The sequence below is a fragment of the Medicago truncatula genome, chromosome 7 (assembly GCF_003473485.1).
Source record: "Medicago truncatula cultivar Jemalong A17 chromosome 7, MtrunA17r5.0-ANR, whole genome shotgun sequence".
NCBI classification, from domain to species: domain Eukaryota; kingdom Viridiplantae; phylum Streptophyta; class Magnoliopsida; order Fabales; family Fabaceae; genus Medicago; species Medicago truncatula.
In genome coordinates, this window is record NC_053048.1 from 24645263 (window position 1) to 24717351 (window position 72089).

Here is a 72089-nt window from a genome sequence, read left to right on the forward strand (position 1 = left end):
AGTACCACTCAACTCCCAAACTAAGCTTGTTCTGGGTTCCCTCTGATCCTACATTCATTCCTAATCAATACTAGGTATGTTCAGGCACTCAAAGGTACACAAGGTCCAACTAAACAGGTAGAAACACAAAATCTAACATACACTCTGCCTTAGCTCGCTATGGCGAGCTGCGTCACTCAACTCGCGAGGCGAAGGGAATTGCTCGCCATGGCGAGTTGCACCAAACAACTCGCGAGGTGAAGGGAGAAGGCTTGCGTGGCGAGCGATGAAGTTCATCACTCGCGAGGCGAGGATCATCCCTCGCCAAGGCGAGCGATGAACAGAAGCTCGGGCAGACTAAGGGTTTTCTCGAAAATCCATCAAACAACATGGTTCAAAGCCTAATTTTGATTCCATAATCCATCCTAAACATGTTCTAAGGTTAAAGGACGGTTTCTACCTCAATCTAAACAAGTTTTACCGTTTGATCATCAATTTTTAGGGTTTTGACCTAATTCCAAAACTTTTCTAAACCAATCCTAACTTTGTCAATTAATCATCAGAATTACAGCAATCAACGTTATTGAATTATTAGTCTCACCCTTACCTTGTTTGAAGAAAATCGCAGCACTCTCCCTTGGTTTCTCTAGACTTGGCTTTTTCTCCCTTTTCTCCAAAAACAGTCGTACGTACGTTATGTTTTTCTAAACTAGGTCTAACCTTTTATATCTCCTCTTAATTACTTATCTTATCTCACTTTGTCCCCCAAAACTATCTAAAATACCAAAACAGCCCTCAACTAAATATTTTATATTATTTTCAAATCTTTATTCTATTTAACAATAAAATAAATCTCATATCCTTATCAAAGCCTTCAAAATTCATAACTTATCACGTCATCAATCAAATCACTAAAATCACCACAAATCATCAAAACATATCAAAATCATGCATATACTATATAATTATAATATAATCGCCTAAACTCGATTAAATAAACGATTAAACGAAGGTGGGCGTTACAGCTACCGCGATCTCAGTGAGGATTTTCTCCCTTGACATGGCTAAGGGAGTGTACTCGGTGAAGTGATCGTTGGGTCTTTTTCCTTCCTAATTAGCATTGCCTTCCTTCTTTTTCTCATGCAAGGTCTTTTTGGAGGATTCAGCAGCAGGCTCCTCCTTCTTGGATTTGTTGAGGATGTCCGCATACAGCTCTTCTTCATAGGCGATGTAGATCTTGGCGATTAGGAACTCGTCGAGAATCCTTGGTCGATCCAAGCGGATAGATTTCTTGACGTTTGTGCCTTCGTGCAGACCTTTGGCGATGAGGTACCGCTTCATTGTTTCATCAGCACCCCGTACCTGAACAACTTCTTTGTTGAACATCTCGATGTAGTCTCGGAGGGGTTCACTTCTTCCTTGAACAATGGCTTCAAGGGACCCTACCGTCTTTGGTTGCGTTCGTGAAGCAGTGAAGTGGGTTGTGAACTCGTAGCAGAGGTCGCTCCATGAATGGATGGAGTTTCTCCTTAAGTTCTTAAACCAGGTGACAGCTCCTCGCCTCAGTGTAGTGACGAAGAGCTTGCATTTGACGGCGCCTCGCACCGATCTATAACTGAGAACTACCTCAATGTTCTCAATGTGCTCGTCCGGGTCAGTTGCCCCGTCGTATGAGTCCATCTGTGGAGGCTTCTCCAACCCGGGGGGGATAGGAGCTTCTCGGATGCGCCGTGTGAAAGGACCGTAAGCTTTTCAGCCATTTCGGGCACCGCGATTGTCCTCGGAGCCAGAGGAAGACAAAGAGCGTCCGTTGCGTCTTGGTGGGGATCTCCTCGGGGGAGACCGTCTTGGAGGAGACTGCCTTGGAAGAGTCCGCCTGGGTGATCTCCTTCTAGTTGACCTCCTGGTGTAACTCGGAGATCTGACGCTGACCGAGTGACGAGGGGACCTGGAACGTGACTGGCGAGAGCTCCTTCCCCTTCTGCTACGTATTGGGGAAGGAGTCTGTTTGGCTTTAACAGAGTGGTGCGCTTGCTCCAGATCCAACATGTGTCGGTTCTGTTCCTCGATTAACGACGTCTGTCGTTGAACCGTGCGGATCAGGTTACCGACGAGGGCACCGGTTGGTGTGGTATCTTCGTGCGTCTCCGTAGGTCGTTGGGGACCCTGCAGAGGCTTTTGTTGGAGAGGAACTATTTGTACTTGTTCCTCCCTGGGTGAATCCACAAGTGAAGGTGAGGATGTCACGCCATCTCGTTGAGGGATGCGTATCTCACTTCGTATCTGGGAGTTGACACCGTTGGCAGCCATACTAGTTTGTTTTTTTTTTTTTTTGCAAAGCTTTGGTTTTTAGGAGTATGAAAACGGGGAGAGCTTATATTTTCCCACCGACGATCCCACTGATCGTACATGATCAGAAGGTGACTACCGGTGTCGTGAATGTGGTGGTGGTGACGGTGGTTGGATATGTCAGAATGCTTCTTGGAGTGGATCGGGGGTGTGTACCTGCAGGCACTCCGACGCTCAAGTCAGTAGAGATCAGAGAGTGAGGGTTTGAGAGGAAGAAAGATTCTACGCTGGGGACTGCATTGAGTCCCCTATTAATAAATGTGGAGGGCTGCAGAGCCGTTTTAACGGCACACCTTACTCTGACGGTTACGAAATCGCGGGAAGTGTAACCGCTTGCGAGTTTATTGCGGGAACATGGAAAGAGACGTTGGGGTTCGTTTGAACCAGTCTCTTTCGTTTTAAACATATTTAACTTTTTTTAATATATAATAATAAAAACTGATTTGTTTTAAACAAATCACATCTCCGATAAAAATTGTCAATTTCAGAAAACTTCAAAATATGTCATAGAAAATCAACAATATCAAAATAATAACTAATGAAAATGATAAAATTAATTTGAAAAAAAAATATTAACAACAAGAATAACTTTTAAATAAATCAAAAAATGAATTATTTTATTCTTAATTTTAAAAATAAATTTGATAATTATAAAAGTATAAAATATATAGCCCAACAAAATCAAATTAATTTTTGGTGTGAACCGAGTGTCCGCTCACACATATATATGTGACTAATTTCTTGAGTTTGTAAGACAACAATAAGTGACAAAACGCTTCCTTAAACGATTTATTGTTGTTGCATTTTTAAGGTTAGATTCAAACACAAGACCCTTGATAAAGCGGAAATGAAATTATATCAACCCCAACTAGTCATAGAAATGTTAAGTCCTTAATGTAAAGATCCATTTCCTCTTCGGCCACTCGTAATTTAGTGAATCTCATGTCAATGGTTTCCTCTCTAGTGCGTACCACAATCTGTTGGCAAACTTATGTATAAATATTAGGTTTAATAGTGGTTTTCGCCCCCTAACTTTTATGAAGTTGCGATTTTGGCCTTTTAAGAAAAAAAACTACAAAACCGCCTCCTAAGTTTTGCAACTATAGCAGTTTTGGCCTCTCAAGATCAATTTTTTGTATAAAAAAAAATAAAATAAATAACACGTGGCACCTCACTTAGGGTGCCACGTCAACGTAGACTGAGTCAAAATTGGCCTTGGGGACCAAAACTGCCACAGATGCAAAACTTAAGGGACGGTTTTATAGTTTTTTTTTCTTAGGGGGTCAAAATCGTAACTTTGGAAAAGTTAGGGGGCTAAAACTGCTATTAAACTTAAATATTACGAGAACAGGTATTTGAGGAAACATCATTTAGAATACATATCTTCTACATGCCACTTAAATCTATAACACTTACATTTGTGGTTGTCTCATTTACTCCAAACTATCTAATTATTCATAAATCCCTCCACCACTTCAGGATGCAGTTGCTACTTTTGATATGGAAATAAAAAGAAAACAGTAAGCCAATACAGAACAAAAACATGTCATAAAATAGAAACATAATATGAATTTTGGTCCCTATAGAATTCAAGTTAATAACTAAAATTACTCTTGTCAATGTTTCCCCTCTCTATTGAGGTCTCTGGTAAAGTTTGAAAGCCACGCAAGACATGCAATAATGCCTCAAAAACGCCAATAATTAAAATGGAAAAATAAATCATAAAAAATAGAATCAAACTTAAACAAGAAAAGAGAAATTAAACCTTTTGTAGTAGAGAAATTAAACCATTTGATTTGGTAGGAACTCTAATTCTGAAATCGTAAAATTGCAATGAATTAGAAAAGCGGGAAATATCATTGTGAAATAAGCTTTTTTTTTTTTTTTTTGTAGTGGTGTATTAGTGATGATTTCAAATCATTCGAAATGCATAAAGTATTCTTTAAGAATTTATAAGTCATTTAGTTAAAAAAAAAAATCATGATCGATCTTTTATTACAATTTTTTTTTTCTTCAGAAAATCTTTTATTACAACTTAAATACTTTGTATACAATATAATTTGCATGCCACTAGTAAATAATGGATGACTAAGAACTGTTCTAGTCAAAGTTCGAACTCAGGTGCTTTCAATCAATGACTGAGGGGCTCTGTCATAGTCTTCCTTTTATTCGGCTGCTGTTGAGTGTTCTTGTTAGGAGTTTTCAGTTTCAATCACGGTTTTAGTTTTTGCTCTTGTTTTCGAAGTAGGGATTCTTGAATTTTGTTATCACTTGACCTGAGTACTTCTTGTACTCAAATTTGTATATGTGTTTGGAATCTTGTAGGAGATTTTTGCTTTATATTTAATATATATGATATCTTTGCCATTTAAAAAAAAAAAAACTTATTTGTATTAGTTTACTTGATAATAACTTTTCATTCATGTTATATAAAAAATAGTTAACTGAACAAATTTTTTGACTAAATTTACTGAGCAAATTAAAAAGTTTACTTCACGAATATGAACCCCTTACCAAAAGAGGATTTAAAATTAATAGCAAAATTTTCTTGATTTAATTTTTTTTTACTCTATACCGTCGAAATTTATTTTTAACTAAAACAGTTCTTCTTATCAAAACCTCTTAAGTAAAAAAACTCTTCTTGTAAAAATAAAATAAAATAAAATAAAACAACTTACCATCAAAATGTGTATCACGAAGTTGAATGTAAGGGATTAATGCGCTCAATCTAAAGGGATTAATTTTATACTTTTTTTTAACCGTGTTGTTGAAAACACTATTATTACGCACATTCCATATCACCCGAATCGTAGCTAGCCAAATCAACCAAAAAACTTGCCGAATCATTTTCATTCATCGCCTCACCACTCCAAAATTTCGAATGGATAAATAAATTCGGAGGCATAATAAACGTGAAATCTAACCACCGCATAACCAAATTCTAACCCTTACTAGTGACATGACAAAACGAGAAAATGTGTCTGGCATTTTCCTCTTCCGAATCATAAAAAACACAACTTTCTGAAGCCTCTATAGGAAGTATATTACGGATGATAAAGTTAGATTATGTCGGAATACAATCAAGTAAAAGTTTTCGTGAGAAAACTACCACTCTTAAAGGGACTAATTAACATTGACTAGTATCAAAATTTCACGTATAAGGTAACAAATGTCCTAAAGATATATGTTAAAGAATATAAAAGTAAAATAAAATTTTCATGATAAAGTTTCTATGTTTGGTTATTTAGCATGAACCCTTAAGATATTGTTTTAGCATTCTTCGCACAATTTGTGGCAAGATTTTACTTAGCTCTTGGCCACACACGGATGAGCAAAGAATGTTGTTAATGAAAACAACATATTTGCATTTCATTTAGCCTTTTTTTTTTTTTTTTTGGTGGGGTGGGGTTGCAAAGACCAAATTTATTAAAATAATTTTGATTTATCTAAGAGGTTAAAGTCTCACCAAACTCTATATTAAGAAAGAATCATAGACCGATTCTTGGATCAGATACCGAATTTTTTAAAAAAAAAAAAAAAGATCATAGAGTCTTTTTTTTAGGTAAACAATCAGAGGTAAAGATTATATACAGTGTACTATACCAGTGGTCAAATATTCATATCGAGCACAATCGACTCATATAAGGAACAAATCTTCATTACACAGCATAAATCAACATTCGTTCAAAAAGAATATAAATCAATATCAATATATTCAAAAGTACTTGATTATCTAGTTTTTTCAAATATATATTAAATTTTTTAACTATTTATTTTTTGAACAGAGAAAGCCAAAAATACTTGATTATCTTGTTTTCTTCTTTTTTTAAATTGTAAAGCAAAAATGTACATTTTGTATTTTTTGACCAAACTTTAAAGCAAAAACATTTTTAAAAAGATTGGAATTAATTGTCTGGTAGAATGAATTTTCTTGATGAATGTCTTTTAAAAATTATTTTCTTTTTTAAACTCTCATCCTTTTGTAGAGGCATCAATATCAATATATTATCTTCAAATTATAATACAATCTTATTAAGTCACTTGTTTTGATTTGTTCTTTCATAGAAGAACCTATAGTGAGTAACAACAATCATAATCTCTCATTCATCCATGGTATGTTTCAAAAAACACAATGGACCTCATATTCCACTTTTCTTTGGCTTTAAAATAGGCTTATAGAGCAAAAGTGATAGGGAATTGTTTCTAATGTATCATTTGATGTTTTATGCGTTTCTTATTTTTAATTTTGTGAAATTTTTCCTATTTTCTTTGACTTGATTTCAAATATGTATAGGAACCAGAGCTTAGCAATATTGGAAGTGACAATTATACTGACTACAAAGGCAAGAAGGCAGATCAAAGAAAGCATGGTGGAGTAAGAGCTGCTTCCATTGCATGTGGTAAGCAAAATTTCATTGTTGACTCATTACATGGTTCTTATTTTATTATTTGGATTATATTAATTAATCGAAAATGGATTAATCAATCCCAAGTAAATATTGTTTAAAATGTTGAGAGCTCAATCTTACAATATTGAGCATGTAAATATTTTTATAAATGTTTCAATAGATCGAAAACATATTTAAAAAGTAATATGAAAAAGTTGAATATTTCTTCACAAATTCAACCACTGGTTTTATTATTTATTAATAAATGGTAATTTTTATAACTGCAGTTGTAGAGATTATGCTAAGCTTGATCACCTCATGCAATGGAGTAACCTTAGTTGACTATTTTTTCAAGTCAATGCATTATTCAGTTGCTGAATCTTCAAACATGGTTACCAACTTCTTGGGAACGGCCTATTTACTTAGCATTATTTGGGGGTTTATTAGTGACTCTTACATAACAAGATTCACTACATTCTTAGTTTCTGGTACCTTACAATTGATGGTATGAAAATCTCATTTTCTCTTTAATATATTGTTCAAACACAACTAGCGTGTATTTATTTAATTTTTTTTAAAGATGGAGTGTGTATTTTTTTTATTTTTTTTTTAATGTTCAAATAAGACAATTTTTCTTTATTATCTTCTGGACCACGTAAATTATATATTATTTGTAGTTAAAACTCACTTTAGTTTGTGATCTCGACGGTAGATTCAGATCCGACAATTGAGATTATAATTTTCAAATTTCTCATAGTTATGTTTTGTGTCGTTTGATCTCTATCCAACAACCTAAATGGACTAATTGCAAACACTATAGAAAATTCTCAATGTAAGAATTCAAATCTTTCTCTTGTGCCTAATATTAGACATCTAGAGGTAACTCAACAACAAATATAAAATACAACGGCTAACAACATATATATAATCTTAGATTTTAAATGATAAATCCAAACTCAATCCAAAATTTGGTTCAGATGATGATTATCCACCACTTATAACCATCAATTATGCCATATCATAGATTTACATAGAATCTTAGTAGGGTTCAGCATGTAAATCACAAGTAATAATTTCATCCATTGGTCGTCTTTTATTTTGTAGTTATGTGATACAAAATGCATCACATATTAAGAATACTCTAATACATGTACTACATGATTTCCAAAATATATATATCCAATTAAAAATTTAAGTTACGACATTATTACATTAATAATAATTTCATTAAAACCTTAGTTTACTTTTAAACTTTTTTTACAAATCACCTACTCTTCAATTTATTTTCCTTTAAATGCAGGGACTAATGATGCTAACATACCAAGCACAAAACCCTAATTTGCAACCATCAGAAAATAAAACACCATCCTATATGCAAGCTCTTTTTCTCTTTGCTGGACTTTATGCTATAGCCGCAGGACTTGGTGGTATGAGAGCTACCTTAGCTGCACATGGTGCTGATCAACTTGACCAAAGAAACAAGAGCCTCATTTCCTCCTACTTCAGCTGGTATTTCTTTAGTTTAATGACAGGAGGACTTTTGGCAACATGTGTTATGGTTCCAATTGAACAAAAATATGGGTGGAGTACAAGTTTTTTTATATTGCTTTTTGTTGCAAGTTTAGCATTGTGCACTTTTGTGTCTGGCTTTTCTTTGTATAGATATAAACGACCTTCTGGAAGTCCTTTAACTCGGATCATTCAGGTGATATACATGTTTGCAATATAAAAAAAAATATTAATTTATATACAACGTCAATGTAAATATTTTTTATATTGTCAACAATCATAACTACTACAAATATTTGACTTCAATTAAAACTATTTCTAAAGTCACATATGATTTGTTGACAATGTTATTCTTTTTTACAATAACAAACGATGTATCAACATTAAAATCTATACAAAAAAATTTGTAAAGTTTAGTTTATTTATTGATGTATATTTCTATTTTTATTTTTTTTTGTATTTTTGTTTTCAAGACACTTGTTGCTTCAGCTAGGAATATAAAGGTGTTAACTGGTGGAAGTTTGAATCATGATGTGACGGAACTATTACTTGCTGGAGACCAATCCCATGATAAATTCAAGTAAGCTCTTTATCTTTTATTCATCTTGTTAAATACACAATTGAATTAATCACCCGTTTAGATTAACTTATTCGAGTTTAATTAAAAATATGAATACATGTGAGACTATTTGTGAGAGTTTATAAAAATAGTTTATGATGTGTCCATAGTTGTTTTAAGCTTATTTTTGTATGTTGTACTAGTTTATGAAATTTTTAGTATGCATATTATTATTTTTTTTTTTTTATAGATGTGTGTAATTCTAACTTTTCATCTCACAAATGAAAAAAATCATCCACCATGAATCCTTTCAAATAATCCATTATATTATTGTGACCTTGAATTTGTATCGTTGGAATTCCATCATGTCAAATTTCAATTTAATGTGGAAATAAAAATATAAAAAGAATAAACATAAGAATCATATAATAATGAAAAATGGTATAATTTTTCAGGTTTCTGAACAAAGCATTGATGGATCAAAACATTGATGTTGCTCAAGTTAAGGAAACAAAATCCTTCATAGGCCTTCTCTCAATATTTGTCACCACAATCATGATGAACTGTTGCGTAAGTCAAATTTTAACATTCTCAGTGCAACAAGGAAACCTCATGAACAGAACAATATACAATTTCACAATCCCCACACAATCTATAGCATTTGTTCCAATTATTATATCACTCACTTTCATAATCCTATTTGAACAATTCAAAAAAATGAACAAACACAAAGACAATTCAAACAACAAATTCTACAAACCACTTTTTAGAATGGGGATTGGATTGGCATTAGTATCAACATCAATGTTTGTGGCATCAATCATTGAATCCAAGAGGCTTGAATCATTCAAGAATGGGAAAACACTATCTGTGTTTTGGTTATTGTTTCAATACATTTTATTAGGGTTATCTGATACACTTACATTGGGAGGAATGATTGAATTTTTCTACTCAGAAGCTCCTGAAAGTATGAAAAGTATTTGTACTTCATTATCTTGGTGTTCAAGTTCTATGGGATTCTTTATGAGTTCTGTGTTGGTGACTTTAAGCAATTCAATTAGTGGAAGATTTGGAAAGGAATGGTTTGGTGGAAAAGATTTGAATCATTCTAGGTTGGACCTTTTTTATGCTCTTCTTTGTATTATCAATATTTTAAATTTTCTGTTGTATGTTTACTTTGCTAAGAGGTATTAAATCTCTTATCAAATGTAATTTGGAGTAAAATGTAATTTTATATGTAAGTTTGGAATAAAATGTCATTAAAATAAACAATTAACTGAATTGTTTATTTGACAATTGATGGTTGTAAAATTACATTACATAGACGATAAAATTATATAACTTTTCATTTCCTGTTGAAAACAAATTATTGAATCGATTGTGAATGAATTTCACCTTAATTTGATATTTTCTCAAAGGATTTAGACTGTATGTGTGACAACCTCATAATTACTTTGAAATCCAACAAATTAATTTATCGATTACATATTGTTGATCTTATCTTTCAAACAGAAATTTGTAAACCCGTATTAATGTACTTTCACTTATGAAAAGCCTTTGAAATCAATATGTGGTTACTTTTCAAACGAAGACTTTGCCCATAAGTTTTTATCTTTTTTTCTTTTAACTTTTTTACTATCTAAATAATCTTTGATTTCTAAGGTGGGTTGGGTGTCATTTCGTTCAAAAATAAGTCAAGTCAAACTTTGTGCAACTTGACTTCAGGTGAACATTTTTTCACTTCAACTTAACTCAAACTTGAGAACATTTAAGTTTGGTCAAGTAACTTAAATGAAATGAACGATAAACTAAAATCTTAAAAAGGCCCTTCAACTTTAAGAATCTTGGTTGCTCCCAAAATTTTGAGTACTTTTTTTTAACAAGTCATTTAAGAAATATATTAAAGAACCAGCCAATTAATAACCACAATATATGCCTAAAGGAAAGTAAAATCAAAAGTCCAAAATACAACAAATAGCGCCCAACTATGAACCACAATTACATAGTGGTATACCTTATACAGAGAAACGACAAATAGTAACAACAATAAAAATTAAAAGAAAACCTAGCTTATGCACCTTCAACCATAGTTTTGAAACTCGTCTTAGATCGCCCAGTCCGACCGGTTCACTCGGGAATCAGACCCTTCACCAGTCCAGTCAGGTTTTTCGATCGGTTGTGTATTTGAACCGGCAAGACGTCATCAACTTGACAATAAACCGAGAACCCGTTTGACTCGGATGAATTGGGTGAATGTAATTTCAATATTATTGATTATTATTTATTGCGGATTCAATTCTTATCAATTACTACATCCGTTCCTTTTTAATTGTCAGTTTTTCAAATTTTACACAAACCAAGACAATCAATAAATGATACTACTTTTGATACAATTGTTTTTGCTTTTACTATAATAGCCTTATTAATTTAATATTTCATTTCATATGTTTCTCTCTCCGCAATAAATATATAAGGGTAATGTTGGTAAAACAACATTTAATTTTGCATTGAAATTTGAAAATGATAGTTAAATAGGAACAAATTTTTTCTCTAAAAGTGACAGTTAAAAAAGAACGGAGGGAGTATATTATGTTAATGTGAATTCAATTCATAATGAATGAGGCAAATAGCTTTCACATTGAAATGAAAAGTTTGAAAAATATTGAATTTTGAAAAAACAACACGGAGGGAATCGAATTATGTCTATGGGATTTAAAAATGACTTCTACCACGGTGTGAATTGTTTTTTTTTTTTTTCTTAAGGAAACCACGGTGTGAATTGTTATGTTGTGCTTAATCATGAATAATTATTTATATAAATTAATATAAACATATTTAAATATATTTGCATTGATGTCTAATTGTCTTGTGATTTTTAGTGCAATGATTTTTTGTATTTCGCAATGTGAAATTTATATGTTTTTTCGAACAATGAGTTTTTTTTTATATGATTTAGATACTAATTTATCCGGTTTATTACACATATAATTTTTTTTATAGAGATTGGTTATGTCACCGAGTCATCCGATTTAGTCATGAGGTTCAACCTGCAACTCGGTTGTTCGATCATTGAACCGATGGTCCAATGAACTCGTTGAGTTGATGACCGAGCCGAGTTTTAAAACTATGCCTTCAACAACCACAACAAATGAAGCTTAATACTATCTAGAAAGTGATCCTGAGATGAATCTTTGCTATCAAAAATTATCAAATTACGTTCTTTTCAAATGACCCAAAGACAAGCCATCCACACAATCTGAAAGAGCAAGAACAAACTTCCTTTTTGAAAGCACGTGCACCAAAATATTGTTGCGCGTGACAACCTATATATGTTGGAACAGCCGTAGATATACCCAACGATCAATGCAGAAGACGCCAAATGCTACCAAAAAATTCATGCTCCAAGAATAAATGATTAATCATTTCCTCTATCCCGCAACCGCTTGAGCACAATCCAGAATCAAAGAAAATCACACCTCTACGCATCAAATTGTCCTTTGTAGGAACTCTTTTGTTAATTGTTCTCCATGCAAAAAGGGACACCTTGAGAGGCACTGCTTTCCTCCAAATTAAATATGAATGCACGTCAATAGGAAGATGATCCATAGTCGTTATTATATGATAAACATTCTTTAATAAATAGCCTTTTGACAGGGCCATGTTTCAGAATCCATTTGTCTGGCACACTCTACCAATTCTCCCTCCTCCTAAGCAAATAACCTCATTCTCAACCTCCACCCCACTCCATCAACCTCCCAACCATCCCTCTTCATACCGCAACAACCCATCATCTAACCACGAGTCACTCCTAAAGGAAGTATCTTCGATATTTCCTATTTTGTGACCCACCCCATCTATAAACCGACCCGTTACACTCTTGCCATCTTCTTCATGAATATCACACAAATTAAATATTTCCACCTAACAGAAGACAATCGACCCCCTCTTCTAACCCTCCCTCTCCCAGTCATCACTACAAGAAAAAAAATGCATTTTGCAACTTTTAAAATGGCTGATTGTAACTGTTAGAAGGGCCGCGAATGTACATTGGCGACTGTTTCCGAACAGGCGTGAATGTTGGGGTTGCAACTGTCTTTTGCGACAGTTCAGATAACAATCGTACCAACTGTCACAGAGTAGGTGGTTTAATCTATATTAAATGGACTTGCGATCCCTCACAACAATCACAAATGTTTAGTTTTTTTTTTAAAAAAAATAAAATTGAATGGAGAAATTATCATACTTATTTCTAAAAAATAATAAAATTGCTAACAAAGTGTGCCAACCCTAATTCTACTCAGTTTTGGCGCCTTGCTGTTTCTATTTTTTTGGAAATGCCATGTCGTGATTTTTTTTCGGTGCCGTAGTTATTGCTATCACAATTCACAAGACAATGATACAAATTCTATTATCTATGCCTTTCTGATTAGTTTCAAAACATTGATTTAATGGTGGTTATTGTATTCCACCATCCCTCAACTATTGGTTTCCCAAAACGTTATTCAATACCTCCCATTTTTCCAATGTTTTGTGGTTTCATATCAAAGGATTTAGCCTTCTATATATTCAAGCTTTTTAAGTATGGAGTCCACGTTCCCTTTTCAGTGATGGCTCACCACCACAACGTTCAGGCAATGCTTTCCTATCATATGTTAATCGATGAATATTCATACTATTATTTTTTTATTTTCTGTTTATGTTATTTTTTGGCAAGAGGATTCGGTAGCCAACCTTGAACCACCAATGGATTTTAGGGTTCATCGTATTGTTGTGCCAGTCACCCCTGACTCGGTTGTCCTGCGCCCATTTGTGCATGATGTGTTTAATTTTCAGCTGACTTATGAAAAGATTCCGTGTCTTTATGATGTTACTGCTGGATATTTGGTAAATTTATAACTTTTTTGATATTATATTTCACTTACCATGATATTTGGTAAATTTATAATTACTCATATGATTTTTTGATATTGCAGGAACTTGCTGAATTCGATTTTGCTCATATGGCTTTGGATAGCGAAACTATGGTTATTAATTTGGTTGATGAAAATGGCAACGTATGGAACTGCAGTCTCCAGTTTTCGGAGACTCCTTATGCAAACTTCAGGATTGGTGGTGGATAGGAACGATTAAGGAATGTGCATGTGTGGTGGTTGGTGCTCCAGAAGTGGGAATGAATCTGACTCTCTTCTTTTGCGTGATTCCTCGTTGATATGATGGTGTTTGCAACTGTTCGAGGAATTAGACATGTTTATGGGATTCTTCATGATTTTGTGTCCTGTTTTAATATTTTGTTATTTTTCAATAATTTGTCAGTTTGTATTTGGAAAAGTTGTTGGCTTTTAATTTTGTTTTAGTAAGTTAAGTCTAATGGTCATGTACTTTTTGAATGAAACTTATTGGGAATCAATGAAATGTGTTTATATCCTATGCTGTTATACAAAACAGATCCAACTCTTGCCTTAAATCCCTGTCATATTCTAAGACAATGCTTAGAATATGTATATATAGAATGATTAAGTAAAGTGTTTGATACATGAAAATCATGAAACAAGCTAATGTTATGTTAAATTGGAGATGATAAAATCTTGAGGTATCCAACTCATGCTCTTGGTTATACATAATTTGCACCACGAATCTGAAAGTATCATCAACTCCACGACAGATTTTCATTTGCTAAGCTATATATTTGACATAACTCGATGTAGTGTGCGTATTTATAATAACAACAATTGCATCATATTGAATATGTTACAAACCACTATTTCAATCATTTATTTCCACATCATTTCGAAACATAGTGTCTGTTTACACATTTTCAGTGATATTGTAAACTGTGTATGTATATTGTATGAACTTAGTGTTTTTATATACACATTTTTATGTGTAGTATATTGGCTGTAAATTATGTTATAACTGTATATAAAAGATATTATGTTATCTTTTGAAGATTGATGTAAAATATTCATATTTGTTTAGTATGTGAAAATATAATTTTTTGGATCTATTTGCTGGCTTACTAATGTTCAATTATGTAATTGAGGTTCATTTGAGACTTTAGTGATATTAGCATTCAATTTTAACAATCAGATCTTCATAAAAATCAATCACATCATCATAAAATGAAACTGATTGAGGGGTAATGTATAGTTCAAAATATAAATTTGGTTTTTAAATATCTGTAACCATTGTGCCGCCCAAAGTTTATTCCACTAATGATGCAACTTTTGAAACGTTTGTATGATTTCTGTCTACTAATGTTTTAATGACTTCCCATCGAGTTACGATACGATCCTCTCCATTTATGTGTTTCTCCATTTCTTCAATTTGTAGAGATAAAATCACATAAAATCTTGAAAAAAATAAAATATAATTAATGATGGTGGGACTCACTTAGTGGCAGAACCCACCATCTATTTTTTGTGTCTATTTATCTCCAATTTGCAAAACTCCATTTATTTTGCCAAATGGAGAGGATCTTCACCCCTTCCCACCAACACCTCAATAAAAAAGAAGATGGAAGGCCACTATTTTTCAAATAAAATATCTTATTTGAAAATTCATTTATTAATATTATGCATTCTTATAAACCGTATTGGAACTAGGAGTTAAACACGTTCCTTCTGCATTGGTTATATGCACCTCACGTTTACTACATTGAAATCAATTAATATCCACTAAACATATGAAAGGACTCTTGGTGTATTTGTTCCTCTTATAAGTATTGTTTCTCACCTACTAATCTGTTGAGCCTTTCTCCTAGCAGCATTTTGGACATTTGTTTGAAAAAAAACCCAATATACACCCTTGTTTCAGCAATTGTTGCATGCAAAATCAAACTGAAGCTCAAAGTCTGCGTGGTGCACTTATGGACTATTCCAGATTTCAACCTGCCTAATGAAGAATCTTTCCTTCATATGTTGCTGATCGATGAAAAGGTAATGACTTTTTATAAACATTTTCTTTGTTTGTTGTGTAAACTTTGTAAAATCGGCATAAAGTTCAATTACATGGTTTCATTACCACTAAACAGAACGTGAAGATACAGGCAACAACCAAAAAGAGTTTGATTTCTTCTGTTAAGACAAAAGTCGCTGAGGGAGCTACGTACGAGTTTGAGAACGTTTTGGTCACCCATAATGATCCCAAATACCAGACCACCAGCCATAGATATAAGCTGAATTTACTTCCTAATACTTCCTGGAAAATGTTGGATGAGAATGTTATCCCTGTTAACCATTTTGACTTTGCTAACTTCAAAGATATTCTGGCTGCTGAAAAGGAAGGCAGTACGTTGGTAACATTTTGTGTTGTTGGTTCGTGTAATTTACCATGTATATATATATTCCATTTGTATGGTGATAATTCTTTTATCAATGTTTTATAGATGTTATTGGTCACATCGTTGAGTTGGACGAGATGAAAGACAAGGTTGTCAATGGCAGAACCAGCAAGCTGGTGAACCTTACTTTAGAAGATGCAGAGTAAGTGTTTTTTCTATTCGTCTGTTTTTTTTTTCTTTTCAATTTCTCTGTTTCTTTTATTCATACCATATATGCCCCGTACAGTAGCACGAGTAGGTGATCTAGTTGTTGACAATCTAAATAAATATATTAATAAATACTTATAATACTAAATGGGGTTTGCTAGAACACACCCACTAGTTTTTATGTGGGAGTGTTTTAGCAAAGCTACACCTTAAGGTGTATTTAACCACTTTTTAGTTATTCACTTGCTAAAATACTCCTTCTAAAAAATAAGTGGGTTATAGAACACACCCACTAGTCTATAGGATTTGCTAGAACACACCCACTTGTTTTTTATAGAAGTTGTGTTATAGCAACATACACCTTAAGGTGTATTTATTAACTTTGTAGTTATAACTTGCTAAAACACTCCCACATAAAAACTAGTGGGTGTGTTCTAACAAATCCCTACATAAATATGTTACTAAATTTGTAAATCCCATAAATATAATTCTTTCAATAGTAACAAATCAAATTCAAAAACCAAAATACTAGTGAAAATTTAAGTCAATGAAGGTGCATTACAATTCTATTCACAATAGTAGCTCTTGATCATAACGAGTGAGAAACTTTTTCACATGTTTATACCAGACAGCTACATTTTGCCCATCCACTGTCACCTAGTCGACAACCGTTGATGCCCATTGCTCCCACCACTTATCAAGCTGCCGAAGAAGTTGCAATGTGAGAATAGACATGGAAATTTCAATAGTTATCAAGGAACACATAAGAATGCACCAAGAGATTGCATATCAAATTGAACAATTGTGATGAAGTTTTTTATATAGCAATATATGTAAATAAAACATGCTTATCAGAAGTTGCATCAACTGGTTCCTGAAATTTTCAGCACTGTTTTAAGAGATATCAATCTTATAATAATAACGGCAATAACTCACCAATCCCCAAACATATTTGCAAGCTTTCAAGCTCTGCCAAGCATTCAAAACACCAATCTTAAGTTCAGGCAACCATTTTTCTGTGATAGCTCTTTCTTGTTCTGCTGCCAAATTTAAAGAAAAATTGGTCTGAAAGAGAACGCTTCCAACAAATTATTAAGGTATAACTTTGAAAGAGATGAAAAATATATATTAACTACATCTTTTCATTATGCCTACCAAATAGGAAGCCTAAATCATAGATAATATAATAATAAATAAATAAAAACACTTGCATGATTGGAGGAAAGAAGTGTAGAAATGGTAGCCAAGTTTTGAAAGTGAGAATAGCATGATAACAAGAATATCTTCAAGAAAGAAACATGTGATAATTCCAAGAAAGAAACAGACAGAAAAAAAACAAACAGTTTCAAAATTTGTATTTTTTGTGCCAAACTATTGTTGTGCTAGTTTACACTTTGCACCAATATTGAATTTGAACACCAGTCCTGAGGGACACATACTAAGGAGTTCATTTGGTACAAAAATAGTTTAAACTCATCACCATTGAACTAATTTTTTATAAAGTTAAGATTTTTCTAATTTTGAAACTATTGTCCAACCAAATTGTTCTTTGAAAAAAGAGGCAGCAACATAAAATAGTTTCACCACCCATCAACTAGAATGCCTGGTTAGTAGGGGCGCCGAACCTTGGGGTTTGCAAACCGCTCAATGGAACCGGGCCTCCCCAAGGTATGGGTATCAAAAAATGAAATTAGGTCTATTAGAATTGGGTCGTCTTGCTTTTTGTGTTAGGTGAGTGTTTTTTAGGAGGGTGGTTTGAGGTTCCTCATGTGTAAGGTAACGATTTTCACCCTTAGGTGTACCACATATATATGGCATCTTGTATTTATATTTTAAAAAATTTAAATAGATCATTGTTCGTTTAAAAAAATATATTTTTATTTTATTACGGACATCTTTCACTTGCAGAGCCGAGCCTCCGGATTCGTGGGAACGGCCCTGCTGGTTCGACTGAACAAGATGATGCTTTATTAAAGGCTTAATTGCACTTTTGGCCCACTATCTTTCTAAAAGTTGCGATTTTGGCCCCCTAACTAATTCAAATACAAAACAGCCCCCTATGTATTGGATCTTTGGCAGTTTTGGCCCCAATGCCACTTTTAACTTACTCTTCGCTGACATGGTACCCACAATGGTCGACACGTGACACCTCACTTAAGGGATATGGGTACCACGTCAGCGAAGACTAAGTCAAAAGTGGCCTTGGGGGCCAAAACTGCCAAAGATTCGATACATAAGGGGTTGTTTTGTATTTTAATTAGTCAGGGGGCCAAAATCGCAACTTTTGAAAAGACAGGGGGCCAAAAGTGCAATTAAGCCTTTATTAAAATATTACTAGAAGAAATTTTTCACACATTGTTATTTGGTTAGGTCCGTGTAGTGTTAAGATGTATATCTATATTAAAGTGGAATTCTGTTCCCAAGTTCCAAGACATCTTACATTGAAGAAAACACCTCATCAAGCGAAGAAAACAGCCAAAACAACACTGAAAACACACTGAAGCACCTAGGCACACCACAAGGGGTGCTAGGCACCCCAGTATTATTGCATTAAAGCGCCTGGCGCATGCAGGGGGCGCTAGGCGCCCCATCCTTGCATGTACATTCGCCATGCGCCCTTCTCCTTGCAGAAAAAGTCACTTTTCATGACTTTTTCGCCCCTGGAAGTCCATGTTTTTAGCCCAAGTTAGGTGGAAACTTTCCTTATAAATACCGCCTTCCTCATTCACAATTTCTCATTCAGAACTGGAGCAGTTCAAGAGGAAGACGATTTTAGGAGCCAAGGAGGAGTTTTATCTTCTCTTATCTTTTCTAGGGTATGTTTTTATCTTTTTGTATTTTGTCTTAGTTATCATGTGTAACTAGATATTTATAGCTTAGGTTCTAAGATGAACCTCTATTTGTTTGTTGGATAATTATTTAATTTAATATTTTTTATTTAGTATATTTTCTGTTCGCTATTAAGTTTTATTAGGATTAATTTATTCTGGAAAAGTGCAACCCTAGATTAGGTACTTAGGTTGTGACATAACTTAACATTTATATTACTATATGCATGCTTATATCTTGATATTTATATCCTTAGACCAATAACTATCTGTCTAGGAAGTAAGTCATTAATAACTAGACGAAAGATACCGAAAGAGAGTTGACCCTAGTAGTAAGTACTTAGGAGGTGACATTATTAATACTGAGTAAAATCTGCTAAACCTATGATGTAACTAGTTATTAATTACAGAAACAATCACCAAGGGGAGTGAACCTAGTAAGCCCTTTATCCTCGACCTCTTGGTAAGGTAGACGCTGATAGGGCTTCCCGTTTGTAGAACTACAAAGGGGAGAATTATAGTCTTCTATGAGTGTCCTAAGATTCATAGATGGGAAAACCTTCGAGAACATGGACATTCATTGTCTTTGGAAACTAAGCAACGCCAATTTAAGTTTATGTTTCAATTACCTTTAAATTAGCAACATCTGCACGTAAGGATCACTGTGCGATCAGCAGATGCAGTTAGCCATTGAAGGAATAGACCTAGATCAACCAATATAGTATAAACCCCGCACGTAATGATCACCGTACAATCAGCAGGTACAACTTGACAACCTACTAGGTTAGAATGTGTAACACCCCGTTTTCCCAACATAAAAATTTCATAAAAATAATCAGAGTATTCACCACAAACGGAATGTCACACTTCTTAAAAAAATCATAAACGGAAATAAATAACAATTTATCCTTCAAAATTCAATAACATAAAAATTCATACTTCGCAGTGGAATTTATTTCAACATCTAAAATAGTCGTTGGCACGAAGGCCTCATCAAAACATCTCATAAAAATCCAAACAACAACTTAATCATGTAAATTCATAAGCAATACGTAAGGAATAGAAAAGCATTCAATAAAGTCCCATGCCGTTACGTATCAGAGCACCTAAAGACACACGCGAGAAGGAAACCACTCACGACAACAACTACAGCAACTTATTCTCGATCACCTGCATGTTACTCATACGAAGAGCAACATTTCCAAGCAGAAGGGGTGAGATTTCACAAACAATAATATTAAGCATATAATTCATCAATTATATTTAACAACATAAATAACTCCAACATATCATAATTAATAATGCTTCATTAAACACTTCATTAAAATAAACAACTTAATAATTCATGGACATAACTCTTCAACTTGACTCGACAATGCGACTTCAACTTGACTATGCAACTTAAACCTCTTAACCATTCATGTGGTACCAATCCAAGGCATCAAGTCCTCAACGTATTTAAGTATTAATATACTTCCAGGGCATCAAGCCCTCAACTTAGTTGAGCAAAGGTTTCAGGGCATCAAGCCCCCAACATGAATGAGTATGCGTGGACTCAACAACTTACATCTTAGAAACATCGACCTCTTATATAAATCCAATAATTTGGAACAACATCTTTCATCTTAGATCGACTCATGCAGCTTAGTTAATAAACAACAACAACATAGACAGTACATAAAACATCTCAAGATATAACAATATCAAATAATAATCAACAACACTTAATCATCATATATAATCCACACAATGCATATACCTAACTATTTAAGCTTAAACCTAAACCTAAAAATTGCTTATTACAGTAACCTAAACCTAGCCTCCTGTTGGGTTGATTCTCTGATGCTGCTGCGTGCCTTTCGTTGCTTTCTATTAATCCTTCTCTTCTACTTCTAGGTAACATCTTATTTCCCGTTTTTTTATTTTCTCTTTTCCAAATGCTTTACCAAATTCAATCCAATTATTTTATAAAATAGTATTTACACTTTTCTGATACTTTCAGTTTTTTTCTCATATTGTTTTTCATCGTACTTCAGTTTTTTTTTTTCTATATTGATTGATATAAAATCTATATTACACTTTTGTGTTGTTTTTAATATAATCAAACTAACACTGGAAATTTTCAATTCACTTTTGTGAGTAGAAAGGAAAACACTTCTTATGCCATTCAGTCATGACTCAATGGGTGATTTTTTTTTTTTTTTTTTTTTTTTTTTTTTTTTTTTTTATAGTTTGAAAAACCAAACATAATCAGGTGCCTACCGCGTTTGCAATTTTGGTAGGGACTGTTACATGATTATATTTTGGCTGATTATGGTGGCACTTATATATGTAATTTTTATTAATTTAAATGCAAAAGAATAAACAATTTACTCCATATACTATAAATGAAACATGTTTGGACATAGTTTACTAAGTGCCACTACATGGTATAGGTTAATGTCTCATATTTGGGTTTTTTTTTTTTTGAGCAAATCATATTTGGTGTTGACGTAGCATGACTGCGTGGTTTTCTTTGAACATTTTTATTTGTTAACAATTGCTTTGAATCTTTTATTTGTATATGTTTCAAGCTATTGGTGGCTACTTAAATAATTTTTTCTTATGATAATTAATATTTTTAGTTATTATACATTATTTTTTTTTCATTAGTGTGATTCTAAACAAAATACCACTTATTAACAATTTTTTTGTTTCTAGATGGAAACTGGGAGTGGAATGATTCAAGTTAATGATTCTCTCACACAACCTGGAATCACTCCTAGTGATAACGTGGACAATTCCGACAGAGATCAATCTCAATCCCTAACTGACCTTATTCATCCTCTTATTGATGATGATGATGTTGTTGATGCATGTGAATTGACTAATGAGGGCAAGAGAGAAAAGATATCTGATGTTTGGGATCATTTCAAAAGAAAAACAATTAAAGGGGAAGAAAAAGCTGTCTGCAATTATTGTAACAAAGCTTTGACAGGTAAAAGAACTCATGGAACTAGTCATTTGAAGAAACATTATTTGTCTTGTAAAAGAAAACCGTATAGGGATATAAGACAAGCAATCTTGTTGAGAGAACAAAAGAAAACAGACGGGTCATCTTCTTATTTGAGTAACTATCATTTTAATCCTGAAAAATCAAGAAAAGACCTTGCTAGTATGATAATAATTCATGAGTATCCACTTTCAATAGTTGATCATTTGGGGTTTAGAGCATATTCAGAAGGTCTGCAACCTTTGTTCAAGGTTCCTAGTCGAAACACGGTTAAAAGTGATATTATCAAAATCTATGAAAATGAAAAGTTGAAGACCATGGGACTCCTAGACAAGATTGAGAGTAAAATTGCTTTAACATCAGATATGTGGACAGCTAGCAACCAAAAGAAAGGGTATATGGTCATTACAGCTCACTACATTGGTGATGATTGGAGTATGCAAAGTCGCATATTAAGGTATGATATTTACATGAAATTTGTTAGAATTTGCATTGTCTTCGTATCTAATAAATATCTTGCATGATAGGTTTGTGTATGTAGAATGTCCACATACAGCCGAAGTTATTTCGTTAAATATGTAATGGATGGTCCATTAGCATCATCAATTGGTTAGACCAAAACATGGCGAACCAAGTCTTAATCCTTTGGGAGAACGGGGCACATTTCACTATTATTTTATTATTATTCTTCTTCTCAAGAGGTTCACTACCTCCGGAGAAGAATAGGAATTGCGATGTGGTATAGGAGTAGCGACATCACTTGACTAATGCATCAAAGGCGTGGACAATACACATTCTAAAATAGGGATGTGGTTTAGGAGGAAGCCTTGAAGAAGGAAAGAAAATAAATCGATATTCTTGTGTTATTGAAGTTTTTATTGTTTCTCTTCAACACAATAATCCCTGTGATAGATTACACAACAAGGCAATCAGAGCCAATGCAATAATCAATAGAATGTAAATTTATTTCCATTTTTCATCAAGACTCAAGATGTCAAAGCCGATGAATATGTTGAAACTTCCAAAGACAATTACTCCCTCCGTCCTAATTTATAAGCAAAAAACACTAATTCACACTTATTAAGAAAATTAACACTTAGTGATTTGAGGTATAATTTTTTGTGTTCTCCTTGGAATAAGTTTCATGGAAAGATGTAAAAATAATTCTCATTGGTTAAAAATTATGGAAAAAATAAAAAGGAGAACAAATTAAATACAACTTGCATTTAATTTTACATTGAAAAAGATGATTTGTTTGAAAAAACATAAAAGATGGTTTTTTTTGCTTATATTTTGAGACAAAGAAAATGATATTTTTTTACTTATATTTTAGGACGGAGGGAGTATAGTATAGTGATAGATATTCCAATGTAGTCTATATTTCCCATCCTTTTTTGACTTTAGGAACAATGCAAAAATCTGCTAAATATACAATCATGAATGAAGAGTTCATCAAAACGGAGAAAATCTAGAATTTTCAAAATTCAACCATGCTCTACTTTGGATTTGGATTTTGTGCAATCAACAATTTCAATGCACGAAATTCAAATCTAAACATGAGTATGGTTAAATTTTGAAAATACTAGTAGGAACATTTTCTTTGTTTTGATGAACTCTTCCTTTCTTATTGTTTCTAAGGCTAAACTGGGATATAAAATATAGATTTTAATGGAATATCTATAACTATAGTTTTCCATACACTATAATTAGCCTTGAAATTTTAAATATATTCGTAGGCTTTGATATCTTGAATCGTGAAGAGAAATAGAAATCATCCTACATTCGAGTGATTATTGCAATACATGTAATTGCTCTGTTGTTGGAAGCAATCACATAGACTATTCGAGAGTCTACGTGATTGCTTAATTATTCATATCATAATATTCATGTATAGTTGCACAACCCTTTTAAGTATGATACCATGTACTATTCTAATGGCCAAATATAATCAATAACGAATACGTATTAGATTTAACCAAAAGAGTTATGATACATAGACAACCTTAGGTGGCAATACACCTCTTGACACCCATACAAAAATCTAACACGTGGCACGTGAACCCCACACAAGCACACTTTCTCTTTCATCTCCTCTTCTCTCTTCCTAGTGGATAGAGTGTACAAGGGTGTATGATAATAAAGGGTATCTATCTAACATTTTTCTAACCAAAATTACTTTAGCCACAAAATTAGATTTAATTAGTTAAGATCATTTCAACCTTCTACGTGACTAACTGACTATGTATATTGATAAAATCCTATTACACTCTTATCGTATATATTGTGATTTTTTTTTGTTTGGTAAATTTGTGAATTTTATTTTACTATATAATAAAGAATTATTTTTTGTCATTATACTATCAATTTTATAAAGGATATGATCAAATATATATATTAAATTTCATAAATACTTAATTCTTTTTTACCATAGAAATCGAAAAGCACTTGATTATCTATTTTTTTCTTTAAAATTGTAAAGCAAAAATGTATATTTTATATTTTTTGACCGAATTGTAAAGAAAAAATAATTAAAAAAAAAAAAGATAGGAATTAATTTTTTGGTACAATGAATTTTCTTGATATAATTTTTTTCTTAAATTATTTTCTTATTTTAACTATTTTCCTTTTGTAGAGGCATCAATATCAATATATTATCTTGAAACCAGAATACAAATCTTATTAAGTTGATCACTTGTTTTGATTTGTTCTTTCGTAGAAGAACCTATCGTGAGTAACAACAGTCATAATCTCTCATTCATCCATGGTATGTTTCATAAAATAGAATAGACCTCATATTACACTTTTCTTTGGCTTTGAAATTGGCTTATAGAGCAAAAGTGATAGGGAATTGTTTCTAATGTATCATTTGATATTTTCTGGGTTTTTTATTTTTTATTTTATGAATTTTTTCCTATTTTCTTTGACTTGATTTCAATTATGTATAGGAACCAGAGCTTAGCACTATTGGAAGGGACAATTATACCGACTACAAAGGCAAGAAGGCAGATCAAAGAAAGCATGGTGGAGTAAGAGCTGCTTCCATTGCATGTGGTAAGCGAAATTTTTTATTGTTGAGTCCTTACATGTTTCTTAGTTTATTATTAAAATTATATTTTTTTGAACAAGTATTATTAAAATTATATTAATTAATAGGAAATGGATTAATCAATTCCAAGTAAATATTGTTTAAAATGTTGAGAGCTCAATCTTACAATATTGAGCATATAAATATCTTTATAAATGCTCCAAAAGATCGATGAAAAGTCTCGATCTTTAGATGGGATCACTGTCTTCTCATTCAAATTCTTTTTTTTTTTTTTAAGAAAAATCGTTGACATGTAGATTGCGAATATTACTCTACTATTTTTTTTTTTGTCAAGTTTTTTAGTGTATGGGGTATAGATAAGAGTTTTGTCCAAAAAAAAACATATACAGATAAAGGTATAGTTGGAATTCTAAAAAAAATTCAGTCCAAACTCTATATCCCTTCATATATGTTATGGATAATATTGTTCCTATTGTAGTGGGATATTTCCTATTTTTATTGAATTTAATTTTTTAATTAAAATTTAAAATAATTTTATTAAAGGATTAAATAGTAAATAAAATAATTTAAATGAAGGGTAAAATAAGTAATTATAAAGCCAACTCAAACTCATGTATTTTATTTATATATAGAATATATATATATATATATATATATATATATATATATATATATATATATATATATATATATAGTATAGATAACTTTTTCTTTAAAAGTATAATAACTTTAGTAAAGAGGTATGACTTTTAATTAATTAAGTTTTTTTTTCAACTTAATAAATTAAAATATTTGATTTGAAATATTTAATTCTAAACTCAAATATTTACCTCTCCCCATTTCAACCTTACCATCAATTCTAGTCCATTCATATTTTTAATTCACGATTTGTCCTATTAGTTTTCAAAATGTTTTCATCTTTTCCATCTATCTATTTTCATTTAGTAAAGAGTCAAGAGGAAGTAAAAATATGATTACGACGTGATCAATATTAACAAATAACCATTTTTATGACTGCAGTTGTAGAGATTATGCTAAGCTTGATCACCTCATGCAATGGAGTAACCTTAGTTGACTACTTTTTCAAGTCAATGCATTATTCAGTTGCTGAATCTTCAAACATGGTTACCAACTTCTTGGGAACGGCTTATTTGCTTAGCATTATTTGGGGGTTTATTAGTGACTCTTACATAACAAGATTCACTACATTCTTAGTTTCTGGTACCGTACAATTGATGGTATGAAAATCTCATTTTCTCCTTAATATATTGTTCAAACATAAGTAGTGTGCATTTATTTAATTTTTTTTAAAGATGGAGCGTGTATTTTCTCTTTAGCGTCTGTTTCTATATTTGAATGTTCAAATAACAAAATTTGTACACGCTCCGATCACTATTATAAACAACAAATCATTTTTTAGATTCATTAATAACAAATGTATTTGATCTATAGTATTGAACATATACATAAGTTATTCAATGAATCTAATAAATTGTTTTTGACTTATAATAATGAACGGACGATGTATTTATTATCTTCTACACCTAGAATTATAGATCCCTAGAAGCACATGTCCATGACATAAATGGATTCTCTGTAGTTAATAGTCACTTTAGTTTGTGATATCGACTTTGGATTAAGATATGATAATTGAGATTCTAATTTTCAAATTTGTAAAGGTTACGTTGTGTATCGTTTGATCTTTATCCAATGAATTAAGCAGACTAATTGCAAACATAATAGAAAATTCCAAATGTAAGGAAATTCCAAAAATAAATATAAAATACAGCAGCTAACAACATATATAATATTCGAGTTTAAATGATACTCAACTCAAGATTTGGCTCATGATGATTGTCCCCCACTTATAAACACCAATTTGGCAATATGACTAGTCTGTGTAGAATCTCGGTAGGGTTTAACATATAAATAGAAAGTAATAAGTTTGAAACATTAGTCGTCTTTTATTTTAGATACATGAATTACATGATTTCCAAAATTTATATCCAATTAGGAAATTAGTTACAACATTCTTACATTAATCATAATTTCGGTAAAACCTTAGTTTACAAGTTTTTATTTTATAATTCTTCTGCTCTACAATTCGTTTTCCTTGAATTGCAGGGACTAACGATGCTAACATACCAAGCATATAACCCAAATTTGCAACCACCAGAAAACAAAACACCATCCTATATTCAAGCTCTTTTTCTCTTTGCTGGACTTTATGCTATAGCCACAGGACTTGGTGGTATGAGAGCTACCTTAGCTGCACATGGTGCTGATCAACTTGACCAAAGAAACAAGAGCCTCATTTCCTCCTACTTCAATTGGTATTTCTTTAGTATATGCACAGGAGGACTTTTGGCAACATGTGTTATGGTTCCAATTGAACAAAAATATGGGTGGAGTACAAGTTTTTTGATATTGCTTTTTGTTACAAGTTTAGCATTGTGCACTTTTGCGTCTGGCTTTGCTTTGTATACATATAAACGACCTTCTGGAAGTCCTTTAACTCGGATCATTCAGGTGATATACATGTTTGCAATATAAAAAAAAATTAATTTATTTACAATGTTAGTGTAATTTTTTTTTTATATTGTCAATCAAACATAATAATATAACTACTACAAATATTTGACTTCAATTAAAACTACTTCTAAAGAACATGTGATTCGTTCTGATTTGTTGACAATGTTATTCATTTTTACGTAACAAATGATGTATCTACATTAAAATCTATACAAAAATCGTAAAATTTAGTTTATTTATTGATGTATATCTCCAATTTTAACTTCGTTTTTTTTTTTTTTTTTTTTTTGTATTTTCTATTTCAAGACGCTTGTTGTTTCAGCTAAGAATATGAAGGTGTCAACTGGTGGAAGTGTGAATCATGAAGTCACAGAAGTATTACTTGCTAGAGAGCAATCCCAACATAAATTCAAGTAAGCTCTTTATCTTTTGATCATCTTCTTAATTAAACGATTGAACTAATAGCCCGTTAAAATTAATTATGAGTTTATTTAATAATATAAGTACATATGAGACTGTTTATATAAATATTTTAGGAAGTGTCCATAGTTGTTTTAAGATTATTTTTGTATGTTCTACTAGTTTATGATATCTTTTGTATGAATATTACTAGTTTTTTTTTTATATTTATATAGGTGTCCAATTGTAACTTTTCATCTCACAATACAAAAATCATCCACCATGAATTTGAATCAATCCATTATAATGTTGAGGCCATGATATTGTATCTTTGGAATTTCATCTTGTCAAATTTAAATTTACTTGGGAAATAAAAAAATGAAAAGAATAAACAGAAATTAAGAATCATATAATAATGTAAAATGATATAATTTTGCAGGTTTCTGAACAAAGCATTGATGGATCAAAACATTGGTGTTGCTCAAGTTAAGGAAACAAAAACCTTCATAGGCCTTCTCCCAATATTTGTCACCACAATCATGATGAATTGTTGCGTAAGTCAAATTTTAACATTCTCAGTGCAACAAGGAAACCTCATGAACAGAACAATACACAATTTCACAATCCCCACACAATCTATAGCATTTGTTCCAATTATTATATCACTCACTTTCATAATCCTATTTGAACAATTCAAAAAAAAGAACAAACACAAAGATGCTTCAAACACCAAATTCTACAAACCACTTTTTAGAATGGGGATTGGATTGGCATTAGTATCAACATCAATGTTTGTGGCATCAATCATTGAATCCAAGAGGCTTGAAGCATTCAACAATGGGAAAACACTATCTGTGTTTTGGTTATTGTTTCAATACATTTTATTAGGGTTATCTGATACACTTACATTGGAAGGAATGCTTGAATTTTTCTACTCTGAAGCACCTGAAAGCATGAGAAGTATTTGTATTTCATTATCTTGGTGTTCAAGTTCTATGGGATTTTTTATGAGTTCTGTGTTGGTGACTTTAAGCAATTCAGTTAGTGGAAGATTTGGAAAGGAATGGTTTGGTGGAAAAGATTTGAATCATTCTAGGTTGGATCTTTTTTATGCTCTTCTTTGTGTTATTAACATTTTAAATTTTCTGTTGTATGTTTACTTTGCTAAGAGATATTAAATCTCTTAGTAAATGTAATTTCGAATAAAACATAATTTTATATCTAATTTTGGAACCAATAATTTAGTGAATTGTCTATTGAACAATTGGTGGTTGTAGCATTATATTACATGGATTATAAAATTAAATAATTTTTCATTTCCTGTTAGAAACTATTATCTATTTCTTTTACAAACAACTATCTATGTAACAGATTCTCTTTAAATTGATTGTGAATGAGTTTCACCTTTTGATATTTATGTAGAGGGTGTAGACATAGTGTGTTATTACATTGAAAATCAACAAATTATTATATCATTTATATATGGGATAATTACACCCACCTCCCTTAAATTTTAGTTAAATGACACATACCTCCCCTCTTGTTTATATTTAATCAATTACCTCCCTTATTTTGGCTTCTAAATGCCACTGACTCCCCCTCCTCCATTAACGCCATCTGTGAATTGCTGTTAAAAGACTGCCTTCATCTTTATCATTCAGGAGGCTACAATCTGATGTAAACAATCATAAATTTTGAAGGGTGATGGATTGGATAAGGTTAAGTTGAAGGTTGAGTAGTTATCGGCTCAATCATAAATTTTGTGGTTTCAGGCTCAACTAGGGCATTGTGAGAGGCTATGAAGCACAGACACTCCTCGGATAAGGCGTGTCCCCGTGTCAGAAAGGGGTCGTGTCCGACACCGACACATATAATTACACTAAATTATGTGATTTTCTAAAAAAAATTAGTTGTGTCGGCGTATCAGTGTCCGTGTCGTGTCTGGTGTTCGTGTTCGTATCTGTGCTTCATAGGTGAGAGGTAGGTTTAGAGTTGACATCTGATGCTAGTTTAGGGTCTATGTCCATTGGTTGAGCATCAAAGTTTGAGGCTATCTTAGGACTTAAAGTATTAACATCAGAAGTTGTCTCAGGTTGGTTATCAATAGTATGGCCGTATAGGTTTGTTGTAAGTGTTGATGTTTTACTTAGATATTGTATAGAAGAAGTTATTCTGCATCAAAACACATAAAATCAACAATAGCTTGAGGAGAGAGTTAATGTATCACAGTGTTGGGAAAAAAAAATCGAGGTTGTGTTAATTATGAAAAACAACAAGGTCAAATTGTGTGATGATAGATTGAAATGCAACAACAAGGAAATCAAAGCCAATGCAATAATCAATAAAATGTAAATTTATTTCAATTTTTTATTCGGACTCAAGATGTTAAAGCCTATGAATATGTTGAAACTTCCAAAGATAATAATAATATGGTGATAGATATTTCAATATAGTTTATACTTCCTATCCTTGTTTGAATTTAGAAACAATGCAAATACAATCATGAAGGAAGAGTTCATCAAAACAGAGAAAATCTAGCATTTTCAAAATTCAACCAAGCTTTACTTTGGATTTAGATTTCTTGCATTCAATTATTTCAATGCACAAAGCTCAAATCCAAATACAAGTATGGTTAAATTTTGAAAATGCTATTTGTAGTAACATTTTCTATGTTTTGATGAACTCCTCTTTCCTTATTGTTTCTAAGGCTAAACATGGATAGAAAATATAGATTTTAATGGAATATATATCACAATAGTTTTCGAAAAGATCTTGAAAGTCTAGAAAGACTTTATTTTCAGGAAACCCGCCACAGGCCAACACCTTCAGCATAATCTAGAATGCGTTTTGCTGCCTTCTCTAGAATGCGTTTGATATTCTCCAGGTTAGGTTGAGGTTGTAAAAGCATGTGGGCCGCTAGTACTACGTAGATTGATGCATGGCTGTTGTAGGTTAGCCTTTGCATGAACCTATGTATTGTTGCGCAAGGCGAGTCATCTGCCATATACCTTAGATAGTCTTTTGGCAACACCCTGAACGTTGCCTTCTTATTGGCGAGTTTGCGGTGTTTAGCCTTAATGACGGTGGTAAGGAGCTCATTTGGAAGTCTATCCATCTTTTCAGAAATGTTTTTCTCTTGGGAGAGAAGAGGAAAAGTGCAGATGTTGGGAGTTAAAAGATAGAAATGGAAGGATGGTTTACAAAAAGAGAAAGAAAAGGTTTTTTTTTATAAATGATGAAGGTAACTGATGGGACAAACGCTTCATTTTCCCTGTCCAGTACATTCAACAATTTCAAATGCATTCAACAATTTCAAATGCATTAAGTAGAATTCCGAATAAGAGCATGGTTAAATTTTGAAAATGTTAGTTGTAGTAACACTTTCTGTGTTTTGACGAACTCTTCCTTTCTGATTGTATTTTGCAGATTATGGCATTGTTCATAAAGCCAAACAAGCATAGAAAATATAGATTTTATTTGAATATCCACTATAGTTTTGGATACCTTATAATTATCCTTGGAATTTCCAACATATTATGAGGTTTTGACATCTTGAATCGTGAAAATAAATGGAAATAAGTTTACGTTCGATTGATTTATTGCATTAGATGTACTTTTTTTGTTGTTGGAAGCTATCACATGGACTTTGTGTTGGAGAGAAATTGTAAAAACTCCAATAGCATATGATGGATACAATAACAATGGAAAAAACAGGCAACATAGTCTCAACATATAAATCAAGTCATCAAATTTATTGCTTGCCGTAAACATTTCACATAGTAAACAATGCCGGTCGTTGATTTGAGATCTGAGTGCAGTCTCAACATATAAAACAAGCTGAGTGCAGTATTAAGAAATTGAGATCTGATGATGGAGGTGAATACATTTCCATTGAGCTTATCACTAACAAGGTTCAAAGAAGCAGGAAACATGGATCTGTCATCTTATGAAGTTGAGTATGTTGTAGGCACGGACACTCCTCAGATTAGGCGTGTCCCGGTGTCGGACACGACACCGACACTTGTAACTACACTGCATTATGTGATTTTTTCAAATTATTAGCTGCGTCGGCGTGTTAGTGTCCGTGTCTGCATCCGTGCTTCATAGGACTTGCAGCTTCTTATGCTGGATATCAATCATTGTTGATAGAAATGCTTCTTGAATAAGAACTTAATGTATTTTAAGCTGACAGAATCAAACTACTTGTTGATAACAATTCAACAATTGATTTACATAATCACCCTATGAGCCATAGAAGAAGTAAGAACATTGAGAGGAAATTGAATTTTCAAAGAAACCAAGTGAACAAGAAGAAGCCGGAAATGGAGCACTGCAATACGGAGATGCAACATGCAGATATATTTGCTAAACCATCGAAGAAGGCAAGGTTTGATGAACTGAAAGAACTTATGAGGATGAGAAGACTAACAAATACGAATTATGAGGAGTGTTTCGATTTAATAAAATCAATAATTCATAATTGTTAATAGTAACTTGTGTTACAAGTTAGCTTAGAAAGGTTTTTAGTTTGTTGAGAAAGCATTGTGCAAGTGTATATGAACAAAACACTTCAATGCAAAATATTGCAATCTCTGTTCAAATTGAATAAACAAAGAAAGCATTTACATTCAATTTCTCTTCTTTTCTCTCTTTGTCCCTCTTTCACATTTCATTTGATATTCATCACCAAATAAGAATTCATCCCAACAATAGCTACCCGTTTTTCTCTATTATTTTTGTTTCTGTTTTTATTTTGAAACTAAATAAAAATTTAAAAGGTTAATAAGAATATCAAGAATCTAACTAAACACATATGTGGGAGTAATATTCATAGTAATAGAATTTCTAGGAAAGCTATTTCCAAAAATAAATATTAACATTCTGAAACAAACCTGAATATGAGTTTTATGTTGTAACAGCAGGACGCAGCAACATATTTTAGCCGTCCGATCTTAAATGGATGACCAAGATCGTTTATAGTTAATTTTTTTGCTGTATAATATAAACCGTCCGATCTCAAATCAACGACCGAGATTGTCTACCGTCTGAATTGTTTACAGCAAGCAATCTTGGTCCCTGAAATATAACCTCTGTTGTAAGTGAAAAATATTATTGCATCAATAGTGATTGTGAAAAATAAATTTGACATGCTGCGCGATCTTTTAACCATGATCAGGCAAAGGTTCGGAAAATAGTAAGGAAGTAAAAAAGATGGGATCATTCTCTTGTAATTTAATTATACAGCAACAATAAACAGCAGATACTTACTTAAAAAATAAAAAAAAACAGATACTTGACAAAAAAAAGAAATTGCAGATAAATTTTTCTAAGTAAAAAGTAAAAACCTTAAAAAGAAAAGGAGGAAAACAATAATATTTGCAAGTTTATATGTGTGTATTTGTGTTTATTCATTTTGCCTTTGAAAAAAAATAAATAATAACAATAATTTTTGCAAGTTGATGTGTATGATGTGTGTTTATATCATGTTCTGTCCCCTTCCCTTCATCATAACTCTCCTATCAAAGCCACAAACACACACAAATTGGTATAATAACATAGTTTACATTCTGTCACTTCTTCCTCTGTGGCTTTTTCCTTCCTTCCTAAAAACAATGGCTTTAACTTCAATTTCATTTCTCTTTTTTCTTCTATCTATGTTTTCAGCAACAGTTTCATCCCTCACATGTTCAACTCAGAAACTAACCGGAACAAAAGTCTATCCAAACTGCATAGACCTCCCTGTACTAAATTCCTTCCTCCACTACACCCATGACACATCAAACTCCACTCTCTCGGTGGTCTTCGTTGCGACCCCACCAAGTCCAGGCGGTTGGATATCCTGGGGAATAAACCCAACCGCCACAGGAATGGTCGGGGCGCAGGTGATTGTGGCATTTAAAAACAACGGTGTGATGGCGATGAAGACATTGGACCTTAAATCTTACAAGGTTTTTATTCCTGGGAAGCTTTCTTTTGATGTTTGGGATATGAAAGCCGAGGAAGATGGTGGTTTAATGAAGATTTTTGCTACCGTTAAGGTTCCGGTTAATGTTACCGCCATTAACCATGTTTGGCAAGTGGGGCCCTCTGTAACGGCGGGAATGATTGCTCCACATGATTTTAATCCATCTAATCTGAATTCAAAAGGGAGACTTAGCTTGAATGGAGCCAAAGATTTTGGGAATAATGATGATGCCCCTTTGGATTTTGTCACCAAGAAGAAAAATGTGAGTTTTTAGTTCTCATTTTGCCTCTAGATTTAGTGTTATTTTTAGAAAATAGGTTTTTTCGTTTTATGTTTCAATTTTGATTTTGTTGAATGATGACAGATTCATGGAGTACTAAATATAGTGAGTTGGGGTATTTTGTTTCCCCTTGGAGTTATCATAGCAAGATATATGAAAATTTTTCCATCGGCGGATCCGGCTTGGTTCTATATTCATATTGGTTGCCAACTATCTGCTTATATTATCGGAGTTGCTGGTTGGGGAACTGGCTTGAAACTTGGAAGTGAATCAGAAGGGATTCAATTCAGTAGTCATCGCAATATTGGAATTACCCTCTTTTGTCTTGCCACTATACAGGTTAACAATCAATATTTTCTAATTTTTATTATATATGAAATCGATGAATCACTACTAAAAAATTAAATTTAGTGAGGGAAATTTAGTGAGGAAAAACGTAAAATCCCTCTCTAATTTCGTCACTAAATTTTGCGACCAAGGAATTTGTGAGGAATTTCATTTTTTCCGTCACTAATTTCCCTCGCTAATTTTGCTTTTTCTAGTAGTGAATGCACGAAACCCAAATTCAAATCCAAAGTAGAGCACGAGCGAATTTTGAAAATGCCGCTTGTAGTAACTTTTTCTCTATTTTGATGAGCTCTTCCTTCCCGATTATATTTTGCAGATTTTCGCATTGTTCCTAAGGCCAAGCAAGGATCACAAATATAGATTTTACTGGAATATCTATCACTATAGCTTTGGATACGCTATAATTATCCTTGCGATTGTCAACATATTCCGAGGCTTTGATATCTTGAATCCCGAAGAGAAATGGAAGTTAGCTTACATTATATTGATTATTGCATTGGCCGTAATTGCGTTGTTGTTGGAAGCAATCACTTGGAGTGTTGTATTGAAAAGAAATCGTAAAAACTCGAACAAAACCTATGATGGATACAACAACAATGGACAAAACAGGCAACAACCCATCCACATATAAATCATGTCAACAGATTTAGCTTTGCATCTCATAGATTGATTCTGATTTTGCAACACCTTGTCTTGAGTGGATTTTTTTTCCACTTTTTTTGGTACTATTTATCATATAGTTTTTGTGTAATGCTTGGTTTCGTAGTGTTTTGTTTTAAGTTTTTTTTTTTTTTTTTTTGTGGTCAGGGTTTGAACTCATACCTTGCATATATTATGCGTTGTCTCAACTGAGCTATGCTCACGAGGACTTAGGTTCTAATTCTAGAGTACATATTTTTCAGTCTCTATAATTATGTTAGTGAAAAGTTTTACTATGCTTTTGTTTCCACCAGGATATATTATATTTCCTCTGCATATGCTTTTGCTTTTCAATTAATCCTTTTTTCAAGGTTCAATTATTGCAATTATGGGAAACCAGTCTTCCATGTCAATACGCATAGAATTCTTTGGTAGGCACTAGGCACCAAAAAGGAACTTAGTGAATTTCATTAATCTTTTCTAAAAATGTGTAGGATACAGTTACAAGTTACCTTGATGAGAACCATATCCATGCTTAAAAAATTGTCACTTATTTTGTTTTATTTAGTAAATCTAAATTGTAGTCACAACCAAATGGTTGTTCTTAAGTGGTTAATGATATATGTTTAGAACGTATAATATTTGAGTATTCAATGCATTATATGTTTAGAACGTAGTCACAAAAAAAGTAAGTTTTTATAAAAACTCGTGTATTCAATGCATTATAGAATTTATAATATTTGAGTTTTTTAAAGAATAATTTCTAAATTTAAAATTCTTAAATAGTGTTTCGGAATACTCGTTAGCAAGACCCAATAGACCATCAAAAACTAATAATACGTTTGTGCAAAAGTTGGTAAAAGCTAAATCCTAACTAATCAATCATAACTCTTAGCATTGGCTAATGGTGGTCAAGTCATATGGTTTGTTTGGGTATTGGCTAATCACTAGAGATTGTTTCCTCTTCATTTTGTTATTTAGTTTCTCTTTGTTTGTTGATAGTGGTCTTTTAGGCACACCTTGTGCTAAGAGATTGCTATATCCTTTATTATTATAATTTCATTTTAGCTTGTTCAAAAAAAAAATCATAACTCTTAGCAATAATTTCACGTACTTTATTACACTAAAAGATCTAAATGTAGAGTCACAAAGCTTCACATAGTTCAATTAAAATAGTCAACTAACTATTGAGAATTGTCCGAAGTTATGAAGGTTAGGAGATAATCTATGAAAATTGATGTATACACATTTGCTCAGGTTGAAAAATACATGTAAATTATTCAAATGTTCCTCGACAGTTAACTACCGAATTATGGAATCAGCTACAGTTAATTATCAAAGAAAACTTCGACAGTTAATTGCCGCGGAGTTTTAAAATTAAAATTTAACACCTCATGCTCTTTATTAAATGCATACGTTATATCATTTAATAAAGAGTATGTGGTGTTTGATTTAATTTAATTTGATATTAACATAAATAAATGGCAGATATGTGCATGTGTGTTAAATTTTAATTTTGAAACTCCGCGGCAGTAACTGCCGAAGTTTTCCTCGGTAGTTAACTGCAAAAGTTTCCTCGATAGTTAACTGCAGCCGGTTCCATAATTCGGCAATTAACTGCCGAGAGACATTTAAGTAATTTACATGTGTTTTTCAGCCTAAGCAAATGTGTATACAACAATTTTCATAATCTATTGGCTTGGCCATACATATGAGGGACCATACCATTAGTAAATTGACAACAAAAGTGCTACTTTTGCTTAAAGTTAAACATTTGGTTAACATTGCTCACCAACCCATATTATAATTGAGAACACGTTGATTTCTATAGTGTCCATGAAGGTTATTATGGACCCTCATGACCAACATTGTTGATAGTACCTTATACCAACAACTAATTCTTTAACTTTCATTATTATTCTTGCTTTTTGCTTTCCTTTTAATCATGGCTTAGATTTTATGAGATAGATTCCCATGTGATGTTATATCCATCCATGGATGCATCCTCATTAGTAATTAAAAATAGGTGAAATAGATGAGGCTAACCGGTGCCCCGGGCACCAGTTAAAGATATCAAAAAAGGAATTTATTATTATAAAAGAAATTGTTTTTGACAATTTATAAATTAATTACACAATTTTAATACATTAATTACTATATAATTTTCTTTTTAGTATCCTTAACCGGTGTTCGGAAACTGTTTTTGATAATTTACAAATTAATTACACAATTTCAATACAGTAATTACTATATAATTTCCTTTTTAGTATTCTTAACCAGCGCCCGGGGCACCGATTAAGGATACCAAAAAAGGAATTTATTACCATAAAAGAAAACTATTTTTGCCATTTTATAAATTAATTACACAATTTCTATACATTAATTACTATATAATTTCCTTTTTATTTTAATTAACCGGTGTACCCGTGTCCCGGGGCACCGGTTAGCATAAGAAAAATCTAATCATCATCATGATGATGAATTTCAATTTGTTAAATAAAATAAGGGCCCTGGGACGGGTTGAGAAATCCAAAATTAAAAAATGGATCTTGCGAACCATAGCGCTCAGGGTATTGGTTAAGGAATCTACTAATAGAAGTTTTGACTTGGAAATATAAGATGTTACATTTGATTAAGTAATAATTATACAACTTTTTCATAAAAAACTTGCTTATTTTAAATGCTTAACCAATGCACTTGAGGAACTAGTTAGCATTCTCATTAAAAAAATTATCTTAAAAATAAAAGTTGTTTTTTTTAATCAAAGTAATTATTACACAACTTTTTAATAAAATCTTACTTATTTTCATCGTTTAACATTCTCTATAAAATAATTGTAAAGAGTCCTTTTAGAAGAAAAAAAATTGTACTTAAAATATTGTGTACTAAAAATTGTTCGATCAAAATTGATAGTTCTTTTTAGAACAACTGTATTTTTTGAACAGCAAAATACAAATTGTGTATGTGATACAGTATCTTCTTCTTTTTTAGCAAAAGGAAACGTAGTGCATTTTATTCATAAATAAAGAGTACATAGTAGATGGTACATCATTGAAAGTATAGGGGCTAGGGTGAGATAAGGATGCTCTAGCAATAGTATGAGCAACCTTATTAGCTTGCCTCTTAACAATTAGCTTGCCTCTTAACAAACGACACTACATAGTCGGGATTACTAGACCACAGCCTAAGACATTGGGATACAAGATTACCAAACTCACTAATGGGAACAGCAGGAGATGTAAGGGCGTCAATAAGATACTTACAATCTATTTCAAACAATACAGTATGCATTCCGTTTGAGATTGTCGTCTTTATAGATTCAAGTAAAGCGATAGATTCAGCTTCTAGAACAGTGGCAAATGAGAGTAAGAATCCTGATTTACCAAGCAAAAGTTGTCCCAGGGAGTTTCTAAAACACATGTCATATCCCATAATGGTGTTATTATCAAACATTGTTGCATCTACGTTGCATTTTGTTGTACCAGTTGGCGGTTTCACCCAAGAGGAAGTACGCGTCAGATTTTGCTCTCGATGTTTTGTTCTCTGCATACAACTCCATTCTTGAAGGGTGTCTTTTGCATGAGAGATGGTGAAATTAGGAGATGTATCAGTAGGTTTCCATAAATTAGCATTGCAGCTCTTCCAGAGGCTCCATCGGAGCATTGCCGCGAGGTGTTGATGATGCAGCGACAACTTGTCAAAAAGATTAAATAGAGTAGTAGTGAAGTTATCCGCTGTGAGAAGTAAATTACGGATCAAGTTTCCTAAAACAATTTTCTCCCAACAATCTGCAGCTTTTGAACAAACAAAAAATGTGTGCATATGAGTTTCCGCCAAGAGCTTGCAAGAGACACATAAATCTTCACATGGAATGCCACGTGTGGTAAGATTTGCTCGAGTAGGTAAACATTGGTGAGCAAGGCGCCAAAGAAATGAGCGGACCCGAGGAGGAATCTTTAAGTTCCAAAATGATGTCCAATTGTAATTGTCTTGAGAAGGTGTGGCTGCAAGCAGAAGGTCCATACAAATACGGTAGGTTGTCTTGACAGAGTAAGAACCATCTATTGAAGCCTTTCAGATGTGACTATCCTCCATCATGCGGGATTAAAGAGGTGTCACGAGGATAGTTGAAGCGTCAGAATGGTTAAATATGGATTGCACAATCATTTGGTTCCAAGAGTTCATATCCGAATTTAGGAGATGTGAAACCGTGAGATCCTCATAGTGCGATGGCGGAATAGTGGAATGCTTGAGTGAAGGGAGACTACGAATCCACGACATATTACAGACATTTATTTTAGTACCGTCTCCAATCTTCCATCTATGCCCCAAGGTAAGTAATGATTGAATACTCCAAAGACTCCTCCAAGTATAGCTTGGATTATGGCCGAGAGAGGCATCCAAGAAATCCCTTCGCGGGAAATATTTGACTTTCAGGATACGAGTAAGTAAGCAGGTAGATTCGGTCAAGAGTTTTCAACTTTGCTTACCAAACATTAAAAGATTGAAAGCTTCCATATTGCGAAAACCAAGGCCACCAAGACTTATGCAACTCATTCTTCGTACGGAAGCAAAAATGATACCATAATTTCTATGTCAATAAATTATTTCTGTTTTTTCCTCTCAAAAGAAATTATATCTATTTTTTCCTCTCAAAAGAAATGATTTCTCTTTTTAGATTTTTTTTTTTTTACATTATGTTATAGTATAGATAGATGTTTAAAAAGTTGACTAGCTCACTACAATTTCAGTAAAAACATTTCATTGACTGTTTAAGGAAAAATCACTTAATAGAGAACGGAGAGTTAAGGGGGTTAACGGCGTCTATGGTGTGAAAGGACGAGACTCAAGCCCTAACAAAAGAGAAAAATACGAACATAATAATTAGCATAACATTTACGTATAAAAAATAATAGAAAATGGATAAATAAATATATTTTTTTTTAACAATGATAAATAAATATAATTGAAAGCTATTTCAGCATCTCTTTAATTTGAGAAAATGTTACGTTTAGAATTTTAATTAATTATGAAATTTCTCTTTTTCAAATATTTTCTGATCCATAAAAACAAAAAACAAGATGTCATTATTATTCTTTTCTGTACCAATCATTAAAAAGAACAAAAATGAGCCAAAGTTTTCAACCAAAAATAATAACAGAATAAAAAGTAGAAAACATTTTTGGGTTCTATCTGTTTATCGTATATATCTGGCAATCTGGCCTTTCATGGTCTTGTTTAGTGTTTTTTTTTTTTGTCAAATAGCCTAGTGGCTAGAGCACACAATTTAATTGTGGAGAAGTGGGGTGTCCGGGGTTCGAACTCCGGATCTTACATATAATATGCAATATCCCTACCAACTGAGTTAAGCTCACGGGAATTCTTGTTTAGTGTTTTAACCAACTTAAATTAAATGGTTGCTATGAACCCAAGGTAACATCCATGCTTTGTCTTTTCAATGCTATACCAATCACAAAGGGTAAGGGTGATGTCTAACTTTTGGTGTTTTCCCTTTTTTGACAATGAAATGAAAGAATAAGACGATAAAGTAAATACATTAAAAAAATAGTTAGAGTATATGACAAAAATGTATAATAATTGTGTTGTCGTAACAATTTTTTTTTTTTAATATTTTAATTCTTATGCAAATTATGCTTAATTTATAATAAACCATTAGTGTATATACACAAACTAATTAATCATGCTTTAATGTGACTCATTGTTTGTGGTGAAAAATTTTCAAAAATCTAAGACAATTTTGTGGAGACTTAAAAATAGATAGTAAAATTTGATGCAATTATGTAATCGGATGGATTTTGTAATTTCTCATATTTATAAATTATAAAGAACGAAATACTTGACCAAAAAAAAAGAACGAAATACTTATCTTTGATAAATTACATTTAATTTGTTGGATTATTTCACCTAATTTCATTTTAGAAGACTTTAGCTGTAGGTAGAGTCTTCCTTTCTTTAGGTTTAGTTGATTTTGTTTTCCTTCATAGATTTTGGTATTTGTCTCTCATGTTTGTATTTTCATTTTATTTTTTATTATATTTTTGGTTTGGGTTTTTGGTGGTTGTCCTTCATGTTTATATTTTTCTTTTGTTTTCTGAAAATATCTTTTGTTTGAGATTTGGTGTTTGTACCTCATGTTTGTATCTTTCTTTTGTTCTTTTAATATATGTTTTTAGTTTACGGCACATGATAATTATGGTCTTCGGTGTTAACCTAAGTTAAGATCACGCTAGGAAGGGGTTGACAGAGTAAAATTTAATGTCGTCGGATTCGAGTTTTTACATCAACTCATTTTGTTAAGGTAGAATCAACTCATAAACTCGTATGAGTTTATCTCATATTAAAATAATATTAAAAATAGCAAATACATGACATATATATTTATGTTTGCGATACTATAAATGCATTAATTCAAAATTGCGACTTAATTGTAAAGCAAAAATATATCAAATCATCATATAAAGTGTCAAGCACATAAACTTGTATCAAACTAAATAAGTTACTCCACCAAATCATAGAAAAGTTAAGAAAACAGTCTAAGAAACAAGAGTTTGATAAAATTCTAAAGTTGTTAAAAATTAAACTATCCAAAATATAAGAGTTAGTTTCTTCAAAATCGTGTAAACTTGGCTAACATCGAGTTAATTTCTTTCATTAGATGTAACTTCAGCTTTTGATGAAATTGCAATTTTACCCAATTATACTTGTTGTGAAATTGCTTTGAATTGCGATTTCATCAAAAACCAAATTTACATCTGACTTAACACAAATTTCACACCTAAAAAGGTCAATTTGTGTGATTTTACATGTGAACACACAATTTTAACAACGTTGGAAGAGTTAGATCATCTAAGATATTGGTTCTTGTCTTTGCTAAAACAGTTGCACAAGCTTCCCTGCTAGAAGTATTTTGTATCATCGAGGAGTTCGGGTAATGATGAGTTTCCCGTCCTGCGGTGAAGAAGAACTATTTTTCATTGTCTTATCATTATCTTATGTTATATTCTTGAGTTATTTCATATTTGGATTGGCTGCATATTTCATGATGTGTAGCCAATGTGTCACAATATTTGCTTGGATAATACTTCAAATATTGTAACCCTTGTACCAAAAAATAAACCTTAGCTTCATTGATTATGTGGAATATTTGAATATATCGCAACAAATTTATTTTTCGAGGAAACTCCTCATGTGAGGTGTCAGGTCATATATATCAACAATTTCGGCTTAATGCTAGGTTTGTAGGAGTTTGAAGATCCTCCTCCCACCTCGCTTGTCTAGATCCTGAGGTTTAGAATGGATGAAAAGGGATTCGAATGTGTTCCCAATGTGGATAATATTGCCTTGACTAATCCAACGAAGACGGGTTTCAGATTTTCAGTGGCTTAGTGTGCTATTTAGATACATTTCACCTGAATTTTTATGATGGTGTTGGTTTGTCCAATATTTTGCATGGAGAAATTCAAGTACTTTTGGTTGACATCAAATTGTATTGGCAAGCTATATCTCGAAATTGATCCTTATGGTTCAGCTGGTCACATGGGGGACGTCTCAATTTCATCATCATGTTAATGAACAAGAGAATTCATGCTGAAAAAGTTAACCATATCCTTCATCACATTTTTCGTGAAGAAAGTTTTTGTGCTAACGTTAATCAATTTCAGGGGGGGAATTGAAGTTTTGTTAATTTCAGGGGATAATTGACGAAACTTACAATTTTAGGGGGAAAATTGACTATTTACTCAAAGAAAAATAGTACCTCGCTTGATAAATAGTAAATCATTTTTAATAAGAAAAAAAATATCAATGGTAGAATTTTGGACTTAAAACCAGGCCCACATCTCTCAGGTTTTCGGGATGTCGATTGTATAAATATAATTGAGTCTCCTCCTCCTTTGAGCTAACTTTTGGAATGAGATCCAAGCATATTAGTTCTTTTAAGTGAAGGTAAATGTAATTTTATTTACGAGTATATATTTTTCTGAGTTCTAAGATTTTCACTTCTTTGGATTGAAGAATTGCACCGTAAGCCTACATTTTTATCATCAAAATATAAAATGAGATCAATTCGTTTAGTTTAATATTCAATTTTTTAAATTTTACGAGTATATATTTTTCGAGTTCTAATATTTTCTCTTCTTTGGATTGAAGAATTACACCGTAAGCCTACATTTTTATTAACAAAATATAAAATGAGATCAATTTTTATAGTTCAATATTCAATTTTTAAAATATTAATTTTTAAAAACACTTAGGTAATATAAGGATGATTTGGTGGATGTGGTAAGGAGATTTGAGGAGTAGAGTGATAAAAATCGTCTCAAATTTAATTCTCACCTTCATCAAATACTAATAAGTAACCTACTAACATTGATCTTTTAAAAAAAAAATAAGGCTTTAATAAAAAAAAAAAGTAATCATACACAAAAGAACTGGTGTCTAGAAAATGAACTAGCTAGATTCTGATAGAGTACGGATATGGACACACACCAAACACGATACACATACTGACACGTTGATACTGTTGATAATTTATAAAATCATATAATTCAGTATAATCATATGTGTCGGTGTCGAACACCTACACATATTCGATATTGAGACACGTCTAATCCAAAGAGTGTCTATACTTCGTTAGTGTTGTTAGTGTTTCATATTTACACACTGAAGTCATTGTTCCGTCACTCTTAGCTCATTCTGGTTCGACTTTTCGATTATTTTACATGTTTTCTTTGAACACTTATTTCAGTTATTTGTATGCCATATATATATATATATATATATATATATATACGAAGCGAATGTATAATGTTTTGTCCCTTTCAGTCAAGGGTAACATAACAGCAAGCTTTCCCTTCAGCCCCCATGGCTATGTACCACTTTTCTGTGGTCCTTTATCTAATGAATTTTGGAATAAGGTTATTATCTTGCGATAGTGAAGTGTAAACACGCTCATGATCGTGGGTCCCACCCTTGTAAATGCAAAGAGTTTTTTGGCTTATCATGTTATAAGTACTAATTTTCTGGTTGAGGTTAATCTTCATCGAAAATTTGTTAAGATACATAAAATGGATTCTTCTCTTATAAGAAAGATGCGACGTGAAAGTTCAAGTTAATGTTGTGTTTGGTTACCCGTTCAATTTAGCTTCTCATTTAAAAAAAAAATTGTTAATCCATGAATTGATTCTCGCACGAAGTAATTTTTCCTATATTTTACATTAGGATAAGTGGTAAATCGTAAAACTCACACTTGATTTTCTTGATCTGCCATTTTACTGAACACCCACATGACATGAGAGTATAACGATATTCTTAAATAACTAAAAGAAATATGTTATTTGAAGAGTTAATTTTAGGACAACTTATAAAACAACTAAAAATATAAAAAATAATGTAAGTATTGACACGAAAATCAAAACAATGGAGAGAGTAAAAACATAATAAGAGTATGAGAGAGAGATATTTAAAAAATTATCATAAAATAGTTGTACAACTATCATTTCTATAACTAAAAATGAATTTTCAAATTTTTCTTTCTCATGTATCTTATATGTTGAGAATTTCACTTCCAAAATTTGTTTTCAACTTTTCATATGAGCAGCTCTGACATTTGGAAACAAAAATTGAACACTGTATATTTGCTTCACTTTTATAGTGGTTAAAATTAATTCTCAAAATGTAGAATTGATTTTCAAATGTTTGGTTGTTTTTAAGTAAAATTGATTTTGACTTTAGAATTGATTTTACTTAAAACTTTTTATATGGAGATCTTTTTCCATGCAAGTTTACAAGTGAGAAAATTTTTCTTCTCCCTTTTTTCTTTTCTCATTCCCTTAATTCAACGTGAGTTAACTCAAACTAACATTTTTAAGATCGGTTTAATCATTTTTTAAGTCAGATTAACCAGTCCTAAAAGTGTCAGCGTGACAAATACCGAGTCTGAGTTAACCTCCGTTGAAATAAAGGAATTAGCAATTTTGAAAGGAGAGCAATTTTCTGTAAGTTATGGATTTACTATTGATTTGAATTTCAAAATGGACTTTGAAAGCATACGAAATGGTGCGGCTTTTTGCACCCCCCATTTTAAAACTTTAGTCGGCAACACATATTCGATTAACTTCTAGACCACATTTACTTGAAAAGTTACCTAATTTTCTCTCAGACACTTTGCAAAATTTGAATAAATCATGAGGCTCTATGCGGATATAAACTTCTAGAGTGTTATTTGGGTGTTTATTTACATTGGTATGGTGTTTGGAAGACTGAGATTGCACCTATTAAATCAATTTCTACATTACTGCCTAATAACATGATTGCAGCTAGGACATAACTAGAAATTTTGATTATTGAAGGATGTGTTTTTGGATGTTTATTTACATTGGTATGGTGTTTAAATTACCACCAATGGAGAATCTTAACGAAAGGATAGAATTCAAGAAGTTACAACTGTAACAAAATCAATGTTACCACCAAAATGTAGGAACAAGAACAAAAGTTAGATGACAAAACTCAAATTTTGAAGAGGGTTGAGCCACCAAAAGTTAAAATCAAAAGCTAAATTCTCATTATTCACTTTCAGCCATAAAAAAGATAAAAGTTCCACTTTATCAAGTTATTGGAGGTTGAATACTCCTTATGCCAAAAAATGTGACAGTTTCTCTCCTTTCAAATGACGCAAACACAAACCATCTAAATTAATTGAAGCGAAGATTAATTTTTTTAGAATGATCTCTTAACTCGGTAAATTCAATGAAATGGTTTTAAAAGTGATTCAGACTTAACTGATAAAATTCATAACCATTGAAAAAACAAGAAATCAAATACACCCAAAGTGATTGCATCCCAAAAACAGATGATTAATATTTCATATGTAGGATCAAAATATATATAAAAAAATACAATAAAATGTATTTTTAAGAAGACAACATACCTGATGAGCTTAGGAACGCTGAAGAACAAAGAGCTCAAAGCTCAAACCGTCAAAATTAATATAAGCAACTAATTTACTAACATTAGTCCATAGAACATTTTTAAGTAAAAAGTTGGAGATAACAACAATTATGCAATTATATATGTATAAAATAATTGAAGACACTTTAACATCTATGAATCATAATTTCTCTATTGTGAAGTCATATTTTAAAGTTGTTTAATGATTTTTTGTTACATATTTGATTGTTTCATTTTCAACATTATAAAAAATATTCAGTATGTAAAACACTATAAAAAAAAAAAAACATTTTCCTCTATGTATGAAAGCAATTATTCATCAACAGATCTCTCGTATAGTTGGTCATTTGATTTTTTACAAAAATCAAATTTTTGAAAAGATCATTAATAAATAAAAAAAATTAAGCGGGGACAACTAACATTGTAATAGCACTTGTTTAAATAGAATCGTTATGAAACTTGAAACACATCATTTCAGAAACAGTAATCAAAAGCCCTTAGTTATATCAGTCTAACACTCATTTTTGTGTATTACAATTGTCAAATAACAACGACCGGTGAAGAGATCGTGTTTGAAGTCATTATACTTGATGTTTTTAAGCCAATTGTTAAAAGATCAAAACTATAGATGTCAAATAAGTTAATTTTATGGCTTATTTGTTATCATATTTGGATATCAGAACCAGCAAATGAGAATATAGTGTTTTCTTGAAAGCATTGAAGTACAGGTCTACCAAAAAATTTGCCTCTAAAATTTTCTCGTTTCTTTTCTTTTCTTCTTTCAGAATGTATGGATGAGGGTCATAAGAACTAAAAACATTGAGGAGGAACAGAAGAGGCAAATACAGAATGCAAGAAATAGTAGCTAGGGAAAATGACCCAAAAGAGAAAGAAAAAAAATTATAGAAGATACAGCTCTTGAAGGATCCAAAGTATCAATTCAAAGTTAAAGCTGAAAAGCTCATCAAGAACAACAGGAACTGAACATATTTTTCTTTGATCCAGACCCATTAACCAGGGTTACTCGATTCACAGACAATTCAGCCTTATAGGAATCAGAGTTTAAGACTTTGCGGCTGATATTATTGTAAATTTCCCGGATGACAATCTCAAAAGCCGTTTGGACATTGGTAGAATCGAGTGCTGATGTCTCCATAAAGAACAAACCTTCTTCTTCTGCAAGAGCTTTGCCTTCCTCTATGCTCACCTCTCTGATATTCTCCAAATCACACTTATTTCCCACCAACATTCTCGCAACGGTGCTATCATTTTGAGCTGCAATTATGCAAGAATCAAAAACTCTGTTATGAAACTGAAACTGTATGGAAAGCAAATGTCTGATATGAATTAAGAGTATTAAAGCACGTTATTAGTAAAATGTCAAAGGTAAAAGCCATGTTTTACATGTTTATCTCTTCAAAATGCTTGTGACTGACCCAATCAGCAGACACAATTAGCCAGACCGAGACTTAGCCTGCAGTCGCTACATCAGCAAATCTCGACCGTTTGACGAAGATTTGACAGCTTCTATTTGACATCACAAAATCAAATTTAAAATACAAGCTGTCTTATCCTCATCCAACAGTCGAGACCCATGACCGTTGCAGATTATCCATTTCCCGTCACAAGTATCAAATAAGTATAACTTGGTACTCGAGGTTTCATCGTCAATTTAGTTTGACAATAATGCAAGTATCGTCACTTAAGTTCTCCAAATATTTCTGTGACATCTATTTAATCCTCAATGATGCAAAGCCTGATCATTTTAGTCCATCTATCATACAAAATATCATCAAATTAGCCCTTATACTCATTTCTTAGCCCAACAATAAAGGATTAATTTGATGACATTAGGCATAATGTAGAAACTCAGTTGATAAGATAAAGAGAACAGTGAGTGTACTCATCTCCTTAAGGTATGTCTAACTGACACATGCACCCCTCTCTTTTGCAAAAGATATTAACCTCCCCTTAATTATATCCATTCCTCTATATTGTAATATAGGGGTATGTACGTATTATTTAAATAAGGGAGGTAAGTGTTTGTTTTTATAAAAAAAGGAGTGTGGGAGTATACTTTTCAAAAGAAATGTTTTGAGAACTAGTGATGATGACACTTGTATGTTTGGAAGACTACATTAAGGTTCACTCCTATTTGACTCATAATAATGTTCTAAAGTTAAGCAGTAACAGAAAAAAAATAATATGCTAAATTTGATTAAGTAGGCTCTGAGTTCTGACAGTAACACATGTCAGTAATTTTAGCAGCTAAAAAATAATTTCAGTCAATCAGAGACTTAGGGTGTGTTTGGATTGAAGTATTATATGATCGTTTATCATGTTAATATGTTAACTTTTTAAAAAACATTTCATAGTGTTTGTAATTTAAAAATGAAAAGTAAATCCTCCCCTCCCTTCCCCTCCTAAACGCTCCATCCAAACACACCCTTAGAAAACGCAATCTCCGAGTAAAGTGTCAGATAAAAAATAACATAAGATAAAGCAAATGGAAGTTTATATAACAAGTTCACGTTGTCCATAATTGAGAATATATGCACACAATAGCATTCCATCTTCACAATTCACAATACAGTCAGTCAGGAATCAGTCATGGTGGTAGCAACATTTAATTATAAAATATAGTTCAACTTGTTAAAAAGATATCTGCAAGTTCTCTGCAAAAGTGTGTCTTATTGTTAACTTTGAGAAATTCATAAAAATCTCTCATCTACGGTCACGGGAACACTAATTAAGCAACAGGTGTTGATGATCTAAGGGAGACATACATACATCTAGCAAAAACTGGGATTATATACCGTTTATCAAATATAATAACCTAGTGTCCCTTTTTAATGATATGCAAATTTTAGGCCACTGCTAAGGTAACTCCCATTCATAACATGAAGGAAACAACAAAACCAGGTAGATATCCTTCCAAATTCAAATGTATTTATTCTAATTCTAGTCAAATAAAAAAATCCAGATCAGCGCATTATACTGAAAGAATAACATAATACTATATGATAATTTATTACTAGGTATTTGGAAGTGCTTATATGAAGAGTTAAATAATCAAGCTCTTATAGGATGACTTAATTTTACACATCTAATCTTTACTCCATATTTTTTTGGTGTACAATCCTATCTCACCATAATGTCATATTATAGTAATATATTTTTAAATATTAGTACAAATATCTTAATTTATTAGTCAAAAATTTCTTATAATGCCAAAGCATATTAATTAAGGAATTAACTGGTATGCATAGTTAGTGTAAAGATCTTATACACTATTGAGCAATCACAAATCATCATGTGTGATTGTTCAGATAAATAAGATTAAAGCCAACATTTTAAATAATACAGCAATTTATAACTTATTGACAATGCATTATTATTGCGAGGCATACTCTATTATTTTTTTATGTGTTAACCCTAGGGGAAGGAGGTCCTGCTCATCCCAAGTTCAACAGAGAGATAAATCAGGATTGCTCAAAAATTGTTGTTCCACACAAGAATCAAGTTCGGCTTATCAATACAACGAAAGTGTATCAAAACCAAACTTAATAATTAAATCCTTGCAGAAATAGAACAATGCCCAAAAGATGTATAACTTAAGTTCACAATCATCATATGATAGCTTATAAAGGCAACTTATCCACAGCTTACACAGAGTTTTATTCCCATCGATATCCCATCTTAACCTCTTTGGTTGTAAAAGCACCTCTTCAATAAAAATTTAATTAAATCGTTTAATCAAATGTCCACCTAGTCTACTCTTGAATAAAAGCGCCCCAATATTGTCTCAGTGCACATACCTCAGTTAGTAGATACAATGCATTGAAATATGTAGGGGTCAGGGATCGAACCCAGATTCCACTTATTCACTCTAAGGGTGAAATTCTAAACACCAGACTACTTGACCAAAAGGTGAATTCTCTTTTCTCAATCGACTTTTCTCCATCCGCAACAAAAAACCGCAATCCCTTATTATAAGCACTTTTTACCATTTTTACATAAACAATAAATACATATAGTAATTTATAAATGAAAGAATTTTTTTAGAAAGTTTTTACTATTTAAAAACAACATTTCCAATAGTAAGATTCAAGAACATATTCCTAAAAATAGGCAAATTAGTCCACAAATGACACTCAAAAAAGTCAATAATATATACATCAACCAAACTAACTATAAACACTTAAATTATAGCTGTCGGATGCGACACCTATAATTACACTGAATTATGTCATTTTCTCAAATTACTATCTGTGTGTCTGTGTATCAGTATCAGTGTCATGTCCGGTGTCTGTGTTTCATAGAAAGAAAGTAAAGAGTAATAGAAACACTTACTAGTGAGTTCATCAAGCCACCTCTTGATACTTTCAAACGTTCCTCTCCTACTAATATCATAAACAACAAGAGCACCAAAAGCACCACGATAATAAGCAGAAGTAACAGCTCTAAACCTTTCTTGTCCAGCAGTATCCCAGATCTGTGCTTTCACTTCTTTACCATCGATTTCAACCATCTGCGTCTGAAACTCAACTCCAATTGTTGCTTTTGAATTTGAATCGAACTCGTTTCGCGCGAATCGGGATAAGAGGTTTGATTTTCCTACGGCGGAGTCGCCGATTAAGACGATTTTGAAGAGGTACTCTTCTCCTCCTTCGCCGTTTTCTTCTGACATTGTTGTGATTTTTTTTTCTTTAGGTGGTGTGGAAATGAATTTGAAGAGTGTGTGTGTGGATGGAATGTGAAGAACGTGAAGGCGATTATGATTATCTATCTTTTTGTGTTGGGGTTTTGGGGGTTTTAAATGTTTTTGAAATTAATTATGAGTTTTTTTGGACATGGTGCGTGATTAGTGGCGGGTTTTTTGTGATTTTGAGTGCTAGGGTCTAAAAAGGGCTTTTTGACTTGCTTAGCACTACTTTTTAACTCAATAAAATATGTACACACTCATGTTACTAATATAAACAAAAATCTACTTTTTAAATACATTTATTTAATTATGTAGGTGGTCTTTATTATTATATGTCACATACATCATTAATTGAATGTATCTAAAAATTAAATTTTTGTTTATATTAGTGACCGGAGAGTGTAGAGTACAAAGAGAATTTTTTAAGAAAAGGGAATAATTTTTTATTATTCTTTCGATTTTTCATAGATATTTTTTTAGAGATTCTTTTAATAGATTTTTTTTTAGGGTAAGATTCTTTTAATAGATTTGTTTGCCTAATAACTTGTGATTGTAGAAAAAAAATTAAGTTGTGATAGTTAATATGCAAATGACTAAATTTATTTGACATGACCCAAAAAAATTAAAAAATATTTGTTTATTTTAATTTTAATTAATAATCATTGGTCTATGTTCCTTCAAAAAAAATCCTCGGCCTATTTCAAAATAAATAATACTCCCTCCGTCCTATAATAACTGAATCATTTGCACACAAAAAAATGTCATAAAATAACTGAGTCATTTCACTTTTTAATACAATACTCTCTCCGCCCCAAATTGTATGTCACTTTAGCAAAAATATTTGTCCCAAATTGTATGTCACTTTAGAATACCAATGAAACATTAATGTTAATTTTCCTATTATATCCTTAACTATTTATTACTGTTTCTTTTTTCAATTCTTTCATTTATCTTTCTCATATCATTTATTAAGGATAATTTTGTAAAACAACTCATAATATCTCTTTCCCACACAATATTAATTACATTTCTTAATATGTGTGAAATGTCCAAAACGTCATACAATTTGGGACGGAGGGAGTATTAATTATTTTTTTTCCCTTTATAGCTCTAATTAATATTATTTTCATCATTTCCAATTTCATATATTCCACTTTACATTTATGATAGTGGAGAATGCACCAATACTTAACAAGTGCATTTAAAATTATTTTTTTCTCTCCTTCATTTATATATTCTTCTTAAGACGTATGAAATGAATTTTTGACTTAGTTAATCTGGAACGGAGGGATTAATGTTGTACAAAAAAAAATATAAATAAATAATAATGAAAATCCTTAGCCACGGATATAGTAGTTGTTAGATTAGTTGGGACTGGGAGGGGTGGTGATTAAAGAGTGGTGCACCACTCTGTGCAATTTAAAATTATGGTTGACAATTGACATAAATATGTTTAAATTTTGACAGTTAGCACCATCGACATCTTTAAATGTACACATTTGTCAAAAAAATAAAAAATAAAATCTTTAAATGTACACAATTAACACCTCCAAAGACAAAAATTGTGTCAAATTGAATTAAGTTAGGTTCCAGCGGTTTAGTTTTGATGAAGTTTAAGATCAAAAAATCATTCAATCAAATAATTAAAACTATATGCATGTTTTTTAAGTAAAACTATATGCAATTTGTTTCACGCATAATTAAAATATCTATATTTGATCAAATAACATATTGCACTATAAAAAATATCAACGCATATAAAATATAATCTAATGAAAATTAACATCGTGAAATATCTTTGGTTCTAAAAAAAAAACATCGTGAAATATCGAGTATTGATTATTTATTTTATATGATAAAAGTTATTTTATTTTCAATGAAAAGAGTAGCGGTGATACAACTTGATCATAGCTCCTCTGGGCAACCATAATGATTGTAGATTTTACGAATTATAAACAAAACAAAAAAACTTAATAGAGAAGTAAAACGTTTTGATCTACATCTATGTGAGTATAACTCAGATGATTGAGACAATGTATACAGGGGTTGAAGTTCGAACACTGACACCTCACTTATTCATCTTAAGAGGTAAATTTTAGTCACTAGACTATTTGACAAAAATAAAAATTTTGATCTACACTCTTAGATAATTGACCAAAACTCGACCATTTTTACTTGTCAAAGTAAACACAACATTTGTGGGGTGTTGTTTGATTTTAAGAAGAAAGCGAGAAGATAGAAAGAGTATGTGAAGAGAAACGTAAATGTTAAGTATATTTGATATATTCTTTGAAAAAATAAAAACAAAAAAATAGAAACATTTCATTTAATTGGATAGAAAGAGCAAAGAGATACACATACTTTAAATAATAAAGATAATCTTGTAAAAAAAATATACAACTTAATTTCCCGTCAATGGTTAATTTATTAGTTAATTAATTTAACTAAATGGATAAACTCAAATTATTTATGAATTTGTGACGAATTGCTAGGGATAGAACAATATTTGGCTAAAATTTAAGAGTTGACTACATGTGTCCTTTCATGTTCAACCCCGTGTCCTCTTTTATATTGGTTAAAATATACATGAGTTTCACCATTTATATGGAACCCAAACAAATTTTAATTTTTAGAATTCTGCTCTTCATCCTGCATATTTTGCTCGCGCCCTGTCGTCATGCTAAAAATGTCCTTGCGCTAGTTAACTTGTACAAGTGTTAATCACTGTGCAACTTAACTAACGCTGCGTGAGTTAACTAGCGCAGCGTTAGTTAAGTCACGCTACGTGCTATCTTAAACAAGGCAGAGCACCTCCTTTCTTCATTTCTCATCTAAAATCTCAAAAACTCTCTCAAATCACCCAAATTCAAAATTCCTTCAAATTCAAATCAAACAACACTCCAATAACAAGTAAGTTTTCATGATCAAACACCATTAACCTTTTATGTTTATATGTTCTCTTAAATTAGAAATTTTTTAGATTTAGAGTTTGTTTAAATTTTGGTGTTTTTGGCAAGAAATCATACAATTTTGCATGTAAATATGACTTGTGTTGCTTAAATGTTTAGATGTTTGCATGTTTATATTGTAGTTTTGAGTTTTAGAGAATTTGTTTAGATTTAGGGTTTGTTTAAATTTTGATTTTTTTTTTGCAAGATATAATACAATGTTACATGCAAATGAGTAATATTGCTTAATTATTTAGATGTTTGCATGTTTATGTTGTAGTTATCATTTTTAGGGTTTATGTATAATTTGCACTCCAAGTGTTTGATAAAATGTTGGAATGAGTTTTTTCATTGATTTTGTTAAATTTCTTATTGTGTAGATTTGAAGCAATGGCCGGGTGGATCGACGTTCATGCAGAATTCAACGGCGGAGAACCTCAGAGGTTGAAGGTTCGGTGCCTTGATGTAACGTTACGAGGTCTCAAGGATCAACTGAATGAATTCAACCAAGAAGTCAACTCCAGAGACGCAAGGATGGTGGAATACGTTCGGTATAAACGTCTAACGCTCGACAAGGGGAGAGGATCATTCACTTGGGTGGAGTTAAAGAACGACGAAAACATGACGAGCATATTTTGGGAGCACATCATGTTCCAGTGGATCGGTATGCGGGTAACGTTGCTGAGATCAACTGAAGATATCATCAACAGTTTGATTCCGCCAGAAGATCGTCATTAGTTAGGGTAAGGTGCATTCCAACTACAACAATTGTCTTACCTCTGAATTGGGGTAACTCAAACTTGCCAAACGGCCATGACTCAAGCATTTGGCCCATCGTTCATATTTTTCCTTTCAAAAGATTAAATTCTTGTTATGCTGGTTTAGATGAAGGTATTAAGTGTCAACGAATGAACCTCATTTCGTTGGCACTTGAATATCATCATCTAAAGAAAGCCTAACAAAAATTTATAATTTTCAAAGGAAAAACATGAACGCGAGGCGAAATGCTTGAGTCCTGTTGTTTGGCTAGTTTGAATTTACCCCATTCAAAGGTAAGACAATTGTTGTAGTTGGAATGCACATTCCAACTACAACAATTGTCCTACTCTGGATTGGGCAATTCAAACTTGTTAATCAGCAGGACTCCAACATTCAATAAGCCTCTTGAATGTTGGTATTCAAGTGTCAAGGAATGCACCTCATTCTTTTGACACTTGAATATCATTATTCAAGATGCTGAACGTATGTTGGAGTCCTGCTGCTTAGCAAGTTTGAATTTGCCCCATTCAATGGTAAGATAATTGTTGCAGTTGGAAGGTACATTCCGGAATGTAATGTAATGATAAGAACGTGTATTACTGAAAATCAGCTATATAAGTTATTTATTGACTTTTTATTCGAATTATTTTTTTTAATTCACGCTGTCGCAATTTTTATTCGAATTCACGCTATCGCAATATTTATTCGAATTCACGCTATCGCAATTTTTATTTGAATTCACGCTATCGCAATTTTTAATTCAAATTATTTTATTAACTTTATTCTAAATTATTTTATTTACTTTATTCTAATTTATTTTATTTACTTTATTCTACATTATTTTATTTGCTTTATTCTAAATTATTTTATTTACTTTATTCTAATTATTCATACATTAATATTTATTAAATTAATATTGATTCGATATTATTCATTAAATAAATACAAATATAAATAAAAATCAATGAACTAAATGAATATTTATTCATTAAATACAAAATTAGAAAATAAAAGCAAATATAAAAAGGAATGAACTTTGTACCAAAAAAAAAAAAAAGAATGAACAAAATTGATGCATATAAAAATATCTCAATTTATTAAAAGAATTCATACAATACAATAATTGATACAATAATTTATTCCAATTCACTAAATTATTCTACTTATTTTCTCCCTCTTTGGGGTAAGAAGTGATCGATCTTCATGGGTAAAATAATGAGCAACCTTGAAAAAAATACATCACTAACCCTTGAGCTAAATTTAAATCTGGTTTTTTTTTTTTTTTATACCCCAACAAGAATCTTAAGTTTATGGAGTAAAAAACAGCAGATTTAAACTTATCCCAAGGGTTGATCACTTCCCCAAGTCGGCGACTCACTATTTTACCCCGAAGAAGTTTGATCACTTTTGCCCCCAAAGAGAATATTGGAAAAAGAAAGAAAGAAGAGAAATAGAGAGAGTGAGTGAGGAGGGGGAGAAAGTGAGATGGTGTGAGGAAATAGGGAAGTATGGAGGGGTATTTATAGGTGGGAATGATAGTGTATGGTCAAAAAAACGTGTAAAGGTTGTAAAAAATGTGTGGATTGAAGGTTGAAAACCTGACCACCGTTCAAAAAACGTTTGTTCTTCAGTTCTGACCACCGACCAACGTGCGTTAGTTAACTCGCGCATAGGCCATTGATGCGTGACTTAAGTCACACAGATGTTATAAGGTGTACAAGTTAAGTCACGCAGCGTGACTTAACTTGTGCAAGGGCATTTTTAGCATGGCTGCAGGGCTCGAGCAAAATATGCTGGGTGAAGAGCAGCATTCTAATTTTTAACCACCGAGTGTTAAAAAAATGTGTTAGAGTGTGTTGCTAACACTCATATTCTAATATACTGCTGTCATATACTCTTAACAAATTAACAGCAAACATTCCTACCATCAATAAGCTCTAAATTGACCACATCATAGAAGGCATAGAAGATGCAAAACTAACCAACTTCCATCCATTGATGCATAAAAACTTTACAAAGAGACAGAATAAATATGAAAACTAAATCATTTTAATTCATCCATCATCCTCAAACCCTAGGAACGAAAAAGATAAACTATGGTGTTGCTGAACCTTTGGCCGAAACTTATTTTGATCATGTGGAAAGTAAAAGAATCGGCCATGTGGAAAATGCAGTCAAGCAATGACTTTATTTATATAAACTACAATTCTCTGTTCAGAAGAAAATGGGCAATTTTCTCTCCCCTGAAGCATAAGAAATGATGCTTCTCTTAAGTGGTGATACAAAGTTTGCTCCACTGAAGGCTGCGCCTCGCAGAAAATTAAAAGGTCCAAAATCAATAGAGTAAGCTTTTTGGAAACCATCAAGGATTGCCATCATCGTAACATTTGCTGGTTTCCTCTCCTGCTCGTACTTCTTTAACAAATTTACCTGCATGTCAACATTAAGAAAATGAAATAACCATATTATTTCCAGTAAAGAGGGAAAATGTTTGAGAACTTTTTGAAAACCGTCCAAAACCCTCCAATGGGTTTAGTTCCCTGCATTCGGGGGCTACCCTCCCTTCACTAGCTGAGCTGGTTGGCGCCTTGGCTGTGTTTAGGAGTTGGGTCTTGGAGGGAAAAGGATGGGGAAGGCTTATTTGTCATTTAAAAATTAAAGAAATTACAAAATGTTTATAAAATCGATTGAAAGAGTGATTGAAATATTATATGATCAAGATATAGACTAGGTCTTCTATGACCTTCCCCTCCATCCAAAATTCAACTCCCAAACATACCTCAAGAGAAGTCCACGACACCGTGATAAAAGTATTGGAGACATAACATACACCTCCAATATGGGTTCCGAAAGCAATTCACTGGTCTTTAATCTTATAAATATCATTATATAATTATCAGAGTCATAACATACCTCTCCAATATCGGATCCCAAAGCAATTCCCTCAGCAATAACTCTTGAAAGAGAATACGCATCTCCAAAACCCAAATTAACTCCTTGACCAGCAAGAGGATGGATCGTGTGGGCTGCATCTCCTATTAGAACAACGCGCTTTGTTGCATAGGAATTGGCATGCCGTAAGGACAAAGGAAACACCATCCTTTCAGATGCCAATCTTATTGCTTTTGGAGGAATTTCAAAGGGTTCATTAGCTGATAAAGTTCCGTCCATTTTAAGCCAAGAAAATATGTCACGAGCTCCTAATGAGCTTGACGTAGGATGAGGTCCATATCCATAATCTAAAGCAGAATTCACGTCTTTCAAAAACATTTCTTCAGTGATTGATTTGCGGTCGTTTGACTCTGTTGGACTCATGGTCCAAACAATATTGCTAAAATTTTCACCCATGGGTAGAAGTGCAATTGGACCGTTAGGTAGAAACCGTTGCCATGCACAATGGTTAGCAGAAGTATGCTCTACAGTGCAGATGATTGCATTCTGAGAGTAATTCCATCCAGTTGTTTTGAATCCTGCTAATTCTCTAACGCGTGATTTTCCTCCATCAGCACCAACCTTTAGAACAAACATCCATGTAATTAGACTCCACTTGTAGTATATTAAATAAATTATAACAATCACACAATTGCTAATGGGTCTCTACATATGATTTTGTCCCTACTTGTAGTATTGCAACATACTCTCTCCGTTCCTTTTAATTGTCACTTTTATAGCAAAAAGATTGTTCCATTTTATTTTTCGTCTACAAAGTTCAATACAACATGAACTATTGCTTTGTCAATCATATCATTAACTATTTAGTACAGAGAGAAATACATGGAATGAGATAATATTAGTTAGGGGTATTATAGGAAAAAGATAAAGAATTTCGTTGACATAATAAAATGTATTGGTTATCTTGGTATATGAGTAAATAAATTTAAACAGATTTTCACTTACCACCAACTTGGCATATATGCTACTGCCATCACTAAGTTCCAGCTTTGAAGCATGCCCTTGAGCAGGTGAAGGTTCTTTGGATGGCGTATTCTCCTCCACTACGGACATAGAGTTTGTATTTAAAGTCATTGAAGTTAACCTCGACGGATAGAATGTTGTCTTGAAATCAGAATCCTATCGACAAGTATGTAGTTCTCAATGTAATGTACGAGTCGTGCCTTGGAATACAAAGTTCTACTCATTGAAAACATAATAAGCGAAGTATTTGATTGTGAAACCACCGAAGCAGTCAAAAGAAAGCTGAAATTGAAAACATAAAAGTGAAATAGTACAATTGCGTATTCTCCTACAAGACAGTATTGCATCTCAATGACATTTACGCTACTATTACCAAGCATACTATTCAAGAGTATCTTTGCACGCATAGTAACAAAATTAGTGGAAGAATATGAAAATATGAGACTTCCTATTTATTGAAGTCTAATTTTATTGCATGAATGAGACTAAAATTGGTACTGAATTGCTTAGAGATTGATTCTCAACCTTGTGAATATATAATAATAGTATGCACTTTAATACCACTTTATCCTTTACTTCACTGTCTCTCTTAAACAGTTGGCAATCCACCCACAAAAGGTTCATTGAGAGTTTAAACACCGTCTTTCCTAGATCTTGGTTTGAAAGATTTATAAAATTCATGAAGGAGTTTGGATATAAGAAAATCCAAGGTAACCACGATATCTTTATTAACATTCAGCTATAACTGCATGATGAGAAGCGTGAACTGCAGTATAGACTAGTCAAAATGTTTGAGATAAAGGGGACGGAAAAATCAAGTATTTTCTTCATATTGAAGTTACATATACCACACAATGGATTTTCATATCTCAGTAAAAATAAGCGACCAATTTGTCAGTAGAAACACAAAAGACTGGACTTAAACCATTCACTACCCTGATGGGTCCTAATGATAAGTTGGGAGATGCTAAAGAATAACTAGTCATTTACAAAAGAATGGACCAAATGTTGGGGGGTAAGCACATATACCTCACTCACACTAGGCCAGACATAAATCATCAATATAATCAGAACTTGGGGCTATTCCCAAGGACTATGAGAACTACTTTGGCTGAAGATGGTCCTAGATAATAAGAGTCAGATTGGAGGGTCCTATGAAGCTCCTCATTTGCCCCTTTTATAACATTACAAAATGTAATGTAGTATCAGTTCAAAGTCAACAAAAATAATTCATATTTCTTCTCATACAGCATTAATCATAATCAACCATGAACTCCATACCACAAACTGACAATGTGAATTATACCTTTATGCATGACAATAAGGAACTATGAAGAACTTTATTCTCTGCTACACACCTGGTTTATAGAATTTTTGCAATTAGTAATGTGATAGCTGTTTTCAAAGAGATTTGCCTAACTATAACATGTACACTTACCCTAGAAAGTCTTTATTTACATCTCCTGCATCGTATCTAGCATACCCAAAACCAGTATAATCCCAGACCTGCAGAAAGATACAAAAGAAAATGAATTTTTGAATAATGGAATAAACAATGATGTCAGAGGAAAACAGCATCCTTAGGCCACAAGGAGAATCTACTAAGTTGAAGCAAGAAGTGCATGAAAAGCACTTGTTGAAATGAAGTAAGGCTCTTAACTTAGGAAAGTAAATAAATATTACAATCAACAAGAAGAACAACCAAACGTGTATTCCGCCATGGAGTTGGCTATATGGATCAATTAACACCATTGGGTCCTATCAAATTTGAGAGCTCGGTCACATTTCCAAACATGAAATTATTTCGTCTTGTGAAAGATTGTTCCCTTTTCAAATTAAACTAGGAATTTTATGATTGAAGATGATTTGTTGAAACATTAGGGTTTACACATTAGATAAGGGAAAAGGAAATATGGGTAATAGTACGCTGAAAAGATAATTTATATGTGCAATGTTTCATGATAGAATATCTTCTTTTTTTGATCAGAAAATGATATGATATCCTAGTACTGGCAATTACACTACTGATAACAAGGTTAGATACTAAAACTACTAGTGAAAGCTCGAGCCCACAAACAACAATGCTAATAACTAAGGGTGAGAATAAGTCACACAATTTTCCAGAAGGCTATGGCCTGGTGTGTACTAGGCCTAGCCTGACTAAGATTTATTTACAAAACAAGTTAAGCTTGTACATTTTCAAAGCTCTACCTGACTAATAAGTCAAGCTTTAGGCCTTCCCGCAAGCCTTTTTAGACAGCCCTTCCTATTTAATTAAATCGAAATAAAAATGTTCTTTTTGTTGTTGATATATTTGATTTTTATCATAATGACTTGAAAATTTATTCATGTTAGCCTCTTTAAAGGCTTAGGCTTGTTAGCCAATTTAAAGGTTGAGGCCTTTATATAATAAATAGGCTTGGAGGTCAGTCTATAGCTTAAACAAAGATTACGCCAAAGCTAAAAAAAAAAAATCTAAATTAGCTAAACAAGCCAGATTTGGACTTTAGGTTCGATAAATGGGCAACGCCAGTTTATGGTATAGCCTAGCCTAGCCTGGCCATTCCCCCACAACCAAAAACCAAATATACTCTGTCAATGCACGGTAGGGTTTGTGGTTTTTAGAAATGTCAAGAGTGAGGCACCAAAGGTAACTAGGTGTCAGAAAGACCAGAATGGAGCAAACAGCACGGACCTGACTGAAGGGTCTCAACTACAACATCAAGAGCAAAGAAACCCGTTGCACTCTGCCTTAGCATCTATATTCCAAGGTTCAGTTTGGGATCAAAGGAAGAAAATGATTAAATTTTAAAACGAACCCGATCATTTCCTTTATTTTGGACAGAGTTATTTATCAGGCTTGTCACGGAGATCCCATCCACAGATTAACAAGGGTAAATGAATTACAAGACTTCATATTTCGAAATACAGGCCGAGAACCGAGTCTCCCAATCAAAAGCCCCAACAATGCTCAGATAATCCTGTTGCAAACAATCGTACAAGTGACCCATACTTGTATGATTGGAAATATAGATAAATTTTGCATATAAACTGAACAAATAATGTCTATGTGTCACAACATTCAATTCAATTTCCCTAAATAATTCCCCAACAACTTCGCACCTCGAGAACCAATATTCATATTCGAAAATAGATGTAGATAAAAATTTAAATCCCTATAATGAATTAGAAAGAAAAAGTACCTGCATCTTTTTAAAATAAGCATGTCTATTCTGTTCAACATATTTCCAAGCACCAGCCTCTGGAAAAAGATTGATTGTCAGGAGGACTTGAAATTCGATAAAGAAAAATGTCACCATGTTGAAGCACGTGCACTCATCAAACAGGGTCTAATTGCTACTAGTTATTTACATTTTACGCCAAGTAAACCAGTTACCGGTTAATGCAAAGAAACAGGCCTTGCAAAAAAAGTCTGGACCACTATTTAGGATTGGTGTTGGTCATGATAGCTTGACACTTGACAGTAACATAGACTTGAAGTGAAGTGATCGATTGTCCAATCATTTAGATGCATGAGTTATGATTGTAGATGTCACTTTAGTTTTTCATACATATTAGTTGTGATAGTTATGATATGTTCTATTCTCCATAGAAATACCATCAATTGCTAAAAGAGCATTAATCACTATTAACATGTTCCCTTATGCTTAAGCAGTTTTCCATACTTCACTGCACAGATTTTAGCAAGGGAAACAATTTTATGGAAATGTACAGTTTATATAAATGTTTGGTGCATTTGACTGATGGAATTCACTCATCCGTGACGGTGTCAATTATCCCACTAACTTCATATTAGAAAGGACAGTATTTGTTGCTTCTGTTAGTTGTTCTATACATAGTTGTTTTAGGGATGTTGCGATTTATGCAATGTAGAAGGATTTGACGGCTACGCTAAATTCTTGAGTTATTTTATAAGAAATGTTATTTAAACATCAAACTGGGACACCTAAGTTTGACAACTTTTTAAATGCTAAGCATACTTCACACACCTGGTTAACACAGTTCAATGAGTGGTTAATGGGCATATTAAGATTGGCTAACTCAATAACCATCAACTGAACTTACTACAAATTTGAACATTATTAACCATGATTTCGGTTGTTTCAATTTCAACTACATGTAGATTTGATTTTTGAACACTTGAAAATCAAGGTTAATAACATTTAATTCGTGTTTAATGAAGTTCAGTAGATGGCCAATGAGCTATGACACCTAATATATATTTAACCAAATCTAACACCTCATCAGTCGCACATGTGAATTGTGTTAGCCATTTATAAAATTGTTGAATTTAGGTGTCCAAACCCAAATTGATGTTCAAGTAACATTTCTGTTTTTTTATATGTTCATGTTGGATCTTGTTTGTTTTATTTTGATCATATCCTCCTATCCTCTGCATAGTTGCAGTTTCCTCGGTTTCTCTCTAATAAATGTTTGGTTTATTCTATTTTAAGAAAAAGGGCAAAAGGAGACATTGAAATTTACGCTGCAATGATAGTAAAAAACCTTAGAAACAGGATACCTTGGAGAAAAGATATAGAAGCAGGAGTTACTGTACTGACTCTAGGATCAGGGGGGTCTTCCTTTTTGATACACAAGCCACTACTCAGAGCTGGATTGCTGTCAATAATTGCCACGCTCAACTGCTTTGTCATTGGCATACTAGCTGGAAAAACAAAACAATTGGTCAGATTTGTTGCTTTAATAGCTTTGTGTATCACATTCACAAGTAATACTCTTCATCATCATCATCATCAATTAGACAACTATTTATTTTCATTGTATGCTTGTCTTATTTTCTACCATTTCCACGTCCCTCCTTTGCTCCTACCATCCTTCTTTTACTCATAAACATTTAAGACTCAAGAATCAAACATACAGAACACTGGTTATATACTACTGATGTAATATGGTTTACTCATAAATCAGACCTAACTACAAAATCAACAGACAGAGTTTTCCCCTGACAAAGAATCTCCTCCTTCAAATAACAGACACAACCCCAACCAAGAAATATCCTCCCTTTGCCTAAACTCCCAAGGAAAAAACCTATAATCCAATAAATTCTGTAGAACATAGACCCTATTAATACCAAATAATAATTACCACATACAAAAACAATAAATGCCACATGAAAAATAACTATGACTTTTATAAGTTACATAGGTTTGGAGGTGACCAAACTAGAAATTATGGGTTTTTTGGGAAATGGAAGTAGGTGTTCGTCCAAGGGACTTAGTAAGGCCTTGGAGGTAAAGCTCAGGAATATGCAATTGTGGGAGGCATAGACCTGATATTGGGGGTGGAATGACTACCTACAGAAAAATTACCATCAGTGTTGTCAATCAATATATAGCGATTTGTTCAAATTCTTCTATGCTGCACCGCTTTTTATTTTTTTTGAACCAGCCAATATTATTAAAAACAGTCCCTGCAAGACGCAATGGACCGATGCGAAAATACACAGGTACCGTATAAATGCAGAAGACCCCAAAGAGGAATACACCAAAAACACCAACAATAGGAGAACTAACCCAAATGAAAAAACTACCCACCCAAATAGATTCTAGTTATGAGGCTGCATTCAAGGGAAGACCGAGCAAGATTGCAAAACCAACAAAACTGAACCTTACCACGATCACAGAAAACCGCACAACAGAAACTGCACACCTTCTGAACTGGGCGCTGCACAACAAACAAAAAGGTATAACCGCAAAAACAGCACAACAGGGACAGCAAGTTTGCTGGACTGTGCACTGCATAACAGACTAAACAAATACGCAGCAGCACCCAAAGGCCCCTAAAACCGAACCGACCCAAAAGGCAAACAACCAAAACCTATGCGCTCCCCCTCAAAAAACAGTCCTTCGGGTTCCAACTCCATTCGTAGTACATACACGTCAGAATGTTTAGACGAGTTAAGCTCCACCGCCAAGATAACACTTTAATCGCCTCCACTAAAGTTTCAACACAACACACCTCATTTTCAAATATTTTTTTATTTCTTACTTGCCAAATACACCACACCGCCGCGTTCCAAATGAGCCTAAAGCCTTTCCGGATCCTCTTATTTGAAGCCATCCCACTACAACATTGCCAGTGAATAAACAGGTTCGGAGGGATAATAAACATGAAATCTAACCAACCCATCAAATGCACTCAAACGTTCTATACTACCTCACAAAGTAAATATGCTGCACCGCTATAGCGTCTATTTCACAACTTTTTGTACTGAATCACTTATCGCAGAACAATAGCGGGTTGTTCAAATTCTGCTGTGCTTTAGTGTTGCTATAGCCACTTACTTTGACAACACTAACTACCATGGATTGGAGAAGAAAATAAGTTTTGGGGAAAATGTTAGGTTCATCACACTCAAGGGGTACCACATCCAAAATAGCAGTCACACCCAAGCCTTGCAAGGAATTGTCCAACTGGATGAGGCCAAAAGTGCAGCCACTTGAAAGATGGCAGAAAAATAAGACGAACTAGAACCCAGGGGAGAGACGTTGGAGGATTTGTAACAAGTTTTGGAGACCAAAGGGCTGCAACCACGTTGAACTGAAGACCACGCAGTCACCCTTCGACTGGGAGCCAAACCGGTATGTGTTTGCCCCTAATGTTATGCCTATCATCATAAAATTGAGATCAAGGGTCAAGTAGCAGAGGAATGTTGGCTGAAGGAATTATCAAGCATAGCACTTGTCCATTTTATAGCCCGCTGATACTCGGGAAGAAAAAGGATAGCACCTGTTCTTCATAAATTTCTTAGTCCCTCCCACCATAAATGAGCTACTCGATGAGCTACATGGGTCAAAACATTTTTCCAAGATTGGTCTTAAGTGGGGGTTCCATTGGATACATTTAAGTGAGGAAGACACCTAAAGACATCTTTTTGAACCCACAAGTGCCACTAAGAGTACCTTGTCATATGCCCTACAGGATTATGAATGCCCTCTGTCCACATTTCAATCCAATATGAATTCAGTTTTTCATTTCTTTTGAGGAAGTGCGTGCTGGTGTTTTCGATGAGCTATTAACAATCCTATCTCAAAACCAGTTTGAAACTAACGACAACAAATGATTTGAGAAATCATCTATTGAATATCTTAGGATAGGCTCATAGGCATATAAATTTTGTTCAAGGAGTGGAGATGGTTTTGGAATGTGAAACCATTCATTTATTTATTGACCTGAGAAAGGGGGTAACTGTGTGCAGATTAATAAGAATAAACTCTGACAGGACATGATTAGTTAACGATATCTGATAAAACATACCTACCTAAAACAACCCATCCCCATGAGTTATGCAGATGATGACATGATACAATATATTGCAGTTTAAAAAATATTGCAAGAAGATACCTAAGAAACAAGCTAAAGCCATGCCAACCATGCCTCCTCCAACAATAGCAACATCATATTCTGGAATAATTTGGCTAATAATTGGCTTCTTCTCATGCCCCTGCATATTTTCAAGAATATAAATTATAAAAATTTCATTTTTCGTGATAGTTCTAAACAGAAATTATTGACATGAAACGTAGTTATAGTGATTTTTCTTACATTGGAAGGTAGTATATTAGTGGAAGCATCAACTTTAACAACCTGAGAACAAAAACACTTCCTTGGAATTTTGAGTGCAAAGACATTTGAAACAGTCTTCTTTATAACCCTGTTATATCAAATACATTCAATTAGGTCCAAACCAGCTTTTAGTACAGAATGAAAAAATAACAAAAATAAAAATTGGAAAAGGAGAATAGTGATTGTACCTATTCATTGTATGAAGAGAGTGAGGGAAAGAAATAGGTTATGGGTTTGGAATGTGTTTACTTTGTTGTCTTCGCTGCTCGATTTCAAACCATGGGAGTGAGTGAGGAGGCAAGGTGACTGTCGGAGGCGCTGAGGATTCCGTCGCGGTAATAGAAAAAGAAAAAAACTGTTTTTATTTGTGTTGAAAAACTATGCTGCGTTAATAGTTTAAAAACCGGGTCGGACCGGTTCAACGAGAACCGGTGGGTTATCCGGTTCGGTCTATTCTTTGGATCGGACATGCAATCGGATCGGTGTAAACCGGCAAAACCGGCCGGTTTACAGAACCGGACTGGTTCAATACTCGGCTTAAAAAAAAAACAGAAAACAAGAGAAATGAATCAAAGAAACTCGATCTTAAACTGGAAAGGGAAGATGGTCCTCTGAATAGGCTTCATTGAAGACGCAAAGAAGAAGTAGAGAAATCTAAAAAACAAATCAGCAGCACAAGGGCTGGCAATGAACCGAACCAACTCGAAAATAGTTCAAGACTCGATTCGATAATTGATTCGTTGAACTTGGTTCATGAACCAAATGAGTCGAACTTGAGTTGAAAATTATGCTCGTTAAATAAATGAGTTGAACTTGAACTAAGTATGATTCGACTCGTCTGGTTCATGAACCAGCTCGATATATATAAAATATTATTTTGTATGTTTTTTATATTATGTAGTTTATTACAAGCTTCTTCTAATTATTATGTACTTTTATCATAAGAATTATTACTAATTTAATTAAAAATCAACGATAATTGTATTAATAGAGAATAAAAAGAGTTAATACCTTGTGAAGACCTTTAAACAAACATGTTCACAAAAATAGTCCCACATTGGGGAGTTTTAAAAATATTAGAGAGAAAGAGTATACAAATAAGAGAGGTGCAGGATGATAAATACAAGGTAAAACACGGAAGTAGCAAGTGTTGCAGTCTTTCGACCTAGTGCACCTGACTCTTGAGGCCAACAAGCTTCATAGTTCTATTTTTTTTTTAAAGGTCAAAGACATATTTTTGACAAAAGAAGTGTTTTTGAAGAAAAATAACAACTTTTAAATATACAATTTGAGTAGGCAAGTTGAACCTAACGAGTCGAACCGAACTGTTCGTGAACTTTAAACGAGCCGAACTCGAGTTAGAGAAAAGGTTCGTTTCAAACTCGAGTCAAGTTTCGAGCCGAACCAATTCTTATCGAGTCGAGTCGAGCTCAAACAAGTTTGACTCGACTCGTTTCCAGCCCTAAGCACAATTGTTGTTGGAAGAAGCGGCTGATGCTTGCTGCACTGATGCTGGCTTATGTTGATGTCGATATGTTATGTGGATATTTAGGGTTTGTGGTCCAATGGGCTTATCAAATATAACCCCAATTTTAATGTTTCATAGCCTGTGTCAACAAAGATAAGAAAGCAATGTTTTTTTTTTATTTTATTTATTTTTGACAACGTAAACTATTAACAATTATGTTTATTTTTTCCGGATACCAACAAAAACTATTTTATTAAGACTTTTTTTCTTAAAAGAAGCTTTTTTACTTGTTTAATCTAGATATTTTATGATTTTTTTAGAGGTTGATATTGTATGACTTATAAAATGAAAATTAAATTTAGTATGATATTGTTTTTAAGTACGACCGAGTCATACGACTGAGTTATTCGGTTCAAACCGAGTTAGTCATGCGGTTCGACCATTGATTCAGTGACCCGACACCCTTGCCGAGTCAACGACCGGTCCAGTTTTTAAAACTATGGTATGTGTTGCATCATTAGTCATAAACTATGCTGCGTGGCATCTTTGTGTTTTTTTTTTTGTTACATAGATAAAACAAAGAAAAAAGAAAACGAAAATGAAAACTTTGACTAACTTTCTGTTTGAATTGAGCTTATTTTGAGTTTATGAAAAAAAACATATACAAATAAATAAGTTTTTATTCTCTAAAAAAAATAAATAAATTTTTATGTTAATTTATAAGATTTTGCTAACGAAAATTGTATATTCATAAATTGTTTTTCATAAACTACTTTAACAAGTTTATAAGAAAAAATTTAGCAAAAAAGGAGTAGCTTGCAAAGTGCTAGACTACCAAAATATATTAATAAGAAAGCAAAAAGGAGATGGCCAAACCAAACCTCTCTACATATTAACAAATCTGAAGTTAAGGCATTGCTAACTTGTTCTTAACAAAAAAAACTCCCTGATACAATCAGGCATAGAAAACCAAACAGTTAAATCATGAGAAAATAGACCAAAATTAGCCAGCAAGTCTGCGCATTGATTATCTGCTCTATACACATGAGTTACCATGAAATGCATAGAGGATAATAAGAAAATGCAGTTTTCCCATCTGTTCTTTAATTGCAAAGGAACAAGATTTTTGTTGTTAAAAGCTTGGATCACTAAGATAGAATCTGATTCCAACCAGAGATTTTTCCAATTATATTGTTTGGCCAGCTCAATAGCTCTCATGGCACCACACAGTTCAGCAAAGAAATCATTCCCTACGCCCAAATTCTCAGAGAAGCAAAGCTTGAAATCTACATTCTTATCCCTGAATATTCCCCCAGAAGAAGATGTGATGGCATTCGTAGACCCATCAGTATTACATTTGATCCAATGTAATGCAGGGGGCTGCCATATGATTTCCAATATTCTAGGAGCATTTGGAGGGTGAATGTTAACATTAAACTTCTTTAAAATCAAAAAATCAGTCATGCTTGGGGTTGCCTTGGCTCTAGAGTAATTTCCTGAGAGAGAGACATTAGAGATTGGTTGAGATAGATGACTTCCAAGGGATCTTTATGTTCTGAAATATGAGTTGATTCCTAGCAAACTAGATAACATTAAAAATATTGACAAGAGCTGCAGTGATGACAACTTTACATTGAGCATTCCAGTTCCGATTGCAAAGGCTCCATATGTCTTCTTTTGTTAGAAACTGCAAGGGCATATTAATAATATAGGCAAACCAACACCATATATGCACAACATAGGGGCATTCAAGAAAAAGGTGAAAGGATGTTTCCACTTGTTTAGTACAAAGTGAGCACATAGAAGGAATATGGCATCCCCTCTCTGATAGGTTTTCATCAGTTGGAAGCTTATTGAGTATGAATCTCCACACTAGAAGAGATTTTGATGGAGGTATATCAATGGACCAAATACACTTGGCCTAAGGAATTTTGGTGGCAACATGCCTTTTGAACAAGTAAGCATCTTTCGTGGTTAGGTCCCCTTTTGAGCTATGGGACCATAACAGCTTATCATTTTTACTCTAGATTGGAATGGTGACCTTTGAAATGATACTTATGAGATTAGGGAGTAACTGATTGAGATTATTAGGGACGCTCCAGTGACTGTTATTGATATAATTACTGAGATTTTGAGGGAATGAGCTGATAAAAACATCATCAAGATTAAGAACCTGAGCAATAGGGTCTCCACACCATGAGTCAAGCTAGAAATTGATTCTATCCCCTTTCCCAATTATCCAAGTTGTGTTATTTTTTATTGTTTGAAATTCAGCCTTGATTCCACACCATATAGAAGAAGAGATATGATGATTGATGCAGCTAGTTCTTCTTAAAATTCTATTTCTTAGGATACAAGCCCACTTTTCTTCTGATTGAAGCATATCTCAACAAAGCTTTAGATTTGAAGTCTCATTAAGACAAATAAGGATTTTGTGACTGTAACAGCCCGATTTTTCGCTTGATTTATTTTTAATTAATTATTATGTGATTATGTGTGCTTGTGTGTATTTAATTGTCATTGGGTGCATTTTCATGGATTACCGTAATAGAAGGGTATTTTGGTCATTTGGCGGGTAAGGGTAAAATGGTAACTTTGGTGAGAATTATTTTTAAATGTTTAGTGAGAACCCTTATTTTACTAAGTTACTAGTGTAGTGATTAGTTTTTACCGTTTAGTGACCGTTGGTCATATTTTACCGTTGTTAGTAATTACCGTTAAGTGTATAGAAACTTTTTAGAATTATGTTAGAATGGGTTAAGCCCATTAGGGTCTAGAATTGAGCCCAATTGAATGGGAACATACCTAAACCTAAACTTGGAGAGAAATTCATTCATTTCATTTTTCACAAAGTTAGAGAGAGGTAGAGAGAGAAAGTGAGTGAAAGGAAGAACAAGGGTTAGCAAAGGGGGAAAAACTTGAAGATTGGAGAATTAGGAGCTAAAGTGAAGCTCAAATTTGAATTGATCATAACCTAAGGTAAGGGGGTTAGTTATCATTATAATCATGTTCAATTTTTGCATTTTCTCATGTTGTATGAAAATGGGTTGATGAACAATTGTTACTAAATTCGTGCTCCAACTGTAATGATATGTTTGTATGCATGAATTGATGATAATTGTATGATTGTTGGTGAAATTACATGTTCAAATGTGTAAAAATGATAAGTTGTGAAAATTGTGCTCAATTGGTGAATTTTGCTAAGTTGTTGTTAATTTGAGATTTGATTCTTGTTCAATTGATGTTATGGATGTTAATTGATGTTGTGATTGATGAATAATTGCCTGAGTATGCATATTCATGGATTGATGATGAGAATTTGAATTGTGTTGGTGTTTTGGTGAAAATGATGAGTTAGCTCAAATGACAAGTGTTTTCAAGTTTGATTGTGTCTTTGTGAGTCTTTTTAGTCATATTGACCTCTAAACATGTTCTGGAAACACATTTTGGGATTGAGGGATCAAATTGGGATATTTTGAGTGGAAAGGGGTCCAAACCCATAACTTTTCTGCAAACCTGTGAAGGTTCGCTTAAGCGATCTGCTAAGCGAACATTCATAGTTTTTCTGGGTTCAGTTCGCCTAAGCGAACTGTGAGCGAGTAAGTAAGCGAAGATTTCTGGTTGCTACTAGAACTCGTTCGCTTAAGCGGACATGTGGTCGCTTAAGCGAACTGGTGAGCGACCAGTCAGCGACCAGAAAGCGAACAAAGTGAGTTGCTACTGTAACTTGTTCGCTTAAGCGAACCAGGTGGTCGCTTAAGCGAACAGCTCCAGTTTCAGTCACTTTGATCTTTTGTTCCGGGTCTTTGGGGGCCAATCCGAGTTTTCTTAAATGATATTCTAAACATGTTTAACCACTGTTAATCCTCCAAAGCCTACCGGAACAATGATCGCTTGCATATACTTGGAAATTTTGAAATGAGTCTTAACTTGTGAAATTTTGAGAATTCCAAACTTTATCGAAAACAAATTTGGTAAGCTAATAAGACTTGCAAGATGAACCTACAACTCATATAGACTTAGGTGATGCTTGCAAGGGTAGCCAAACATCTTAGTCAAGTATAAAATGATATTTCGGGTGGGAAGTGAAAGGTTATGAAAACGGGATTTTTCTTTATGAACTTGAGTTGTGCTTGGGTTAACGTTGATAATCTGGAGATGACTTAATTTCATGAATACATTGTTGATTAAGAATGTTTAATGGTTTTCAACTTGCCTTGGTCGTTTGTTACAAGTTGGTGTGGTGACTTGCTTTTATGGTTTAGTGAAAGTGTATGAATGGTTGGTATGATAATTATCATGAAATGAAACTATAAGTGATAATTGAAGTTGAATGTCTTTGTTGATTGTTGATAATCAAGTTATGGTGTGAATGATGAATACTATAATCTATTTGTATGTGGGCATGTTTTGCTTGAT

At 32.9% G+C, this 72089-nt stretch overlaps 4 protein-coding genes across 4 annotated transcripts; 2 read left to right on the plus strand and 2 right to left on the minus strand.

Moving 5' to 3' along the window:
• Positions 1–21798: 21798 nt before the first annotated feature.
• LOC120577038 (protein NRT1/ PTR FAMILY 4.2) lies at positions 21799–29245 on the plus strand. Its single transcript, XM_039827935.1, has 6 exons — positions 21799–22569; positions 25036–25141; positions 26157–26374; positions 27261–27665; positions 27975–28081; positions 28507–29245. The coding sequence occupies exons 1-6, from the start codon at positions 21799–21801 to the stop codon at positions 29243–29245; spliced, it is 2346 nt and encodes a 781-aa protein (XP_039683869.1).
• A 4324-nt stretch (positions 29246–33569) lies between these two features.
• On the plus strand, positions 33570–35632 carry LOC11438899 (cytochrome b561 and DOMON domain-containing protein At3g25290). Its single transcript, XM_003622714.4, has 3 exons — positions 33570–34294; positions 34397–34651; positions 34977–35632. Exons 1-3 carry the CDS (start codon positions 33680–33682, stop codon positions 35289–35291), a joined length of 1185 nt encoding a protein of 394 aa, XP_003622762.1. The 5' UTR covers positions 33570–33679; the 3' UTR covers positions 35292–35632.
• An 11325-nt stretch (positions 35633–46957) lies between these two features.
• Positions 46958–51099, minus strand: LOC11426947 (ras-related protein RABA5b). The gene is made up of 2 exons (XM_003622716.4): positions 50621–51099; positions 46958–47542 (listed from the first exon to the last, which is right to left on the minus strand). The coding sequence occupies exons 1-2, from the start codon at positions 50955–50957 to the stop codon at positions 47232–47234; spliced, it is 648 nt and encodes a 215-aa protein (XP_003622764.1). The 5' UTR covers positions 50958–51099; the 3' UTR covers positions 46958–47231.
• Positions 51100–56706: 5607 nt separating this feature from the next.
• Positions 56707–66556, minus strand: LOC11427532 (ubiquinone biosynthesis monooxygenase COQ6, mitochondrial). Its single transcript, XM_003622718.4, has 10 exons — positions 66391–66556; positions 66182–66290; positions 65981–66080; positions 63138–63281; positions 61798–61856; positions 60033–60100; positions 59901–59952; positions 58577–58750; positions 57593–58192; positions 56707–57109 (listed from the first exon to the last, which is right to left on the minus strand). The coding sequence occupies exons 1-10, from the start codon at positions 66396–66398 to the stop codon at positions 56894–56896; spliced, it is 1530 nt and encodes a 509-aa protein (XP_003622766.3). The 5' UTR covers positions 66399–66556; the 3' UTR covers positions 56707–56893.
• Positions 66557–72089: the final 5533 nt, after the last annotated feature.

Excerpts from the sequence above, each read along its gene's own strand:
- LOC11426947 (XM_003622716.4), bottom strand. The coding sequence starts at position 50,957 with ATGTCAGAAGAAAACGGCGAAGGAGGAGAAGAGTACCTCTTCAAAATC. Across the intron at positions 47,543-50,620 it reads GTGGCTTGATGAACTCACTA|CTCAAAATGATAGCACCGTT; the intron begins GTAAGTGTTTCT and ends GCATAATTGCAG.
- LOC11427532 (XM_003622718.4), bottom strand. Across the intron at positions 59,953-60,032 it reads GTAAATAAAGACTTTCTAGG|GTGTGTAGCAGAGAATAAAG; the intron begins GTAAGTGTACAT and ends TCTATAAACCAG. Across the intron at positions 58,193-58,576 it reads GCATATATGCCAAGTTGGTG|GTTGGTGCTGATGGAGGAAA; the intron begins GTAAGTGAAAAT and ends TTTGTTCTAAAG.
- LOC120577038 (XM_039827935.1), top strand. The coding sequence starts at position 21,799 with ATGGAAACTGGGAGTGGAATGATTCAAGTTAATGATTCTCTCACACAA. Across the intron at positions 25,142-26,156 it reads AGCTGCTTCCATTGCATGTG|TTGTAGAGATTATGCTAAGC; the intron begins GTAAGCGAAATT and ends TTATGACTGCAG. Across the intron at positions 28,082-28,506 it reads CAATCCCAACATAAATTCAA|GTTTCTGAACAAAGCATTGA; the intron begins GTAAGCTCTTTA and ends ATAATTTTGCAG.
- LOC11438899 (XM_003622714.4), top strand. The coding sequence starts at position 33,680 with ATGGCTTTAACTTCAATTTCATTTCTCTTTTTTCTTCTATCTATGTTT. Across the intron at positions 34,295-34,396 it reads TTGTCACCAAGAAGAAAAAT|ATTCATGGAGTACTAAATAT; the intron begins GTGAGTTTTTAG and ends GAATGATGACAG. Across the intron at positions 34,652-34,976 it reads TTTGTCTTGCCACTATACAG|ATTTTCGCATTGTTCCTAAG; the intron begins GTTAACAATCAA and ends TATATTTTGCAG.